Genomic DNA, 72,089 nt, shown 5'->3' with positions numbered 1-72,089 from the left:
ATAATGGTCTGGGGCTGTTTTTCATGGTTCGGGCTAGGCCCCTTAGTTCCGGTGAAGGCAAATCTTAACGCTACAGCATACAATGACATTCTAGACAATTCTGTGCTTCCAACTTTGTGGCAACAGTTTGGGGAAGGCCCTTTCCTGTTTCAGCATGACAATGCCCCCGTGCACAAAGCGAGGTCCATACAGAAATGTTTTCTCGACATTGGTGTGGAATAACTTGGCTGGCCTGCACAGAGCCCTGACCTCAACCCCATTGAACACCTTTGGGATGAATTGGAACGCCGACTGCGAGCCAGGCTTAATCGCCCAACATCAGTGCCCGACCTTACTAATGCTCCTGTGGCTGAATGGAAGCAAGTCCCCGTAGCAATGTTCCAACATCTAGTGGAAAGCCTTCCCAGAAGAGTGGAGGCTGTTATAGCAGCAAAGGGGGGACCAATTCCATATTAATGCCCATGATTTTGGAATGAGATGTTTGACGAGCAGGTGTCCACATACTTTTGGTCGTGTAGTGTATGTAGGGAGTGAAATAGGGTAGCTGTCTATGTAACAAACTGAAATGTTAATGATCATAATAGTCAATAGTCAATAGTCATCGCTGCAGTCACATTGACATGGAATATGATTCTCTCCTCTCTTGAACAGTGTACTCTTCTCCAGAGTTGAGGTTGGCAGTTCTTCAGATCAGAACCCCAATCATCCAGGTAACGTAACAGAGGTCAGCTTCATTTAACCCATTCTATGTGAAAGAGTTAATATACCATAAGCCTTAAAGGGGAAGCTCTTCTGGGCCTTTAACACTTACCTGGCTGTTTGTCAGGACCCCAGACAGTTTTTAGGTTCATTGTTTGACTATTTACATCTGTTTTTTTATATCAAAATGCTGAATTTCTGAAATTACCTCAAATGCATTAAAAACAGTGTATTTATTGTTACATAAATAACGATTGGTGTCTCAGCATTGAATTGCCAAATAAATGTGTTTATGTATAAAAAACAAAGACCTACTTCGTGTGCAAATGTCTTCCATATAAATCTGGTAAAAACTCTCCTTCATGGTTCTAAAATGGATAATTACAGGAGGCGAGACGAAGGAGCGTCTTACTATTGGTCTTCAAGAAAGGAAATCAGAACGAAAGGAAGTAAACAAAGATGGTAGCTAGCCAGGCTAGCAGTTAGTAGTCTCTGAAGTAAACAAAGATGGTAGCTAGCTAGGCTAGCGGTTAGTAGTCTCTGAAGTAAACAAAGATGGTAGCTAGCTAGGCTAGCGGTTAGTAGTCTCTGAAGTAAACAAAGATGGTAGCTAGCTAGGCTAGCGGTTAGTAGTCTCTGAAGTAAACAAAGATGGTAGCTAGCTAGGCTAGCGGTTAGTAGTCTGAAGGAAACAAAGATGGTAGCTAGCTAGGCTAGCGGTTAGTAGTCTCTGAAGTAAACAAAGATGGTAGCTAGCTAGGCTAGCGGTTAGTAGTCTCTGAAGTAAACAAAGATGGTAGCTAGCTAGGCTACCGGTTAGTAGTCTCTGAAGTAAACAAAGATGGTAGCTAGCTAGGCTAGCGGTTAGTAGTCTCTGAAGTAAACAAAGATGGTAGCTAGCGGTTAGTAGTCTCTGAAGTAAACAAAGATGGTAGCTAGCTAGGCTAGCGGTTAGTAGTCTCTGAAGTAAACAAAGATGGTAGCTAGCTAGGCTAGCGGTTAGTAATCTCTGAAGCAAGGCTAATAATGTTAGTCGTAGAGTAGCTGAGCGATGTTGGCCAAAATAAAGTGCATTAATGTTCCGCTCTGATACAAATACACTACACATTTCCACTCTTTTCCTGACCGCTATGGCGCTTTGTGTTAGGCATGGCTGCAGGCCGTCCCACATCCTGCTTATGGTGTCGATACGACGCCTGAAGTCACCCACAGCCTATTATGTTTGTTCTGGTTGGTACGTTGTAAAGGAGGGTGGTCACGTGTATTTGTGATTAGAGAACCACTGGTTGGAGCCCAGTAAAGGACCCTACGCAAACAGAGCAACGGAGTGTCGTATACTGACCGCTCCAAAATTGGAGCCCCACTAAAGTAGAAACAACGCTGCGTAAAGTGTGTAGCAACCTTAAGGGGACGGTGGAGGACGAGAAGCTGTTAGTTCACTGACGTTGGTTTCACATGGATATGGTTATGCTGTCCAAATCAGGGTTTTTAACTTGGGAGAGGAACAGTGCATTTTTTACTATCATATAAATCAAAGGTCCTTTCTGTTGCAGACAAAGTCCAAGAAGTTCTGTAAGCTGATGGTGTCTTGGATCAAAGCCAGTGGTTTCTCCAGAACTGTACTGCTGTCCAGCAGTCATGCTTACCAGAGGGATGATCAACAGCTACTGGGGTATAGAACAACTAGCTACCTTTTTTATATGGACAGAATTACTCTATTCAACTAGTATTTTTTACATTCCATTTGTCACATGAATATCTTGAGTGCGTGGCAGAGAGCTCTGACTGACAAATCCTACATAAAATATATAAAAAGTATTTGGATATCATTGTCCGACATGATGAAACCCTTGCTGGCAGCTCTCCGCTGCGTTACCTGCAGACTCCATCCATGCAGAAGGTGACTGGGGACAGGCTGAAGGAGATGGAGTGGCGGGAGATGGAGACAGTATCTGCCTTCCCTGGAGTTACTGACTCAGAGCAGCGCCTCTATATACCTGGAGGGGGCGCCACTAAAGGCCTCTTCACTGACAGGTACAGAACAGACCGAGGGGAATGTAGGTAGAAGTCACCTCTGAACACTGATACGGGATCAGATTTGTTTTTACCCCTATGATGGTTATGGTTAGGAGTAGGGGTAAGGGTGATCTGATTCTAGGTCTGTGGTTAGGGGGACAACTTCTCTTCTATCTTGAAAAACAGGGGATGGGATAGTGGGTGGTGATGACTTCACAATCATAGACATTACTCAACTGGCTGTATCATCTTCACACATGCACTGTGGAACTCTGAACACTAAATCTGATGTAGAGGAATATGCTTACCCTGCGCAAAAAGTTAACTTAAAGGTGCACTATGCAGAAATTGCTCCGCCATTTTCTGGTTGCTAAAATTCTAATAGTTCACCTAATTTCCCTTTGTGACTAAACAGGCAGGTACAGTGGAGAGAACCATTGGACCATCTAAACTGCTGTGAAATATATTTTCCATAACCAAAAATATTGTATTTTTCGGATGTTTGAAGCTGGTGTACCAAACAGAAAGTTAAGAGGCAAAAACTAAACCTAAGAATGGGAAGTATAGAAATAGCGCACATAGAACATATTTATAGCTTCTTAGACTTGCTTTTAATGAGTATGACAGATCTATAACTCATATTTCTATGTGAATTTGGTCAGGTCGCCCAAAAAGTAACATATTGCAGCTTTAAGGTTTTTTCCATGTTGTCTCTGTGTTCCAGCTGTGCTGAGGACATTCCTATGGCGGTGGTGCTGATCTTCTGCTCTGAAGGAGACAACATCCCAGACGCCTTCACTCTCCTCAACCACCTCAACACCTGGCTCCACCTAGTGGACGCACCTGTAAGTGCTACTGTATGAACACAGCCATATGATGTTATGGTTGCTTGTGTATGTATTTACATTTGAGTTATTTAGCAGACGCTCTTATCCAGAGCAACTTAGTCAGTGCATTCAACTATGTTCAGTAGGGAAAAAGAAGTACGTCACATCGGCACAATATATATTAAAAAATATGTATATATATTTTTTGTGACGTGCCGAATACAACCGGTGTAGACCTTACTGTGAAATGCTTACTTATGAGCCCTTAACCAACAATGCAGAGTTTTAAAAAAGTAAAGGAAAAATAGTACCACAATAAAATAACAATAACGAGGCTATATACAAGGGGGAACCAGTACCGAGTCAATGTGCAGGGGTATGGGGTAGTCGAGGTAATTGAGGTAATATGTACATGTAGGTAGAGTTATTAAAGTGACTATGCATAGATAATAAACAGAGTAGCAGCAGTGTACGGTATGTGTGTGTGGCGTCAATATGCATACAGGGAAATTCTTGAGGGAAACCTGTTTTCGTTCTTCCAGAGATTTGAGACTTGGACGGAGGTTCACCTTCCAGCAGGACAATGACCCTAAGCATACTTCTAAAGCAACACTCGAGTAGTTTAAGGGGAAACATTTAAATGTCTTGGAATGGCCTAGTCAAAGCCCAGACCTCAATCCAATTGAGAATCTGTGGTATGACTTAAAGATTGCTGTACACCAGCGGAACCCATCCAACTTGAAGGAGCTGGAGCAGTTTTGCTTTGAAGAATGGGCAAAAATCCCAGTGGCTAGATGTGCCAAGCTTATAGAGACATACCCCAAGAGACTTGCAGCTGTAATTGCTGCAAAAGGTGGCTCTACAAAGTATTTTATTGAGTTTGGGGGGGTGAATAGTTATGCACGCTTTTATTTCTTGTTTGTTTCACCAAAAATATTTTGCATCTTCAAAGTGGTAGGCATGTTGTGTAAATCAAATGATACAAACCCCCAAAAAATCTATTTTAATTCCAGGTTGTAAGGCAACGAAATTGGAAAAATGCGAAGGGGGGTGAATACTTTCGCAAGCCACTGTATATACGTACGGTCACTGTGGGGACGAGGTCGTCAATGCACTTATTAATGAAGCCGGTGACAGATGTGGTGTACTCCTCAATACTTACGTATTGAGCGCGTCACTGGTACTTCCTGTTTTGAGTTTTTGCTTGTAAGCAGGAATCAGGAGGATAGAGCTATGGTGAGGGAGAGCTTTGTACGTTTCTCTGTGTGGAGGTAATCGACATTCTTTAATTTTTTCTCTAGTTGCCTAGGTGACATGCTGGTAAAAATGAGGTAGAACACATTTCAGTTTCCCTGAATTAAAATCCCCAGCCACTAGGAGCGCCGCATCTGGGTGAGCATTTCCTGTTTGCTTATGGCCCTATACAGCTTGTTGGTGGTAGATAGACAGCTACGAAGAATATAGACTGTCTTAGTAGATAGTGGGTCTACAGCTTATCATGAGATACTCTACCTCAGGCGAGCAAAACCTCAAGACTTCCTTAGTAGTAGACCGTGCACCAGTTGTTGTTGACAGAGAAACACACCACCCCCACCCTGATCTTACCGGAGGCTGCTGTTCTGTTTTGCCGATGCACGGAAAAACCAGCTAATTGTATATTCTCCATGTCCTTGTTCAGCCATGACTCTGTGAAACACAGGATCTCAGTTTTTAATGTCCTGTTGATACATGGCTATTCCATCCTTTATAGGCCCAGACGCAGCCAAAGTGGAGGATACCAGCGTCATGGAGGCTTCTCTTTGGCAGTGGCATCCCCCCTGCTCTCTTCTAAATCACCCAGTGGCATCCCCCCTGCTCTCTTCTAAATCACCCAGTGGCATCCCCCCTGCTCTCTTCTAAATCACCCAGTGGCATCCCCCCTGCTCTCTTCTAAATCACCCAGTGGCATCCCCCTGCTCTCTTCTAAATCACCCAGTGGCATCCCCCCTGCTCTCTTCTAAATCACCCAGTGGCATCACCCCTGCTCTCTTCTAAATCACCCAGTGGCATCACCCCTGCTCTCTTCTAAATCACCCAGTGGCATCCCCCCTGCTCTCTTCTAAATCACCCAGTGGCATCCCCCCTGCTCTCTTCTAAATCACCCAGTGGCATCCCCCCTGCTCTCTTCTAAATCACCCAGTGGCATCCCCCCTGCTCTCTTCTAAATCACCCAGTGGCATCACCCCTGCTCTCTTCTAAATCACCCAGTGGCATCCCCCTGCTCTCTTCTAAATCACCCAGTGGCATCCCCCTGCTCTCTTCTAAATCACCCAGTGGCATCACCCCTGCTCTCTTCTAAATCACCCAGTGGCATCACCCCTGCTCTCTTCTAAATCACCCAGTGGCATCACCCCTGCTCTCTTCTAAATCACCCAGTGGCATCCCCCTGCTCTCTTCTAAATCACCCAGTGGCATCACCCCTGCTCTCTTCTAAATCACCCAGTGGCATCACCCCTGCTCTCTTCTAAATCACCCAGTGGCATCCCCCTGCTCTCTTCTAAATCACCCAGTGGCATCACCCCTGCTCTCTTCTAAATCACCCAGTGGCATCCCCCTGCTCTCTTCTAAATCACCCAGTGGCATCACCCCTGCTCTCTTCTAAATCACCCAGTGGCATCCCCCACCCCCCCCCACCCCCCACCCCCCTTCTAAATCTCTGTGCCCCATCCCCTCTCTCCAAAATCAGATTATAGATTGGTCTAAATGCTTAGAAAATTGATTTCCATCTTTGGTGTTATGAGTCCAGGTTTACAGTCCTGAAGTGTGCCTGGTGGTTGTCATTACCTACCCTGGTGATGACTAAATATTTACTGTATGGTTATTAAAAGAATTAAATAATCGATCTGGTGTCCAGCGTCAGTTAATGCAGTCTTTGTAGAGAATGTGTGTGTCCCTATACAGGGCACTACTATTGACCTGGTCACGCTATAGGGAATAGGGTGCAGTTTGGGACTCAGCCTGTGGTTATTCATGAATAAGCTATTGTCAGTTGGTGTTGACACCCTCCTAACCCTCATTTAAGAGAACGAGCTTGGCCAGTGGCCACTGTGTTTCGGCCAGCAATGCCGCTCATTGTAACCCGATACAGTCCTAGATTGCTGGGTTTATGGGAAAGAAACAGCATTGGAATTCACCGATGCATGCATGGTAAGTTTAGGTGTTTCCCAGATTCTGTTGCTAGGGAGATTAGTCATGGATGTGAATGTTACTAAAGCATGTGAACCCTTTAGAGGGCAGTCTGATGGTTGAAAGGGAAATGATAAAAAGATAGTTGCTGTGTAGCCCAGCAATACAAGCGTAAATAAACTTAAAACAAGGTAAAAGGTTATTAAGCCATTTAAGAAAACTAGATAACTAGTTTATTCTTAGATTATACTTTTAGATAAAGGAATTGCATACTTGACAATTTCATTCAAAAGAAACTGGTCATGAAAGCATTTTTTGTTTGTCTTTTAAACCAAATACAATGCCTGTTTCCATTTTTGTACAATGAAAAATATTTTTCCACTTCTTAAAAAGTACACTATGTACATCATGGAAACATATTACAACATGTCACTCAACTCCTGTCCTCAGACATGGTAGGACATTTCAAGTCATTTCTTATAAAAAATATAACATTTCATTTTGCCCTCTGAAAAAGGTTTCTCTAAAAACACATGAACAGCATTGCATAGCAGGCCGAGTTCAGATCTTTGTCTGCCTGCCTTTTTAACATAGATGCAAAGCAAAGGATGGACAACGTAAGTACATGTAAGAAGAGGCTAAAACAAAGCAACCAAGCCCAAACTGGTGATGCATTATTGTGACTCCATTCCACTAGGGGGTAGCTAGTGGGGTTTTCAAAGGGGGGGGGGGGGCTAGAGGGAGGGGGAGGGGGGAGGAGAGAGAGAGGGGGAGGAGGAGAGGGAGGGGGAGGGGGGGATAGAGGGAGGGGAGGAGGGATAGGGGGAGGAGGAGGAGATAGGGAGGGGAGGGGGGGATAGAGGGAGGGGAGGGGGGGATAGAGGGGGGGGAGGGGGGGATAGAGGGGGGGGAGGGGGGAGGAGAGAGGGAGGGGGAGGGGGGGATAGAGGGGGGGGAGGAGGGCTAGAGGGAGGGGGGAGGAGGAGAGGGAGGGGGAGGGGGGGATAGAGGGATTAGGCACAGGTCCTAATCCAGGCACTTGTCATCTCCCGTCTGGATTACTGCAACTCGCTGTTGACTGGGCTCCCTGCCTGTGCCATTAAATCCCTACAACTCATCCAGAATGCTGCAGCCCGTCTGGTGTTCAACCTTCCCAAGTTCTCTCACGTCACCCCGCTCCTCCGCACACTCCACTGGCTTCCAGTTGAAGCTCGCATCTGCTACAAGACCATGGTGCTTGCCTACGGAGCTGTGAGGGGAACGGCACCTCCTTACCTTCAGGCTCTGATCAGACCCTACACCCACCTCTGGCCTGCTGGTCCCCCTACCTCTATGGAAGCACAGTTCCCACTCAGCCCAGTCAAAGCTATTCGCTGTTCTGGCACCCCAATGGTGGAATAAGCTCCCTCACGACGCCAGGACAGCGGAGTCACTGACCACCTTCTGGAGACACTTGAAACCCTACCTCTTTAAGGAATACCTGGGGGGGGGATATAGAGGGGGATAGAGGGAGGGGGATAGAGGGGGATATAGAGGGGGATAGAGGGAGGGGGATATAGAGGGGGACGGGGATATAGAGGGGGATATAGAGGGTATATAGAGGGGGATAGAGGGAGGGGGATATAGAGGGGGATAGAGGGAGGGGGATAGAGGGGGATAGAGGGAGGGGGATATAGAGGGGGATAGAGGGAGGGGGATAGAGGGGGATATAGAGGGGGATATAGCGGGGGACGGGGATATAGAGGAGTGGAGGGAGATCCCTGTCAACGTCATCTCAGCAGCCAGATCTGGAGGAGGCTGGAGCCACGGTGGAGTCAGTTAGCGGTCACTGGTTCTCGCCCTGTCACAACAGAGAGAGGATGGGAATGGGGAAAGGATGTTGATTTCAGAAGAACACAATATAAAGACATTTAACACACCACCCCAACCTGGTTTGATGTGACTACAGGAACAGATGTACTGTATGTATGTAGGGCCAAATGTCTGCTTTAGTCTCACAACCACAGACTGCTGTGCTTACAGCTGCTAAAATACTGGGGTTGAACCAACCAGGTACAGTAGTTCTATAGCCTGGTCCCAGATCTGTTGATGGGCTCTTACCAACTCCACTGCTGTCCTTGGCATGACAATGAGTGACAAGGAGTTGCCATGATAGCACAGACTGGCACTCAGGCTATATGAGTTGCCATGATAACACAGACTGGCACTCAGGCTATATGAGTTGCCATGATAACACAGACTGGCACTCAGGCTATATGAGTTGCCATGATAACACAGACTGGCACTCAGGCTATATGAGTTGCCATGATAACACAGACTGGCACTCAGGCTATATGAGTTGCCATGATAACACAGACTGGCTCTCAGGCTATATGAGTTGCCATGATAACACAGACTGGCTCTCAGGCTATATGAGTTGCCATGATAACACAGACTGGCTCTCAGGCTATATGAGTTGCCATGATAACACAGACTGGCTCTCAGGCTATATGAGTTGCCATGATAACACAGACTGGCTCTCAGGCTATATGAGTTGCCATGATAACACAGACTGGCTCTCAGGCTATATGAGTTGCCATGATAACACAGACTGGCACTCAGGCTATATGAGTTGCCATGATAACACAGACTGGCACTCAGGCTATATGAGTTGCCATGATAACACAGACTGGCACTCAGGCTATATGAGTTGCCATGATAACACAGACTGGCTCTCAGGCTATATGAGTTGCCATGATAGCACAGACTGGCTCTCAGGCTATATGAGTTGCCATGATAACACAGACTGGCACTCAGGCTATATGAGTTGCCATGATAACACAGACTGGCTCTCAGGCTATATGAGTTGCCATGATAACACAGACTGGCTCTCAGGCTAGTAGTTCTACATTCAGGAGTTTTAAATGGATGTGTAGTCCTTGGTCAAGGCATGGGTTAAACACAGCATCAATGAAGGGAGCAGTAAGCAGCTGTTATGGTTAAACATATCAGGTCCTACTGTCTGGAGTCGCCTCGTTTGGTGATATGGAAACGTGGATATGGGATGTAGGGACCCAGAAAAGTAACTCAGATGTCCGTTTGCCTTTCAAGATTTCCACAACTAAAACGATACTGGCCGAGAAGTTTACCGTATCTCAAAAGGACTGGTAGGTGACGTTTCTAACTGAAACAAGTTGCACATAGGTTGCATAAGACACGATGACCAGGCTTTATCCGGACAACAACAGAAATCTTCAGGCCATTGAGGGAAGAGGTCACATGATGATACATTGCAGTGTCTCTTCCTGTAATCAAGTCATTACACTCGGTCACGCAGCGTAGAGGAACACAGATCTGGGACCAGGCTAGGATTACAATAGGAAGAGTAGAGGAACACAGATCTGGGGACCAGGCTAGGATTACAATAGGAAGAGTAGAGGAACACAGATCTGGGGACCAGGCTAGGATTACAATAGGAAGAGTAGAGGAACACAGATCTGGGGACCAGGCTAGGATTACAATAGGAAGAGTAGAGGACCACAGATCTGGGGACCAGGCTAGGATTACAATAGGAAGAGTAGAGGAACACAGATCTGGGGACCAGGCTAGGATTACAATAGGAAGAGTAGAGGAACACAGATCTGGGGACCAGGCTAGGATTACAATAGGAAGAGTAGAGGAACACAGATCTGGGGACCAGGCTAGGATTACAGTAGGAAGAGTAGAGGAACACAGATCTGGGGACCAGGCTAGGATTACAATAGGAAGAGTAGAGGAACACAGATCTGGGGACCAGGCTAGGATTACAATAGGAAGAGTAGAGGAACACAGATCTGGGGACCAGGCTAGGATTACAATAGGAAGAGTAGAGGGACACAGATCTGGGACCAGGCTAGGATTACAATAGGAAGGGCAGCGCAGCAAATTAACCAACAGTCCCTTTCTGAACCACTGACAAGCAACTGACAGGCACATGCCCACCTCTGGAGTAACAGCAGCTGAAACAACAGCTCAACTGACAGGCACAAACAAACACACTGACACACCATGCTACAGACACATCATGCTACAGACACATCATGCTACAGACACACCATGCTACAGACACATCATGCTACAGACACATCATGCTACAGACACATCACGCTACAGACACATCACGCTACAGACACATCACGCTACAGACACATCACGCTACAGACACACCATGCTACATGCTACAGACACATCATGCTACAGACACATCATGCTACAGACACATCACGCTACAGACACACCATGCTACAGACACATCATGCTACAGACACATCACGCTACAGACACATCACGCTACAGACACATCACGCTACAGACACATCACGCTACAGACACATCATGCTACAGACACACCATGCTACATGCTACAGACACATCATGCTACAGACACATCATGCTACAGACACATCACGCTACAGACACACCATGCTACAGACACATCATGCTACAGACACATCACGCTACAGACAGAGCAGAGCACTCAAAGACCTACCGACAGACTGGCACAAACAAACTCCACAAGAAAAGCAATCGCAGAAACCCGACGTCACATAAAACCAAACCAGCCCTGCTGACCAGAACAGATCAGACACAAGCTGGGATCTTTACGATGACGTCAAGTTGGGGTGTTCTTTTTAAAGCTGAAAGTGAACTTCTTTGTGTTATAAAATCATCTTGTCGGTACGGAAGTGGGTGTTGCTGTCACAGAGGACAAAATCACAGCGCCCCCAACAGGCCAGCACAGCAGCTGCCTGCACCACTCTGATGTCATGTACAGCGCCCCCAACAGGCCAGCACAGCAGCACCACTCTGATGCCATGCACAGCGCCCCCAACAGGCCAGCACAGCAGCACCACTCTGATGTCATGTACAGCGCCCCCAACAGGCCAGCACAGCAGCACCACTCTGATGCCATGCACAGCGCCCCCAACAGGCCAGCACAGCAGCACCACTCTGATGCCATGTACAGCGCCCCCAACAGGCCAGCACAGCGCCCCCAACAGGCCAGCACAGCAAACTGTCCAAGAGAACAAGAGATTTAGGCCAGAACCATACATGTGGAAATACAGCGCCTTCGGAAAGTATTCAGACCCCTTGCCTTATCCACATTTTGTTAAGTTACAGCCTTATTCTAAATTTTTTTTTTTTTTTTTTAAGAATCCTCAGCAATCTACACACAATACCCCATAATGACAAAGCGAAAACTGATTTTAAGAAATGTGTGCAAATGTAAAATATATATATATTTTTAAAATACCTTCTTTACATAAGTATTCAGACCCTTTGCTATGAGACTCGAAATTGAGCTCCGGTGCATCCTGTTTCCATTGATCATCCTTGAGATGTTTCTACAACTTGATTGGAGTCCACCTGTGGTCAATTCAATTGATTGGACATGATTTGGAAAGGCACACACCTGTCTATATAAGGTCCCACAGTTGACAGTGCATGTCAGAGCAAAAACCAAGCCATGAGGTCGAAGGAATTGTCCGTAGAGCTCCAAGACAGGATTGTGTCGAGGCACAGATCTAGGGAAGGGTACCAAAACATTTCTGCAGCATTGAAGTTCCCCAAGAACATAGTGGCCTCCATCATTCTTAAATGGAAGAAGTTTGGAACCACCAAGACTTCCTAGAGCTGGCCGCCCTGCCAAACTGAGCAATTGGGGAGAAGGGCCTTGGTCAGGGAGGTGACCAAGCACCCAATGGTCACTCTGACAGAGCTCCTCTGTGGAGATGGGAGAATCTTCCAGAAGGACAACCATCTCTGCAGCACTCCACCAATCAGGCCTTTATGGTAGTGGCCAGACAGAAGCCACTCCTCAGTAAAAGGCACATGACAGCCCGCTTGGAGATTGCCAAAAGGCACTTAAAGGACTCTGACCATGAGAAACAAGATTCTCTGGTCTGATGAAACCAAGATTGAACACTTTGGCCTGAATGCCAAGCGTCATGTCTGGAGGAAACCTGGCACCATCCCTACGGTGAAGCATGGTGGTGGCAGTATCATGCTGTGGGGATGTTTTTCAGCGGCAGGGACTGGGAGACTAGTCAGGATCGAGGCAAAGTTTAACGGAGCAAAGTACAGAGAAATCCTTGATGAAAACCTACTCCAGAGTGCTCAGGACCTCAGACTGGGCTGAAGGTTCACCTTCCAACAGGACAACGACCCTAAGCACACAGCCAAGACAACACAGGAGTAGTTTCGGGACAAGTCTCTGAATGTCCTTGAGTGGCCCAGCCAGAGCCCGGACTTAAACCCGATCAAACATCTCTGGAGAGACCTGAAAATAGCTGTGCAGCGACGCTCCCCATCCAACCTGACAGAGCTTGAGAGGATCTGCAGAGAAGAATGGGAGAAACTCCCCAAATACAGCTGTGCCAAGCTTGTAGCGTCATACCCAAGAAGACTCGAGGCTGTAATCGCTGCCAAATGTGCTTCAACAAAGTACTGAGTAAAGGGTCTGAATACTTACACTACCGGTCAAAAGATTTAGAACACCTACTCATGCAACATTTTTTCTTTATTTTTACTATTTTCTACATTGTAGAAAAATAGTGAAGACATTAAAACTATTAAATAACTACCACACAGTCAGTCAGTCTCACAGGGAGTCCTAGTGAATAACTATGACCCTTTAACATAGTCATTCAATAGGACTCCCTATGTTAAAGGGTCATAGTCATTCAATAGGACTCCCTATGTTAAAGGGTCATAGTTATTCAATAGGACTCCCTATGTTAAAGGGTCATAGTCATTCAATAGGACTCCCTGTGACCCTTTAACACAGGAAGTCCTATTGAATGACTATGACCCTTTAACACAGGAAGTCCTATTGAATAACTATGACCCTTTAACACAGGAAGTCCTATTGAATGACTATGACCCTTTAACACAGGAAGTCCTAGTGAATAACTATGACCCTTTAACACAGGAAGTCCTATTGAATGACTATGACCCTTTAACACAGGAAGTCCTAGTGAATAAAAAAACAAAACTCAGAATTTTTTTTGTCCCTGTGAATGAATCACCCTTCAATACAGACATGTTTGGATCCAAAACGATATCCTGGTTATTTCATGATGTGAAATGACAAATGCCATGTGATTCTGAAGGTCATGTGGTTTAAAGGTACAGTGTAATGATAATGTATTTGAAAGGTGCAGGATTAATCACCTTTTCCTCTTTTTGTCAGAGTCTGTTATGCTGGGCTTCGTCTGCTTGGGCTCTGTGATCTTGGGGGTCCAGTTAGACAACCTCTCATCTCGGTGTCTCTTGCGAGCACTATGACAAAAGTATGAAAGAGTCAATCAAACCTTTTTGCCACTAAGTTTAGCATAGCAGCACCCTGGTCAGAATGGAGGCAATCAATAAAGGAAGCTTCTCCTGACTTCCCCAGACTTTTTGGGACAGTTTCCTGTAGCAAAATTAAACTAATGTAGAAAAATAATTGAACATGTTTTAGTCAAGGAATACACTTCATCTGTGTCCCGGAAACCAGCTTTTAGAGAAGAGACACACCGCAAAGACAAACAGCTAAACGCTGCAATGTCTCATCTCTTACAGCACCTCACCCCCCTACTACCAGACAGTCTCTACTACATCCCCCTACTACCAGCCAGTCTCTACTACATCCCCCTACTACCAGACAGTCTCTACTACATCCCCCTACTACCAGACAGTCTCTACTACATCCCCCTACTACCAGACAGTCTTTACTACATCCCCCTACTACCAGTCAGTCTCTACTACATCCCCCTACTACCAGACAGTCTCTACTACATCCCCCTACTCCCAGACAGTCTCTACTACATCCCCCTACTACCAGACAGTCTCTACTACATCCCCCTACTACCAGACAGTCTCTACTACATCCCCCTACTACCAGACAGTCTCTACTACATCCCCCTTCTACCAGACAGTCTCTACTACATCCCCCTACTACCAGCCAGTCTCCACTACATCCCCCTACTACCAGACAGTCTCCACTACATCCCCCTACTACCAGACAGTCTCTACTACATCCCCCTACTACCAGACAGTCTCTACTACATCCCCCTACTACCAGACAGTCTCTACTACATCCCCCTACTACCAGACAGTCTCTACTACATCCCCCTACTACCAGACAGTCTCTACTACATCCCCCTACTACCAGACCGTCTCTACTACATCCCCCTACTACCAGACAGTCTCTACTACATCCCCCTACTACCAGACAGTCTCTACTACATCCCCCTACTACCAGACAGTCTCCACTACACCCCCCTACTACCAGCCACACAGTCTCTACTACATCCCCCTACTACCAGTCAGTCTCTACTACATCCCCCTACTACCAGCCAGTCTCTACTACATCCCCCTACTACCAGTCAGTCTCTACTATATCCCCCTACTACCAGTCAGTCTCTACTACATCCCCCTACTACCAGACAGTCTCTACTACATCCTCCTACTACCAGCCAGTCAGTCTCTATTACATCCCCCTACTACCAGTCTCTACTACATCCCCCTACTACCAGCCAGTCTCTACTACATCCCCCTACTACCAGACAGTCAGTCTCTACTACATCCCCCTACTACCAGTCAGTCTCTACTACACCCCCCTACTACCAGTCAGTCTCTACTACATCCCCCTACTACCAGTCAGTCTCTACTACATCCCCCTACTACGTCTCTACTACATCCCCCTACTACCAGACAGTCTCTACTACATCCCCCTACTACCAGTCAGTCTCTACTACACCCCCCTACTACCAGTCAGTCTCTACTACACCCCCCTACTACCAGTCAGTCTCTACTACATCCCCCTACTACGTCTCTACTACATCCCCCTACTACCAGACAGTCTCTACTACATCCCCCTACTACCAGACAGTCTCTACTACATCCCCCTACTACCAGACAGTCTCTACTACATCCCCCTACTACCAGTCAGTCTCTACTACATTCCCCTACTACCAGACAGTCTCTACTACATCCCCCTACTACCAGCCAGTCTCTACTACATCCCCCTACTACCAGCCAGTCTCTACTACATCCCCCTACTACCAGACAGTCTCTACTACATCCCCCTACTACCAGACAGTCTCTACTACACCCCCCTACTACCAGTCAGTCTCTACTACATCCCCCTACTACCAGTCTCTACTACATCCCCCTACTACCAGACAGTCTCTACTACATCCCCCTACTACCAGTCAGTCTCTACTACATCCCCCTACTACCAGCCAGTCTGTCTCCACTACATCCCCCTACTACCAGCCAGTCTCTACTACATCCCCCTACTACCAGACAGTCAGTCTCTACTACATCCCCCTACTACCAGCCAGTCTGTCTCCACTACATCCCCCTACTACCAGACAGTCTCTACTACATCCCCCTACTACCAGAGTCTCTACTACATCCCCCTACTACCAGACAGTCTCTACTACATCCCCCTACTACCAGCCAGTCTCTACTACATCCCCCTACTACCAGTCAGTCTCTACTATATCCCCCTACTACCAGACAGTCTCTACTACATCCCCCTACTACCAGTCAGTCTCTACTACATCCCCCTACTACCAGACAGTCTCTACTACATCCTCCTACTACCAGCCAGTCAGTCTCTACTACATCCCCCTACTACCAGTCTCTACTACATCCCCCTACTACCAGCCAGTCTCTACTACATCCCCCTACTACCAGACAGTCAGTCTCTACTACATCCCCCTACTACCAGTCAGTCTCTACTACACCCCCCTACTACCAGTCAGTCTCTACTACATCCCCCTACTACCAGTCAGTCTCTACTACACCCCCCTACTACCAGTCAGTCTCTACTATATCCCCCTACTACCAGACAGTCTCTACTACATCCCCCTACTACCAGCCTGTCTCTACTACATCCCCCTACTACCAGACAGTCAGTCTCTACTACATCCCCCTACTACCAGACAGTCTCTACTACATCCCCCTACTACCAGACAGTCTCTACTACATCCCCCTACTACCAGCCAGTCTCTACTACATCCCCCTACTACCAGCCAGTCTCTACTACATCCCCCTACTACCAGACAGTCTGTCTCTACTACATCCCCCTACTACCAGTCAGTCTCTACTACACCCCCCTACTACCAGCCAGTCTCTACTACATCCCCCTACTACCAGTCAGTCTCTACTACATCCCCCTACTACCAGACAGTCTCTACTACATCCCCCTACTACCAGACAGTCAGTCTCTACTACATCCCCCTACTACCAGCCAGTCTCTACTACATCCCCCTACTACCAGTCAGTCTCTACTACATCCCCCTACTACCAGCCAGTCTCTACTACATCCCCCTAATACCAGACAGTCTCTACTACATCCCCCTACTACCAGACAAGTCTCTACTACCAGACAGTCTCTACTACATCCCCCTACTACCAGACAGTCTCTACTACATCCCCCTACTACCAGCCAGTCTCTACTACATCCCCCTACTACCAGTCAGTATCTACTACATCCCCCTACTACCAGCCAGTCTCTACTACATCCCCCTACTACCAGCCAGCTCTACTACATCCCCCTACTACCAGACAGTCTCTACTACATCCCCCTACTACCAGACAGTCTCTACTACATCCCCCTACTACCAGACAGTCAGTCTCTACTACATCCCCCTACTACCAGACAGTCTCTACTACATCCCCTTACTACCAGACAGTCTCTACTACATCCCCCTACTACCAGCCAGTCTCTACTACATCCCCTTACTACCAGCCAGTCTCTACTACATCCCCCTACTACCAGACAGTCTCTACTACATCCCCCTACTACCAGCCAGTCTCTACTACATCCCCTTACTACCAGCCAGTCTCTACTACATCCCCCTACTACCAGACAGTCTCTACTACATCCCCCTACTACCAGACAGTCAGTCTCTACTACATCCCCCTACTACCAGACAGTCAGTCTCTACTACATCCCCCTACTACCAGACAGTCTCTACTACATCCCCTTACTACCAGACAGTCTCTACTACATCCCCTTACTACCAGACAGTCTCTACTACATCCCCCTACTACCAGTCAGTCTCTACTACATCCCCCTACTACCAGCCAGTCTCTACTACATCCCGCTACTACCAGACAGTCTCTACTACATCCCCCTACTACCAGACAGTCTCTACTACATCCCCCTACTACCAGACAGTCTCTACTACATCCCCCTACTACCAGACAGTCTCTACTACATCCCCCTACTACCAGACAGTCTCTACTACATCCCCCTACTACCAGACAGTCTCCACTACATCCCCCTACTACCAGACAGTCTCCACTACATCCCCCTACTACCAGTCAGTCTCTACTACATCCCCCTACTATCAGCCAGTCTCTACTACATCCCCCTACTACCAGACAGTCTCTACTACATCCCCCTACTACCAGACAGTCTCTAATACATCCCCCTACTACCAGCCAGTCTCTACTACATCCCCCTACTACCAGCCAGTCTCCACTACATCCCCCTACTACCAGTCAGTCTCTACTACATCCCCCTACTACCAGACAGTCTCTACTACATCCCCCTACTACCAGACAGTCTCTACTACATCCCCCTACTACCAGCCAGTCTCTACTACATCCCCCTACTACCAGTCAGTCTCTACTACATCCCCCTACTACAGGACAGTCTCTACTACATCCCCCTACTACCAGACAGTCAGTCTCTACTACATCCCCCTACTACCAGCCAGTCTCTACTACATCCCCCTACTACCAGACAGTCAGTCTCTACTACATCCCCCTACTACCAGCCAGTCTCTACTACATCCCCCTAATACCAGACAGTCTCTACTACATCCCCCTACTACCAGACAGTCTCTACTACCAGACAGTCTCTACTACATCCCCCTACTACCAGACAGTCTCTACTACATCCCCCTACTACCAGCCAGTCTCTACTACATCCCCCTACTACCAGCCAGTCTCTACTACATCCCCCTACTACCAGTCAGTATCTACTACATCCCCCTACTACCAGCCAGTCTCTACTACATCCCCCTACTACCAGCCAGTCTCTACTACATCCCCCTACTACCAGACAGTCAGTCTCTACTACATCCCCCTACTACCAGACAGTCTCTACTACATCCCCCTACTACCAGACAGTCAGTCTCTACTACATCCCCCTACTACCAGACAGTCTCTACTACATCCCCTTACTACCAGACAGTCTCTACTACATCCCCCTACTACCAGCCAGTCTCTACTACATCCCCCTACTACCAGACAGTCTCTACTACATCCCCCTACTACCAGCCAGTCTCTACTACATCCCCTTACTACCAGCCAGTCTCTACTACATCCCCCTACTACCAGACAGTCTCTACTACATCCCCCTACTACCAGACAGTCTCTACTACCAGACAGTCTCTACTACATCCCCCTACTACCAGACAGTCTCTACTACATCCCCCTACTACCAGCCAGTCTCTACTACATCCCCCTACTACCAGCCAGTCTCTACTACATCCCCCTACTACCAGTCAGTATCTACTACATCCCCCTACTACCAGCCAGTCTCTACTACATCCCCCTACTACCAGCCAGTCTCTACTACATCCCCCTACTACCAGACAGTCAGTCTCTACTACATCCCCCTACTACCAGACAGTCTCTACTACATCCCCCTACTACCAGACAGTCAGTCTCTACTACATCCCCCTACTACCAGACAGTCTCTACTACATCCCCTTACTACCAGACAGTCTCTACTACATCCCCTTACTACCAGCCAGTCTCTACTACATCCCCCTACTACCAGACAGTCTCTACTACATCCCCCTACTACCAGCCAGTCTCTACTACATCCCCTTACTACCAGCCAGTCTCTACTACATCCCCCTACTACCAGACAGTCTCTACTACATCCCCCTACTACCAGACAGTCTCTACTATATCCCCCTACTACCAGACAGTCAGTCTCTACTACATCCCCCTACTACCAGACAGTCTCTACTACATCCCCTTACTACCAGACAGTCTCTACTACATCCCCTTACTACCAGACAGTCTCTACTACATCCCCCTACTACCAGTCAGTCTCTACTACATCCCCCTACTACCAGCCAGTCTCTACTACATCCCGCTACTACCAGACAGTCTCTACTACATCCCCCTACTACCAGACAGTCTCTACTACATCCCCCTACTACCAGACAGTCTCTACTACATCCCCCTACTACCAGACAGTCTCTACTACATCCCCCTACTACCAGACAGTCTCTACTACATCCCCCTACTACCAGACAGTCTCCACTACATCCCCCTACTACCAGACAGTCTCCACTACATCCCCCTACTACCAGTCAGTCTCTACTACATCCCCCTACTATCAGCCAGTCTCTACTACATCCCCCTACTACCAGACAGTCTCTACTACATCCCCCTACTACCAGACAGTCTCTAATACATCCCCCTACTACCAGCCAGTCTCTACTACATCCCCCTACTACCAGCCAGTCTCCACTACATCCCCCTACTACCAGTCAGTCTCTACTACATCCCCCTACTACCAGACAGTCTCTACTACATCCCCCTACTACCAGACAGTCTCTACTACATCCCCCTACTACCAGACAGTCTCTACTACATCCCCCTACTACCAGCCAGTCTCTACTACATCCCCCTACTACCAGTCAGTCTCTACTACATCCCCCTACTACAGGACAGTCTCTACTACATCCCCCTACTACCAGACAGTCAGTCTCTACTACATCCCCCTACTACCAGCCAGTCTCTACTACATCCCCCTACTACCAGACAGTCTCTACTACATCCCCCTACTACCAGACAGTCTCTACTACATCCCCCTACTACCAGCCAGTCTCTACTACATCCCCCTACTACCAGACAGTCAGTCTCTACTACATCCCCCTACTACCAGACAGTCTCTACTACATCCCCCTACTACCAGCCAGTCTCTACTACATCCCCCTACTACCAGCCAGTCTCTACTACATCCCCCTACTACCAGCCAGTCTCTACTACATCCCCCTACTACCAGACAGTCTCTACTACATCCCCCTACTACCAGACAGTCTCTACTACATCCCCCTACTACCAGTCAGTCTCTACTACATCCCCCTACTACCAGACAGTCTCCACTACATCCCCCTACTACCAGACAGTCTCCACTACATCCCCCTACTACCAGACAGTCTCTACTACATCCCCCTACTACCAGACAGTCTGTCTCTACTACATCCCCCTACTACCAGACAGTCTCTACTACATCCCCCTACTACCAGACAGTCTCTACTACATCCCCCTACTACCAGACAGTCTGTCTCTACTACATCCCCCTACTACCAGACAGTCTCTACTACATCCCCCTACTACCAGACAGTCTCTACTACATCCCCCTACTACCAGACAGTCTCTACTACATCCCCCTACTACCAGCCAGTCTCTACTACATCCCCCTACTACCAGTCAGTCTCTACTACATCCCCCTACTACCAGACAGTCTCTACTACATCCCCCTACTACCAGTCAGTCTCTACTACATCCCCCTACTACCAGACAGTCTCTACTACATCCCCCTACTACCAGACAGTCAGTCTCTACTACATCCCCCTACTACCAGCCAGTCTCTACTACATCCCCCTACTACCAGCCAGTCTCTACTACATCCCCCTACTACCAGACAGTCTCTACTACATCCCCCTACTACCAGTCAGTCTCTACTACATCCCCCTACTACCAGACAGTCAGTCTCTACTACATCCCCCTACTACCAGACAGTCAGTCTCTACTACATCCCCCTACTACCAGACAGTCTCTACTACATCCCCCTACTACCAGACAGTCTCTACTACATCCCCCTACTACCAGTCAGTCTCTACTACATCCCCCTACTACCAGACAGTCTCTACTACATCCCCCTACTACCAGACAGTCTCTACTACATCCCCCTACTACCAGACAGTCTTTACTACATCCCCCTACTACCAGTCAGTCTCTACTACATCCCCCTACTACCAGACAGTCTCTACTACATCTCCCTACTACCAGACAGTCTCTACTACATCCCCCTACTACCAGTCAGTCTCTACTACATCCCCCTACTACCAGACAGTCTCTACTACATCCCCCTACTCCCAGACAGTCTCTACTACATCCCCCTACTACCAGACAGTCTCTACTACATCCCCCTACTACCAGACAGTCTCTACTACATCCCCCTACTACCAGACAGTCTCTACTACATCCCCCTACTACCAGCCAGTCTCTACTACATCCCCCTACTACCAGCCAGTCTCTACTACATCCCCCTACTACCAGACAGTCTCTACTACATCCCCCTACTACCAGACAGTCTCTACTACATCCCCCTACTACCAGCCAGTCTCTACTACATCCCCCTACTACCAGACAGTCAGTCTCTACTACATCCCCCTACTACCAGACAGTCAGTCTCTACTACATCCCCCTACTACCAGACAGCCAGTCTCTACTACATCCCCCTACTACCAGCCAGTCTCTACTACATCCCCCTACTACCAGCCAGTCTCTACTACATCCCCCTACTACCAGCCAGTCTCTACTACATCCCCCTACTACCAGCCAGTCTCTACTACATCCCCCTACTACCAGTCAGTCTCTACTACATCCCCCTACTACCAGACAGTCTCTACTACATCCCCCTACTACCAGACAGTCAGTCTCTACTACATCCCCCTACTACCAGACAGTCTTTACTACATCCCCCTACTACCAGACAGTCTCCACTACATCCCCCTACTATCAGACAGTCTCTACTACATCCCCCTACTACCAGACAGTCTCTACTACATCCCCCTACTACCAGACAGTCTCTACTACATCCCCCTACTACCAGTCAGTCTCTACTACATCCCCCTACTACCAGACAGTCAGTCTCTACTACATCCCCCTACTACCAGACAGTCTCTACTACATCCCCCTACTACCAGACAGTCTCTACTACATCCCCCTACTACCAGTCAGTCTCTACTACATCCCCCTACTACCAGACAGTCTCTACTACATCCCCCTACTACCAGACAGTCTCTACTACATCCCCCTACTACCAGACAGTCTCTACTACATCCCCCTACTACCAGACAGTCTTTACTACATCCCCCTACTACCAGTCAGTCTCTACTACATCCCCCTACTACCAGACAGTCTCTACTACATCTCCCTACTACCAGACAGTCTCTACTACATCCCCCTACTACCAGTCAGTCTCTACTACATCCCCCTACTACCAGACAGTCTCTACTACATCCCCCTACTCCCAGACAGTCTCTACTACATCCCCCTACTACCAGACAGTCTCTACTACATCCCCCTACTACCAGACAGTATCTACTACATCCCCCTACTACCAGCCAGTCTCTACTACATCCCCCTACTACCAGACAGTCTCTACTACATCCCCCTACTACCAGCCAGTCTCTACTACATCCCCCTACTACCAGACAGTCAGTCTCTACTACATCCCCCTACTACCAGACAGTCTCTACTACATCCCCCTACTACCAGCCAGTCTCTACTACATCCCCCTACTACCAGCCAGTCACTACTACATCCCCCTACTACCAGCCAGTCTCTACTACATCCCCCTACTACCAGACAGTCTCTACTACATCTCCCTACTACCAGACAGTCTCTACTACATCCCCCTACTACCAGTCAGTCTCTACTACATCCCCCTACTACCAGACAGTCTCTACTACATCCCCCTACTACCAGACAGTCTCTACTACATCCCCCTACTACCAGTCAGTCTCTACTACATCCCCCTACTACCAGACAGTCTCCACTACATCCCCCTACTACCAGACAGTCTCTACTACATCCCCCTACTACCAGCCAGTCTCTACTACATCCCCCTACTACCAGTCAGTCTCTACTACATCCCCCTACTACCAGACAGTCTCTACTACATCCCCCTACTACCAGCCAGTCTCTACTACATCCCCCTACTACCAGACAGTCTCTACTACATCCCCCTACTACCAGACAGTCTCTACTACATCCCCCTACTACCAGCCAGTCTCCACTACATCCCCCTACTACCAGACAGTCTCTACTACATCCCCCTACTACCAGCCAGTCTCTACTACATCCCCCTACTACCAGTCAGTCTCTACTACATCCCCCTACTACCAGACAATACTCACTTAGTTGTGCCCCCGTCCATGTCCTGTTCATTATATGGTGACTCTGTCCCCGTCGTCCTCTCCCCCAGCTTCGCGTCCCCCTCCTCTTCCCCCCGGGACACCCGGCTGCCATTGTATTTCTCCAGGGGACACTTGGAGTGTGGCTGGGCAGGAGGAGGGGATTCAGAATCAGACACTGGCTCCTGGTCCTCTTTAGACAACTCACGCCACATTTTCTAGAGGAAACAGAGAAAGAGGGGAGCGAAAGAGGGGAGGAAAAGAGAGACAGATTAACTCAAATAGAACTTGAAGTCACTTTGCCTCTGAGCCAGCCACCTCACAGGTGCTCTACTTGCAGAGGAGAGGAGTCCCCCATGATGTACTTGGCTCCCTCCACCTGTAGCTAGGTGTGTTATCCACCTGTGGCTAGGTGTGTTATCCACCTGTGGCTAGGTGTGTTATCCACCTGTGGCTAGGTGTGTTATCCACCTGTGGCTAGGTGTGTTATCCACCTGTGGCTAGGTGTGTTATCCACCTGTGGCTAGGTGTGTTATCCACCTGTAGCTAGGTGTGTTATCCACCTGTGTTATCCAGGTGTGTTATCCACCTGTGTTATCCAGGTGTGTTATCCACCTGTGGCTAGGTGTGTTATCCACCTGTGGCTAGGTGTGTTATCCACCTGTGGCTAGGTGTGTTATCCACCTGTGGCTAGGTGTGTTATCCACCTGTAGCTAGGTGTGTTATCCACCTGTAGCTAGGTGTGTTATCCACCTGTGTTATCCAGGTGTGTTATCCACCTGTGTTATCCAGGTGTGTTATCCACCTGTGTTATCCAGGTGTGTTATCCACCTGTGTTATCCAGGTGTGTTATCCACCTGTGTTATCCAGGTGTGTTATCCACCTGTGTTATCCAGGTGTGTTATCCACCTGTGGCTAGGTGTGTTATCCACCTGTGGCTAGGTGTGTTATCCACCTGTGGCTAGGTGTGTTATCCACCTGTAGCTAGGTGTGTTATCCACCTGTGGCTAGGTGTGTGTTATCCACCTGTGGCTAGGTGTGTTATCCACCTGTGGCTAGGTGTGTTATCCACCTGTGGCTAGGTGTGTTATCCACCTGTAGCTAGGTGTGTTATCCACCTGTGGCTAGGTGTGTTATCCACCTGTGGCTAGGTGTGTTCTCCACCTGTAGCTAGGTGTGTTCTCCACCTGTAGCTAGGTGTGTTATCCACCTGTAGCTAGGTGTGTTATCCACCTGTGGCTAGGTGTGTTATCCACCTGTGGCTAGGTGTGTTATCCACCTGTGGCTAGGTGTGTTATCCACCTGTGGCTAGGTGTGTTATCCACCTGTAGCTAGGTGTGTTATCCACCTGTGGCTAGGTGTGTTATCCACCTGTGGCTAGGTGTGTTATCCACCTGTGGCTAGGTGTGTTATCCACCTGTGGCTAGGTGTGTTATCCACCTGTGGCTAGGTGTGTTATCCACCTGTGGCTAGGTGTGTTATCCACCTGTAGCTAGGTGTGTTATCCACCTGTGGCTAGTTGTGTTCTCCACCTGTGGCTAGGTGTGTTATCCACCTGTAGCTAGGTGTGTTCTCCACCTGTAGCTAGGTGTGTTATCCACCTGTAGCTAGGTGTGTTATCCACCTGTAGCTAGGTGTGTTCTCCACCTGTGGCTAGGTGTGTTATCCACCTGTGGCTAGGTGTGTTATCCACCTGTAGCTAGGTGTGTTATCCACCTGTAGCTAGGTGTGTTATCCACCTGTGGCTAGGTGTGTTATCCACCTGTGGCTAGGTGTGTTATCCACCTGTGGCTAGGTGTGTTATCCACCTGTGGCTAGGTGTGTTATCCACCTGTGTTATCCAGGTGTGTTATCCACCTGTGGCTAGGTGTGTTATCCACCTGTGGCTAGGTGTGTTATCCACCTGTAGCTAGGTGTGTTATCCACCTGTAGCTAGGTGTGTTATCCACCTGTAGCTAGGTGTGTTCTCCACCTGTGGCTAGGTGTGTTCTCCACCTGTGGCTAGGTGTGTTATCCACCTGTAGCTAGGTGTGTTATCCACCTGTGGCTAGGTGTGTTATCCACCTGTGGCTAGGTGTGTTATCCACCTGTAGCTAGGTGTGTTATCCACCTGTGGTTAGGTGTGTTATCCACCTGTAGCTAGGTGTGTTATCCACCTGTGGCTAGTTGTGTTCTCCACCTGTGGCTAGGTGTGTTATCCACCTGTAGCTAGGTGTGTTCTCCACCTGTAGCTAGGTGTGTTATCCACCTGTAGCTAGGTGTGTTATCCACCTGTAGCTAGGTGTGTTCTCCACCTGTGGCTAGGTGTGTTATCCACCTGTGGCTAGGTGTGTTATCCACCTGTAGCTAGGTGTGTTATCCACCTGTAGCTAGGTGTGTTATCCACCTGTGGCTAGGTGTGTTATCCAGGTGTGTTATAATAATAATAATAATAATAAATAATCCACCTGTAGCTAGGTGTGTTATCCAGGTGTGTTCTCCACCTGTGGCTAGGTGTGTTATCCACCTGTAGCTAGGTGTGTTCTCCACCTGTAGCTAGGTGTGTTATCCACCTGTGGCTAGGTGTGTTCTCCACCTGTAGCTAGGTGTGTTATCCACCTGTAGCTAGGTGTGTTCTCCACCTGTAGCTAGGTGTGCTATCCACCTGTACTATAGAGCAGTCCCCCATGATGTACTTGGCTCCCTCCAGGACAGCCCTGTAGGAGAAGTATCTACTTGTCCTAGAGAGGGTTAGGTGTTACCTGTACAGAGCAGTCCCCCATGATGTACTTGGCTCCCTCCAGGACAGCCCTGTAGGAGAAGTATCTACTTGTCCTAGAGAGGGTTAGGTGTTACCTGTACAGAGCAGTCCCCCATGATGTACTTGGCTCCCTCCAGGACAGCCCTGTAGGAGAAGTATCTACTTGTCCTAGAGAGGGTTAGGTGTTACCTGTACAGAGCAGTCCCCCATGATGTACTTGGCTCCCTCCAGGACAGCCCTGTAGGAGAAGTATCTACTTGTCCTAGAGAGGGTTAGGTGTTACCTGTACAGAGCAGTCCCCCATGATGTACTTGGCTCCCTCCAGGACAGCCCTGTAGGAGAAGCGTAGCTGGTCAGGTGTCTGGATCAGACCCATACGGTACTTCCTCATGTCCAGCAGCACGGCCTTGATGTCCACAGACAATGGGTCTTTCCTCTTGTCCATCTGACACCACAGAGACAGACAAAGAAACCACAGGTTAAATATTTGAGAGCTGAAGATGTGTTTGTTGGCTGTGAACATTCCTTTTCCTTAACATGCTCATCATGCTATTCCATCCAATTCAATCCAACTATCAATTAAGAAAGGCAAATCAGGTTAGAAATCTATGCTCCACATATAATACAGTATCGAGCCATCACACTCAAATAGTGTTTAAAGCATGGCTGTCAAACAAGATGATAATGGAGCTACAGGTAGTCTCCTCACTCTCCCCAGCTAGCTAACAGTCTAATGGAGCTACAGGTAGTCTCCTCACTCTCCCCAGCTAGCTAACAGTCTAATGGAGCTACAGGTAGTCTCCTCACTCTCCCCAGCTAGCTAACAGTCTAATGGAGCTACAGGTAGTCTCCTCACTCTCCCCAGCTAGCTAACAGTCTAATGGAGCTACGGGTAGTCTCCTCACTCTCCCCAGCTAGCTAACAGTCTAATGGAGCTACAGGTAGTCTCCTCACTCTCCCCAGCTAGCTAACAGTCTAATGGAGCTACAGGTAGTCTCCTCCCTCTCCCCAGCTAGCTAACAGTCTAATGGAGCTACAGGTAGTCTCCTCACTCTCCCCAGCTAGCTAACAGTCTAATGGAGCTACAGGTAGTCTCCTCACTCTCCCCAGCTAGCTAACAGTCTAATGGAGCTACAGGTAGTCTCCTCACTCTCCCCAGCTAGCTAACAGTCTAATGGAGCTACGGGTAGTCTCCTCACTCTCCCCAGCTAGCTAACAGTCTAATGGAGCTACAGGTAGTCTCCTCACTCTCCCCAGCTAGCTAACAGTCTAATGGAGCTACAGGTAGTCTCCTCACTCTCCCCAGCTAGCTAACAGTCTAATGGAGCTACAGGTAGTCTCCTCACTCTCCCCAGCTAGCTAACAGTCTAATGGAGCTACGGGTAGTCTCCTCACTCTCCCCAGCTAGCTAACAGTCTAATGGAGCTACAGGTAGTCTCCTCACTCTCCCCAGCTAGCTAACAGTCTAATGGAGCTACAGGTAGTCTCCTCACTCTCCCCAGCTAGCTAACAGTCTAATGGAGCTACAGGTAGTCTCCTCCCTCTCCCCAGCTAGCTAACAGTCTAATGGAGCTACAGGTAGTCTCCTCACTCTCCCCAGCTAGCTAACAGTCTAATGGAGCTACAGGTAGTCTCCTCACTCTCCCCAGCTAGCTAACAGTCTAATGGAGCTACAGGTAGTCTCCTCCCTCTCCCCAGCTAGCTAACAGTCTAACGGAGCTACAGGTAGTCTCCTCACTCTCCCCAGCTAGCTAACAGTCTAATGGAGCTACAGGTAGTCTCCTCACTCTCCCCAGCTAGCTAACAGTCTAATGGAGCTACAGGTAGTCTCCTCACTCTCCCCAGCTAGCTAACAGTCTAATGGAGCTACAGGTAGTCTCCTCACTCTCCCCAGCTAGCTAACAGTCTAATGGAGCTACAGGTAGTCTCCTCACTCTCCCCAGCTAGCTAACAGTCTAATGGAGCTACAGGTAGTCTCCTCACTCTCCCCAGCTAGCTAACAGTCTAATGGAGCTACAGGTAGTCTCCTCACTCTCCCCAGCTAGCTAACAGTCTAATGGAGCTACAGGTAGTCTCCTCACTCTCCCCAGCTAGCTAACAGTCTAATGGAGCTACAGGTAGTCTCCTCACTCTCCCCAGCTAGCTAACAGTCTAATGGAGCTACAGGTAGTCTCCTCCCTCTCCCCAGCTAGCTAACAGTCTAATGGAGCTACAGGTAGTCTCCTCACTCTCCCCAGCTAGCTAACAGTCTAATGGAGCTACAGGTAGTCTCCTCACTCTCCCCAGCTAGCTAACAGTCTAATGGAGCTACAGGTAGTCTCCTCCCTCTCCCCAGCTAGCTAACAGTCTAATGGAGCTACAGGTAGTCTCCCCACTCTCCCCAGCTAGCTAACAGTCTAATGGAGCTACAGGTAGTCTCCTCACTCTCCCCAGCTAGCTAACAGTCTAATGGAGCTACGGGTAGTCTCCTCACTCTCCCCAGCTAGCTAACAGTCTAACGGAGCTACAGGTAGTCTCCTCACTCTCCCCAGCTAGCTAACAGTCTAATGGAGCTACAGGTAGTATCCTCCCTCTCCCCAGCTAGCTAACAGTCTAATGGAGCTACAGGTAGTCTCCTCACTCTCCCCAGCTAGCTAACAGTCTAATGGAGCTACAGGTAGTCTCCTCACTCTCCCCAGCTAGCTAACAGTCTAATGGAGCTACAGGTAGTCTCCTCACTCTCCCCAGCTAGCTAACAGTCTAATGGAGCTACAGGTAGTCTCCTCACTCTCCCCAGCTAGCTAACAGTCTAATGGAGCTACGGGTAGTCTCCTCACTCTCCCCAGCTAGCTAACAGTCTAATGGAGCTACAGGTAGTCTCCTCACTCTCCCCAGCTAGCTAACAGTCTAATGGAGCTACAGGTAGTCTCCTCACTCTCCCCAGCTAGCTAACAGTCTAATGGAGCTACAGGTAGTCTCCTCACTCTCCCCAGCTAGCTAACAGTCTAATGGAGCTACAGGTAGTCTCCTCACTCTCCCCAGCTAGCTAACAGTCTAATGGAGCTACAGGTAGTCTCCTCACTCTCCCCAGCTAGCTAACAGTCTAATGGAGCTACAGGTAGTCTCCTCACTCTCCCCAGCTAGCTAACAGTCTAATGGAGCTACAGGTAGTCTCCTCCCTCTCCCCAGCTAGCTAACAGTCTAATGGAGCTACAGGTAGTCTCCTCACTCTCCCCAGCTAGCTAACAGTCTAATGGAGCTACAGGTAGTCTCCTCACTCTCCCCAGCTAGCTAACAGTCTAATGGAGCTACAGGTAGTCTCCTCACTCTCCCCAGCTAGCTAACAGTCTAATGGAGCTACAGGTAGTCTCCTCACTCTCCCCAGCTAGCTAACAGTCTAATGGAGCTACGGGTAGTCTCCTCACTCTCCCCAGCTAGCTAACAGTCTAACGGAGCTACAGGTAGTCTCCTCACTCTCCCCAGCTAGCTAACAGTCTAATGGAGCTACAGGTAGTCTCCTCCCTCTCCCCAGCTAGCTAACAGTCTAATGGAGCTACAGGTAGTCTCCTCACTCTCCCCAGCTAGCTAACAGTCTAATGGAGCTACGGGTAGTCTCCTCACTCTCCCCAGCTAGCTAACAGTCTAACGGAGCTACAGGTAGTCTCCTCACTCTCCCCAGCTAGCTAACAGTCTAATGGAGCTACAGGTAGTCTCCTCACTCTCCCCAGCTAGCTAACAGTCTAATGGAGCTACGGGTAGTCTCCTCACTCTCCCCAGCTAGCTAACAGTCTAACGGAGCTACAGGTAGTCTCCTCACTCTCCCCAGCTAGCTAACAGTCTAACGGAGCTACAGGTAGTCTCCTCACTCTCCCCAGCTAGCTAACAGTCTAATGGAGCTACAGGTAGTCTCCTCACTCTCCCCGGCTAGCTAACAGTCTAATGGAGCTACAGGTAGTCTCCTCACTCTCCCCGGCTAGCTAACAGTCTAATGGAGCTACAGGTAGTCTCCTCACTCTCCCCAGCTAGCTAACAGTCTAATGGAGCTACAGGTAGTCTCCTCACTCTCCCCAGCTAGCTAACAGTCTAATGGAGCTACAGGTAGTCTCCTCACTCTCCCCAGCTAGCTAACAGTCTAATGGAGCTACAGGTAGTCTCCTCACTCTCCCCAGCTAGCTAACAGTCTAATGGAGCTACAGGTAGTCTCCTCACTCTCCCCAGCTAGCTAACAGTCTAATGGAGCTACAGGTAGTATCCTCACTCTCCCCAGCTAGCTAACAGTCTAATGGAGCTACAGGTAGTCTCCTCACTCTCCCCAGCTAGCTAACAGTCTAATGGAGCTACAGGTAGTCTCCTCACTCTCCCCAGCTAGCTAACAGTCTAATGGAGCTACAGGTAGTCTCCTCACTCTCCCCAGCTAGCTAACAGTCTAATGGAGCTACAGGTAGTCTCCCCACTCTCCCCAGCTAGCTAACAGTCTAATGGAGCTACAGGTAGTCTCCTCACTCTCCCCAGCTAGCTAACAGTCTAATGGAGCTACAGGTAGTCTCCTCACTCTCCCCAGCTAGCTAACAGTCTAATGGAGCTACAGGTAGTCTCCTCACTCTCCCAGCTAGCTAACAGTCTAATGGAGCTACAGGTAGTCTCCTCCCTCTCCCCAGCTAGCTAACAGTCTAATGGAGCTACAGGTAGTCTCCTCACTCTCCCCAGCTAGCTAACAGTCTAATGGAGCTACAGGTAGTCTCCTCACTCTCCCCAGCTAGCTAACAGTCTAATGGAGCTACAGGTAGTCTCCTCACTCTCCCCAGCTAGCTAACAGTCTAATGGAGCTACAGGTAGTCTCCTCACTCTCCCCAGCTAGCTAACAGTCTAATGGAGCTACGGGTAGTCTCCTCACTCTCCCCAGCTAGCTAACAGTCTAATGGAGCTACAGGTAGTCTCCTCACTCTCCCCAGCTAGCTAACAGTCTAATGGAGCTACAGGTAGTCTCCTCACTCTCCCCAGCTAGCTAACAGTCTAACGGAGCTACAGGTAGTCTCCTCACTCTCCCCGGCTAGCTAACAGTCTAATGGAGCTACAGGTAGTCTCCTCACTCTCCCCAGCTAGCTAACAGTCTAATGGAGCTACAGGTAGTCTCCTCACTCTCCCCAGCTAGCTAACAGTCTAACGGAGCTACAGGTAGTCTCCTCACTCTCCCCAGCTAGCTAACAGTCTAATGGAGCTACAGGTAGTCTCCTCACTCTCCCCAGCTAGCTAACAGTCTAATGGAGCTACAGGTAGTCTCCTCACTCTCCCCAGCTAGCTAACAGTCTAATGGAGCTACAGGTAGTCTCCTCACTCTCCCCAGCTAGCTAACAGTCTAATGGAGCTACAGGTAGTCTCCTCACTCTCCCCAGCTAGCTAACAGTCTAATGGAGCTACAGGTAGTCTCCTCACTCTCCCCAGCTAGCTAACAGTCTAATGGAGCTACAGGTAGTCTCCTCACTCTCCCCAGCTAGCTAGCAGTCTAATGGAGCTACAGGTAGTCTCCTCACTCTCCCCAGCTAGCTAACAGTCTAATGGAGCTACAGGTAGTCTCCTCACTCTCCCCAGCTAGCTAACAGTCTAATGGAGCTACAGGTAGTCTCCTCACTCTCCCCAGCTAGCTAACAGTCTAATGGAGCTACAGGTAGTCTCCTCACTCTCCCCAGCTAGCTAACAGTCTAACGGAGCTACAGGTAGTCTCCTCACTCTCCCCGGCTAGCTAACAGTCTAATGGAGCTACAGGTAGTCTCCTCACTCTCCCAGCTAGCTAACAGTCTAATGGAGCTACAGGTAGTCTCCTCACTCTCCCAGCTAGCTAACAGTCTAATGGAGCTACAGGTAGTCTCCTCACTCTCCCCAGCTAGCTAACAGTCTAACGGAGCTACAGGTAGTCTCCTCACTCTCCCCAGCTAGCTAACAGTCTAATGGAGCTACAGGTAGTCTCCTCACTCTCCCCGGCTAGCTAACAGTCTAATGGAGCTACAGGTAGTCTCCTCACTCTCCCCAGCTAGCTAACAGTCTAATGGAGCTACAGGTAGTCTCCTCACTCTCCCCGGCTAGCTAACAGTCTAACGGAGCTACAGGTAGTCTCCTCACTCTCCCCAGCTAGCTAACAGTCTAATGGAGCTACAGGTAGTCTCCTCACTCTCCCCAGCTAGCTAACAGTCTAATGGAGCTACAGGTAGTCTCCTCACTCTCCCCAGCTAGCTAACAGTCTAATGGAGCTACAGGTAGTCTCCTCACTCTCCCCAGCTAGCTAACAGTCTAATGGAGCTACAGGTAGTCTCCTCACTCTCCCCAGCTAGCTAACAGTCTAATGGAGCTACAGGTAGTCTCCCCACTCTCCCCAGCTAGCTAACAGTCTAATGGAGCTACAGGTAGTCTCCTCACTCTCCCCAGCTAGCTAACAGTCTAATGGAGCTACAGGTAGTCTCCTCACTCTCCCCAGCTAGCTAACAGTCTAATGGAGCTACAGGTAGTCTCCTCACTCTCCCCAGCTAGCTAACAGTCTAATGGAGCTACAGGTAGTCTCCTCACTCTCCCCGGCTAGCTAACAGTCTAATGGAGCTACAGGTAGTCTCCTCACTCTCCCCAGCTAGCTAACAGTCTAATGGAGCTACAGGTAGTCTCCTCACTCTCCCCAGCTAGCTAACAGTCTAATGGAGCTACAGGTAGTATCCTCACTCTCCCCAGCTAGCTAACAGTCTAATGGAGCTACAGGTAGTCTCCTCACTCTCCCCAGCTAGCTAACAGTCTAATGGAGCTACGGGTAGTCTCCTCACTCTCCCCAGCTAGCTAACAGTCTAATGGAGCTACAGGTAGTCTCCTCACTCTCCCCAGCTAGCTAACAGTCTAATGGAGCTACAGGTAGTCTCCTCACTCTCCCCAGCTAGCTAACAGTCTAATGGAGCTACAGGTAGTCTCCTCACTCTCCCCAGCTAGCTAAGCAGTCTAATGGAGCTACAGGTAGTCTCCTCACTCTCCCCAGCTAGCTAACAGTCTAATGGAGCTACAGGTAGTCTCCTCACTCTCCCCAGCTAGCTAACAGTCTAATGGAGCTACAGGTAGTCTCCTCACTCTCCCCAGCTAGCTAACAGTCTAATGGAGCTACAGGTAGTCTCCTCACTCTCCCCAGCTAGCTAACAGTCTAATGGAGCTACAGGTAGTCTCCTCACTCTCCCCAGCTAGCTAACAGTCTAATGGAGCTACAGGTAGTCTCCTCACTCTCCCCAGCTAGCTAACAGTCTAATGGAGCTACAGGTAGTCTCCTCACTCGCCCCAGCTAGCTAACAGTCTAATGGAGCTACAGGTAGTCTCCTCACTCTCCCCAGCTAGCTAACAGTCTAATGGAGCTACAGGTAGTCTCCTCACTCTCCCCAGCTAGCTAACAGTCTAATGGAGCTACGGGTAGTCTCCTCACTCTCCCCAGCTAGCTAACAGTCTAATGGAGCTACAGGTAGTCTCCTCACTCTCCCCAGCTAGCTAACAGTCTAATGGAGCTACAGGTAGTCTCCTCACTCTCCCCAGCTAGCTAACAGTCTAATGGAGCTACAGGTAGTCTCCTCACTCTCCCCAGCTAGCTAACAGTCTAATGGAGCTACAGGTAGTCTCCTCACTCTCCCCAGCTAGCTAACAGTCTAATGGAGCTACAGGTAGTCTCCTCACTCTCCCCAGCTAGCTAACAGTCTAATGGAGCTACAGGTAGTCTCCTCACTCTCCCCAGCTAGCTAACAGTCTAATGGAGCTACAGGTAGTCTCCTCACTCTCCCCAGCTAGCTAACAGTCTAATGGAGCTACAGGTAGTCTCCTCACTCTCCCCGGCTAGCTAACAGTCTAATGGAGCTACAGGTAGTCTCCTCACTCTCCCCAGCTAGCTAACAGTCTAATGGAGCTACAGGTAGTCTCCTCACTCTCCCCAGCTAGCTAACAGTCTAATGGAGCTACGGGTAGTCTCCTCACTCTCCCCAGCTAGCTAACAGTCTAATGGAGCTACAGGTAGTCTCCTCACTCTCCCCAGCTAGCTAACAGTCTAATGGAGCTACGGGTAGTCTCCTCACTCTCCCCAGCTAGCTAACAGTCTAATGGAGCTACAGGTAGTCTCCTCACTCTCCCAGCTAGCTAACAGTCTAATGGAGCTACAGGTAGTCTCCTCACTCTCCCCAGCTAGCTAACAGTCTAATGGAGCTACAGGTAGTCTCCTCACTCTCCCCAGCTAGCTAACAGTCTAATGGAGCTACAGGTAGTCTCCTCACTCTCCCCAGCTAGCTAACAGTCTAATGGAGCTACAGGTAGTCTCCTCACTCTCCCCAGCTAGCTAACAGTCTAATGGAGCTACAGGTAGTCTCCTCACTCTCCCCAGCTAGCTAACAGTCTAATGGAGCTACAGGTAGTCTCCTCACTCTCCCCAGCTAGCTAACAGTCTAATGGAGCTACGGGTAGTCTCCTCCCTCTCCCCAGCTAGCTAACAGTCTAATGGAGCTACGGGTAGTCTCCTCACTCTCCCCAGCTAGCTAACAGTCTAATGGAGCTACAGGTAGTCTCCTCACTCTCCCCAGCTAGCTAACAGTCTAATGGAGCTACGGGTAGTCTCCTCCCTCTCCCCAGCTAGCTAACAGTCTAATGGAGCTACAGGTAGTCTCCTCACTCTCCCCAGCTAGCTAACAGTCTAATGGAGCTACAGGTAGTCTCCTCACTCTCCCCAGCTAGCTAACAGTCTAATGGAGCTACAGGTAGTCTCCTCACTCTCCCCAGCTAGCTAACAGTCTAATGGAGCTACAGGTAGTCTCCTCACTCTCCCCAGCTAGCTAACAGTCTAATGGAGCTACAGGTAGTCTCCTCACTCTCCCCAGCTAGCTAACAGTCTAATGGAGCTACAGGTAGTCTCCTCACTCTCCCCAGCTAGCTAACAGTCTAATGGAGCTACAGGTAGTCTCCTCACTCTCCCCAGCTAGCTAACAGTCTAATGGAGCTACAGGTAGTCTCCTCACTCTCCCCAGCTAGCTAACAGTCTAATGGAGCTACGGGTAGTCTCCTCACTCTCCCCAGCTAGCTAACAGTCTAATGGAGCTACGGGTAGTCTCCTCACTCTCCCCAGCTAGCTAACAGTCTAATGGAGCTACAGGTAGTCTCCTCACTCTCCCCAGCTAGCTAACAGTCTAATGGAGCTACAGGTAGTCTCCTCACTCTCCCCAGCTAGCTAACAGTCTAATGGAGCTACAGGTAGTCTCCCCACTCTCCCCAGCTAGCTAACAGTCTAATGGAGCTACAGGTAGTCTCCTCACTCTCCCCAGCTAGCTAACAGTCTAATGGAGCTACAGGTAGTCTCCTCACTCTCCCCAGCTAGCTAACAGTCTAATGGAGCTACAGGTAGTCTCCTCACTCTCCCCAGCTAGCTAACAGTCTAATGGAGCTACAGGTAGTCTCCTCACTCTCCCCAGCTAGCTAACAGTCTAATGGAGCTACAGGTAGTCTCCTCACTCTCCCCAGCTAGCTAACAGTCTAATGGAGCTACAGGTAGTCTCCTCACTCTCCCCAGCTAGCTAACAGTCTAATGGAGCTACAGGTAGTCTCCTCACTCTCCCCAGCTAGCTAACAGTCTAATGGAGCTACAGGTAGTCTCCTCACTCTCCCCAGCTAGCTAACAGTCTAATGGAGCTACAGGTAGTATCCTCACTCTCCCCAGCTAGCTAACAGTCTAATGGAGCTACAGGTAGTCTCCTCACTCTCCCCAGCTAGCTAACAGTCTAATGGAGCTACAGGTAGTCTCCTCACTCTCCCCAGCTAGCTAACAGTCTAATGGAGCTACAGGTAGTCTCCTCACTCTCCCCAGCTAGCTAACAGTCTAATGGAGCTACAGGTAGTCTCCTCACTCTCCCCAGCTAGCTAACAGTCTAATGGAGCTACAGGTAGTCTCCTCACTCTCCCCAGCTAGCTAACAGTCTAATGGAGCTACAGGTAGTCTCCTCACTCTCCCCAGCTAGCTAACAGTCTAATGGAGCTACAGGTAGTCTCCTCACTCTCCCCAGCTAGCTAACAGTCTAATGGAGCTACAGGTAGTCTCCTCACTCTCCCCAGCTAGCTAACAGTCTAATGGAGCTACAGGTAGTCTCCCCACTCTCCCCAGCTAGCTAACAGTCATCGAAACGAAAGCTAGAAAGTCAGGGAGAATTGAAAATTCCAAAAGCGATAGATAGAGGACTATTTTTTTGCAATTTTTAATGGCGAGGACATACAGAGAGCATTGGGAAAGTATTCAGACCCCTGGACTTCTTCCACATTCTGTTACGTTACAGCCTTATTCTAAAATGGATTCAATATTTGTATCAATCTACACACAATACCCCATAATGACAAAGCAAAAACAGGTTTGTAGAAATCTTTGCAAAATTACATTTTCATAAGTAGTCAGACCCTTTACTTTGTTTGGCATTCAGGCCTTGGAGTTCGATCTTGGTTTCTCCTGGTCTGAGAGTCCTTTAGGTGGCTTTTGGCAAACTCCATGCAGGCTGTCATGTGCCTTTTACTGAGGAGTGGCTTTCGTCTGGCCACTCTACCTTAAAAGCCTGATTGGTGGAGTGCTGCAGAGATGGTTGTCCTTCTGAAAGGTTCTCCCATCTCCACAGAGGAACTCTGGAGCTCTGTCAGAGTGACCATCGGGTTCTTGGTCACCTCCCTGACCAAGGCCCTTCTCCCCCGATTGCTCAGTTTGGCCGGGGGGCCAGCTCTAGGAAGAGTCTTGGTGGTTACAAACTTCTTCCATTTAAGAATGATGGAGGCCACTGTGTTCTTGGGGATCTTCAATGCTGCAGAAATGTTGTGGTACCCTTCCCCAGATCTGTGCCTCGACACAATCCTGTCTCGGAGCTCTACGGACAATTCCTTCGACCTAATGGCTTGGTTTTTGCTCTGACATGCACTGTCAACTGTGGGGCCTTATATAGACAGGTGTGTGCCTTTTCAAATCATGTCCAATCAATTGAATTTACCACAGGTGGACTCCAATCAAGTTGTAGAAACATCTCAAGGATGATCAATGGACACAGGATGCACCTGGCTCAATTTTGAGTCTCATTGCGAAGGGTCTGAATACTTATGTAAATAAGGTATCGTTTTTTTATTTTTTATAAATTTGCAAACATTTCTAAAAACCTGTTTTCACGTTGTCATTATAGGGTATTTTTTTTCAATCCATTTTAGAATAAGGCTGTATGTGGAAAAGGGGAAGGGGTCTGAATACTTTCCGAATGCACTGTATAAATAAGTGCGCCCCTTCTGGACCGAATGCTGGAGAAATGAGTTTGACATGACTGGTTTATGGTGTCAACTGTAAAACTACCAAATTATCAGACTAGTTAGTGTGAGGGGTGGGGCTTACCAGGACCAGACAGGTGTCAACCAATGAGAGGGTGCCTGAGCGGCCAATTCCAGCGCTGCAGTGCACCACCGCCGGTCCGTGGTCCGCCCCCAACGAGCCAGACTCCCGCACCTTGAACAGGAAGTTGAGGAAGGACGCCGGCGATTCTGGGACACCAAAGTCAGGCCAGGTGGTGTAGTGAAAGTGATAGATCTCTCTCTTCTCCCCCGTCTGTAAGACACAGAGGACAAAAGACATTGCTTGTGTCCCAAATGGCACCCTATTCCCTATATAGTACATTACTTCTGAACAGAGTCCTGTGGGCCCCGGTCTAAACTGCACCACAAAGGGAATAGGGTGTCATTTGGGACGTACTGTAGATATAGTCAGGAGCAGGATTGGACTCAATTCCACTTCAATTCAGGAAGCAAACAAATTCCAATTCTGATCCTTGGAAAAAAAGAGATAGGAGGAGTACACTGTATTGACCCTAACCCTGGAGATAGTAGGACACTGTATTGACCCTAACCCTGGAGATAGTAGGACACTGTATTGACCCTGACCCTGGAGATAGTAGGACACTGTATTGACCCTGACCTTGGAGATAGTAGTACACTGTATTGACCCTAACCCTGGAGATAGTAGGACACTGTATTGACCCTGACCCTGGAGATAGTAGGACACTGTATTGACCCTGACCCTGGAGATAGTAGGACACTGTATTGACCCTGACCCTGGAGATAGTAGGACACTGTATTGACCCTGACCCTGGAGATAGTAGGACACTGTATTGACCCTGACCCTGGAGATAGTAGGACACTGTATTGACCCTGACCCTGGAGATAGTAGGACAATGTATTGACCCTGACCCTGGAGATAGTAGGACACTGTATTGACCCTAACCCTGGAGATAGTAGGACACTGTATTGACCCTAACCCTGGAGATAGTAGGACACTGTATTGACCCTGACCCTGGAGATAGTAGGACACTGTATTGACCCTAACCCTGGATATAGTAGGACACTGTATTGACCCTGACCCTGGAGATAGTAGGACACTGTATTGACCCTAACCCTGGAGATAGTAGGACACTGTATTGACCCTGACCCTGGAGATAGTAGGACACTGTATTGACCCTGACCCTGGAGATAGTAGGACACTGTATTGACCCTAACCCTGGATATAGTAGGACACTGTATTGACCCTGACCCTGGAGATAGTAGGACACTGTATTGACCCTGACCCTGGAGATAGTAGGACACTGTATTGACCCTAACCCTGGAGATAGTAGGACACTGTATTGACCCTGACCCTGGAGATAGTAGGACACTGTATTGACCCTGACCCTGGAGATAGTAGGACACTGTATTGACCCTGACCCTGGAGATAGTAGGACACTGTATTAACCCTGACCCTGGAGATAGTAGGACACTGTATTGACCCTAACCCTGGAGATAGTAGGACACTGTATTGACCCTGACCCTGGAGATAGTAGGACACTGTATTGACCCTGACCCTGGAGATAGTAGGACACTGTATTGACCCTAACCCTGGAGATAGTAGGACACTGTATTGACCCTAACCCTGGAGATAGTAGGACACTGTATTGACCCTGACCCTGGAGATAGTAGGACACTGTATTGACCCTAACCCTGGATATAGTAGGACACTGTATTGACCCTGACCCTGGAGATAGTAGGACACTGTATTGACCCTAACCCTGGAGATAGTAGGACACTGTATTGACCCTGACCCTGGAGATAGTAGGACACTGTATTGACCCTGACCCTGGAGATAGTAGGACACTGTATTGACCCTGACCCTGGAGATAGTAGGACACTGTATTGACCCTGACCCTGGAGATAGTAGGACACTGTATTGACCCTGACCCTGGAGATAGTAGGACACTGTATTGACCCTAACCCTGGAGATAGTAGTACACTGTATTGACCCTAACCCTGGAGATAGTAGGACACTGTATTGACCCTGACCCTGGAGATAGTAGGACACTGTATTGACCCTGACCCTGGAGATAGTAGGACACTGTATTGACCCTAACCCTGGAGATAGTAGGACACTGTATTGACCCTGACCCTGGAGATAGTAGGACACTGTATTGACCCTAACCCTGGAGATAGTAGGACACTGTATTGACCCTAACCCTGGAGATAGTAGGACACTGTATTGACCCTGACCCTGGAGATAGTAGGACACTGTATTGACCCTGACCCTGCAGATAGTAGGACACTGTATTGACCCTGACCCTGGAGATAGTAGGACACTGTATTGACCCTGACCCTGGAGATAGTAGGACACTGTATTGACCCTGACCCTGGAGATAGTAGGACACTGTATTGACCCTGACCCTGGAGATAGTAGGACACTGTATTGACCCTAACCCTGGAGATAGTAGTACACTGTATTGACCCTAACCCTGGAGATAGTAGGACACTGTATTGACCCTAACCCTGGAGATAGTAGGACACTGTATTGACCCTAACCCTGGAGATAGTAGGACACTGTATTGACCCTAACCCTGGAGATAGTAGGACACTGTATTGACCCTGACCCTGGAGATAGTAGGACACTGTATTGACCCTGACCCTGGAGATAGTAGTACACTGTATTGACCCTAACCCTGGAGATAGTAGGACACTGTATTGACCCTAACCCTGGAGATAGTAGGACACTGTATTGACCCTAACCCTGGAGATAGTAGGACACTGTATTGACCCTAACCCTGGAGATAGTAGGACACTGTATTGACCCTGACCCTGGAGATAGTAGGACACTGTATTGACCCTGACCCTGGAGATAGTAGGACACTGTATGAGGTCCCTGGGCAGGAAGGGAGGGGATAATAGATATAGATTAGTGAACTATAATTAGTGGAGGATAAACCGACAGTGCCCTACTCTTACCGACAGTGCCCTACTCTTACCGACAGTGCCCTACTCTTACCGACAGTGCCCTACTCTTACCGACAGTGCCCTACTCTTACCGACAGTGCCCTACTCTTACCGACAGTGCCCTACTCTTACCGAACGTCTGTAATTTGGATGATTAGGCTACACAACGTTCCTGCAGATATCTTGGTTCTAAACCTGCTTCTTGCATTGTCTGTATCTGCCCTGTCTCGCTGCAGGCTCTCACTCCCTCTCCCCATTGTATGTATCTGCCCTGTCTCGCTGCAGGCTCTCACTCCCTCTCCCCACTTTGCACACGGAGTGAAGGGAGGGATGCATTTACTGTTGTTAAAAAAGAGGAGCGTCTCAGCTTTATGGGAGTATAGAAAGTATTTCTCAACTCTCAATGTTAAGGAAATAACACCACTTTACAAACGGAGTATGTACTTGAGATGATGCGTCTATGGAATGAAGTGGAGCCTACCAATGGAACGCTTTTGTAGGACATTAAATGTATTGTTAGATCAATCTAGCAACAGTTTGACATTTAAAATGAGCAATCTTGCTGATGTGTTTTGAGTTCCCACTTCCTCAGGTGGTGAATCATGTAGCATATGGCCTAGGCCAGCATTATGCCAAAAACATGCAGGCTATGAACATTTATATAAATCAGAATGAAACAGTTGGATGGATCCTATAGCCTTCTTAGACTCAACTCCGAAGAAAATATCAACAGACAAAAAAAAAAAAATCACTTAAAACAGTGATCACTCACGAATAAATATGACATACTGTTAAAACATTCACACAGAGAAAAGCACCAGGAACGGAAGCTTTCCCAGAGAATTCTATTCAACATTTTGGGACATTATTATTATTTATAGTAGCACCACTATTTACACAAATGACAACACACGTCACACAGGTCAGTACTTCCTAGTTCCATGTATCAAACAGTTATTTCAGTTATATTGAAACCAGGTAAATTTGGAGAGTCCCCTGCTGATTATAGACCCATAAGGTCATATATCGGTCATAACATACTTTATTTGGGCAAATAAAACTCATAGAATAAAGAGGAAAGTTTTATATCTTCCTCAGTCTGAGGGGGGTTTTAACCTTCCAGACTTGGAATTGCATCAACTGGCTATTCAAGGCTTTTACGTGCGACATATTGTTAAACGCACTAAAGAGGAACAATGGGTACATAGTGAAGATGCGCATGCTCATCCCCAGAATCTTTTTACCTGTCTATTTTCAAAGGATAAAGCTAAGAACATTAACAACTTCATAGTTAAAAACACTATAAACTTATTCTACAACAACCAATATCACTCCCTAAAAACACAACCTTATGGAACAATCCTTGGATAGCTTTTCAGAATTCACTGATAAATTGGAAAATATATTTATTTACATGATAGAATGTAGATAGTTTCAAATATATACAACTTAAAAGTTACATATCACTAAAATCAGAGCAACCTTGAAGGAATCTTATTTGAGTCAGAAAAGGATGTTCATATGATAGGGAAGATATACAAAACCTTGCAGAGAGCCGATCCAACTGACAATCACTTAGAAGAAAATATAAACTATTGGAACCGAGACTTAAAAATAACTGATGTTGGCACAAAATGGAGGGAATGATGGAGCATAACTAACTAAATTACAGATAACGAAAATGTACGCTTAATCCAGTATAAACTAATGTATAGAATTTATTATACAACAAAATTCATAAATTCTACAGCACAACGGCAGAGTCATGTCTTAAGTGTAAAACGAACAATGACTCAATAATCTATGCTTTCTGGGAATGCTACAAAGTCCAAAAGTTATGGATGGAGCTAGAAAGTTGGCTGTCAGAAGTATTACAATGTAAACTGACTTTTAATCCATCTGTCTGTATATTTCATATGGGGGTGTAGTGAGACACCCAATGGGCTGGACTATTCTCTTTTGATCACTCATCTTGATAAAACGTATACTAAAAACTTGGATATCAATCAATCCGCCATAATTAACACAATGGAAAAATCTAATGATTTATTATTGAAATATTGAAATAGCATGGACGACCGAGAAAAACAACTGGTACAATTTAAGGCCAAGTGGCAAACAATAATGCAGGCTCTAGGGATGGAGGTGAGAGAATGAGGGTCTGGGCAGGGATGGAGGTGAGAGGGTCTGGTCAGGGATGTAGTGAGAGGGTCTGGTCAGGGATGGAGGTGAGAGCATGAGGGTCTGGTCAGGGATGGAGGTGAGAGCATGAGGGTCTGGTCAGGGATGGAGGTGAGAGCATGAGGGTCTGGTCAGGGATGGAGGTGAGAGCATGAGGGTCTGGTCAGGGATGGAGGTGAGAGCATGAGGGTCTGGTCAGGGATGGAGGTGAGAGCATGAGGGTCTGGTCAGGGATGGAGGTGAGAGCATGAGGGTCTGGTCAGGGATGGAGGTGAGAGCATGAGGGTCTGGTCAGGGATGGAGGTGAGAGCATGAGGGTCTGGGCAGGTATGGAGGTGAGAGCATGAGGGTCTGGGCAGGGATGGAGGTGAGAGCATGAGGTTCTGGGCAGGGATGGAGGTGAGAGCATGAGGGTCTGGTCAGGGATGGAGGTGAGAGCATGAGGGTCTGGTCAGGGATGGAGGTGAGAGCATGAGGGTCTGGGCAGGGATGGAGGTGAGAGCATGAGGGTCTGGTCAGGGATGGAGGTGAGAGCATGAGGGTCTGGTCAGGGATGGAGGTGAGAGCATGAGGGTCTGGTCAGGGATGGAGGTGAGAGCATGAGGGTCTGGTCAGGGATGGAGGTGAGAGCATTAAGGTCTGGTCAGGGATGGAGGTGAGAGCATGAGGGTCTGGTCAGGGATGGAGGTGAGAGCATGGGGGTCTGGTCAGGGATGGAGGTGAGAGCATGGGGGTCTGGGCAGGGATGGAGGTGAGAGCATGTAGGTCAGGGATGGAGGTGAGAGCATGAGGGTCTGGGCAGGGATGGAGGTGAGATGGTCTGGGCAGGGATGGAGGTGAGAGCATGAGGGTCTGGGCAGGGATGGAGGTGAGAGCATGAGGGTCTGGGCAGGGATGGAGGTGAGAGCATGAGGGTCTGGTCAGGGATGGAGGTGAGAGCATGAGGGTCTGGTCAGGGATGGAGGTGAGAGCATGAGGGTCTGGTCAGGGATGGAGGTGAGAGCATGAGGGTCTGGGCAGGGATGGAGGTGAGAGCATGAGGGTCTGGGCAGGGATGGAGGTGAGAGCATGAGGGTCTGGTCAGGGATGGAGGTGAGAGCATGAGGGTCTGGTCAGGGATGGAGGTGAGAGCATGAGGGTCTGGGCAGGGATGGAGGTGAGAGCATGAGGGTCTGGGCAGGGATGGAGGTGAGAGCATGAGGGTCTGGGCAGGGATGGAGGTGAGAGCATGAGGGTCTGGGCATATGAGATGTAGTCATTGTTTCTGTGCGTCTGTAAGTTGTTGTTTGTATGTACTGTATACGTTTCTATGTGGAGTGGATAAAGTCACAGAAAAGTCAGTCTAGAGCCCTGCCACTAATGGAAAAGTCAGTCTAGAGCCCTGCCACTAATGGAAAAGTCAGTCTAGAGCCCTGCCACTAATGGAAAAGTCAGTCTAGAGCCCTGCCACTAATGGAAAAGTCAGTCTAGAGCCCTGCCACTAATGGAAAAGTCAGTCTAGAGCCCTGCCACTAATGGAAAAGTCAGTCTAGAGCCCTGCCACTAATGGAAAAGTCAGTCTAGAGCCCTGCCACTAATGGAAAAGTCAGTCTAGAGCCCTGCCACTAATGGAAAAGTCAGTCTAGAGCCCTGCTACTAATGGAAAAGTCAGTCTAGAGCCCTGACACTAATGGAAAAGTCAGTCTAGAGCCCTGCCACTAATGGAAAAGTCAGTCTAGAGCCCTGCCACTAATGGAAAAGTCAGTCTAGAGCCCTGCCACTAATGGAAAAGTCAGTCTAGAGCCCTGCCACTAATGGAAAAGTCAGTCTAGAGCCCTGCCACTAATGGAAAAGTCAGTCTAGAGCCCTGCCACTAATGGAAAAGTCAGTCTAGAGCCCTGACACTAATGGAAAAGTCAGTCTAGAGCCCTGCCACTAATGGAAAAGTCAGTCTAGAGCCCTGCCACTAATGGAAAAGTCAGTCTAGAGCCCTGACACTAATGGAAAAGTCAGTCTAGAGCCCTGACACTAATGGAAAAGTCAGTCTAGAGCCCTGCCACTAATGGAAAAGTCAGTCTAGAGCCCTGCCACTAATGGAAAAGTCAGTCTAGAGCCCTGCCACTAATGGAAAAGTCAGTCTAGAGCCCTGCCACTAATGGAAAAGTCAGTCTAGAGCCCTGCCACTAATGGAAAAGTCAGTCTAGAGCCCTGCCACTAATGGAAAAGTCAGTCTAGAGCCCTGCCACTAATGGAAAAGTCAGTCTAGAGCCCTGCCACTAATGGAAAAGTCAGTCTAGAGCCCTGCCACTAATGGAAAAGTCAGTCTAGAGCCCTGCCACTAATGGAAAAGTCAGTCTAGAGCCCTGCCACTAATGGAAAAGTCAGTCTAGAGCCCTGCCACTAATGGAAAAGTCAGTCTAGAGCCCTGCCACTAATGGAAAAGTCAGTCTAGAGCCCTGCCACTAATGGAAAAGTCAGTCTAGAGCCCTGCCACTAATGGAAAAGTCAGTCTAGAGCCCTGCCACTAATGGAAAAGTCAGTCTAGAGCCCTGCCACTAATGGAAAAGTCAGTCTAGAGCCCTGCCACTAATGGAAAAGTCAGTCTAGAGCCCTGACACTAATGGAAAAGTCAGTTTTATATTGCGATATTACTTATTGTCCATATCGCCCAGCTCTAATAGAGATGTATCACAACGTCATCTCTGATGCATCATCATATTCACACCATTTTAGATATATGACTCGTTAGCATTCTACAACTCCTTCACCCTGATCTAGCATCAGTTTAAAGTTTTAGATCACAGAGGAGACCTGATCCTAGACTAGCACTCTTGCTATGACATGCTTTATGGAGACAAGCCCTGGTGCATTACTCAGACTTCCATCATGTTAAAGTGACTCACCTTCTCATTATGCAGCTCCAGCACTCTGGTTGTGTAGTAGGACTTGACGTCTTCTGAAACCAGCGTTATCAGGAAATGTGTATCTCTGAACGACATCTCATGCTCATCCTGCGTTGGCCAATACTGAGCACACTTTTCCTGTCAGGCGGGAAATACAGAAGACAGTCAGACAGTCAGCCAGTCAGTCAGCCAGTCAGCCAGTCAGTCAGTCAGCCAGTCAGCCAGTCAGTCAGCCAGTCAGTCAGTCAGCCAGTCAGTAAGTCAGCCAGTCAGCCAGTCAGCCAGTCAGCCAGTCAGCCAGTCAGTCAGTCAGTCAGTCAGCCAGTCAGACAGTCAGACAGTCAGTAAGTCAGCCAGTCAGCCAGTCAGCCAGTCAGCCAGTCAGCCAGTCAGACAGTCAGACAGTCAGTAAGTCAGCCAGTCAGCCAGTCAGACAGTCAGACAGTCAGCCAGTCAGCCAGTCAGCCAGTCAGCCAGTCAGCAAGTCAGTAAGTCAGCCAGTCAGCCAGTCAGCCAGTCAGCCAGTCAGCCAGTCAGCCAGTCAGTAAGTCAGCCAGTCAGCCAGTCAGCCAGTCAGCCAGTCAGCCAGTCAGCAAGTCAGACAGTCAGCCAGTCAGCCAGTCAGTCAGTCAGTCAGACAGTCAGTAAGTCAGACACCTTAGTTGAACGGTGAACTCGTGACAGAAAAGAGAAGCGTTTCCAGTCTTAATAATATACTGCATAAGCACTATGCATGAAGGGGAGGTTGGCTCAAGCAGCATCTGAAGAATAAAAGCCTGTGCTTGGGGAACTGTCAGGCCCCCTCCCATTCTCTAAACCACAGAGTCGGAGGAAATACAACTCCACAGAAAGTGGCTTTTCACTCCCCCATCTTACCAAAAATAGTGTGATCTGTGTACCACATGCAGGCAATACTAGAAGATAGTAGTTATGTACTCACTGATCCCTTCTCTATGACTGTTCAGCATTATAACAGCCTTATGTACTCACTGATCCCTTCTCTATAACTCTGTTCAGCATTATAACAGCCTAATGTACTCACTGATCCCTTCTCTATAACTCTGTTCAGCATTATAACAGCCTAATGTACTCACTGATCCCTTCTCTATGACTCTGTTCAGCATTATAACAGCCTAATGTACTCACTGATCCCTTCTCTATAACTCTGTTCAGCATTATAACAGCCTAATGTACTCACTGATCCCTTCTCTATGACTCTGTTCAGCATTATAACAGCCTAATGTACTCACTGATCCCTTCTCTATAACTCTGTTCAGCATTATAACAGCCTAATGTACTCACTGATCCCTTCTCTATAACTCTGTTCAGCATTATAACAGCCTAATGTACTCACTGATCCCTTCTCTATAACTCTGTTCAGCATTATAACAGCCTAATGTACTCACTGATCCCTTCTCTATGACTCTGTTCAGCATGATGACAGCCTAATGTACTCACTGATCCCTTCTCTATGACTCTGTTCAGCATGATGACAGCCTAATGTACTCACTGATCCCTTCTCTATGACTCTGTTCAGCATTATAACAGCCTAATGTACTCACTGATCCCTTCTCTATAACTCTGTTCAGCATGATGACAGCCTAATGTACTCACTGATCCCTTCTCTATGACTCTGTTCAGCATTATAACAGCCTAATGTACTCACTGATCCCTTCTCTATAACTCTGTTCAGCATGATGACAGCCTAATGTACTCACTGATCCCTTCTCTATAACTCTGTTCAGCATTATAACAGCCTTATGTACTCACTGATCCCTTCTCTATGACTCTGTTCAGCATGATGACAGCCTTATGTACTCACTGATCCCTTCTCTATAACTCTGTTCAGCATGATGACAGCCTTGGTATTTTGTTCCCAGATCATCAACCAGAAGTGACCACAGGTGTTCCTCAGAGGGCCCTGTGGATGACAGACAGGCAGACAGACAGACAGACAGACAGACCATACAGACAGACAGACCATACAGACAGACAGACCATACAGACCATACAGACAGACAGACAGACAGACCATACAGACAGACAGACACAAACCCATTAGCTAACCAAGATTAGGCATTGGGAAATTAAAGTGCATTTGGGGGTCAGTCAAGTAATAAATATTACAAGATATCAACAGTTCTATTTGTAACTTTTTTCAGGCTTAGAAACACCATTCATATAATATCACACCACCAGGTCAGAGTGCAAACAGATTGTTTTAGTCAATTTGGTAACGATTAGTTCCTCCCCTCAAACCCTTCATCCTCATCATCCATTTCCTGTTTCCAGTCATTGCTCTGTAACATCATCAGTTTGGCTGTGGTTAAACAGATCCTTCATAACAACCATTGACAACATCCCTGTGGCTGTGGTTGAACATAACCTTCATAACAACATCACTGTGTTAGTTCTGTTAATCAAGTGTTAGTTCTGTTTGTTCTGTTAATCAAATCAAATCAAATTTTATTGGCCACATGCGCCGAATACAACAGGTGCAGACATTACAGTGAAATGCTTACTTACAGCCCTTAACCAACAGTGCATTTATTTTTAACAAAAAAGTACAAATAAAACAACAACAAAAAAAGTGTTGAGAAAAAAAAGAGCAGAAGTAAAATATAATAACAGTAGGGAGGCTATATATACAGGGGGGTACCGGTGCAGAGTCAATGAGCGGGGGCACCGGCTAGTTGAGGTAGTTGAAGTAATATGTACATGTGGGTAGAGTTAAAGTGACTATGCATAAATAATTAACAGAGTAGCAGCAGCGTAAAAGGATGGGGTGGGGGGGCAGTGCAAATAGTCCGGGTAGCCATGATTAGCTGTTCAGGAGTCTTATGGCTTGGGGGTAGAAGCTGTTGAGAAGTCTTTTGGACCTAGACTTGGCACTCCGGTACCGCTTGCCGTGCGGTAGCAGAGAGAACAGTCTATGACTAGGGTGGCTGGAGTCTTTGACAATTTTGAGGGCCTTCCTCTGACACCGCCTGGTATAGAGGTCCTGGATGGCAGGAAGCTTGGCCCCAGTGATGTACTGGGCCGTACGCACTACCCTCTGTAGTGCCTTGCGGTCGGAGGCCAAGCAGTTGCCATACCAGGCGGTGATGCAACCAGTCAGGATGCTCTCGATGGTGCAGCTGTAGAATTTTTTGAGGATCTGAGGACCCATGCCAAATCTTTTCAGTCTCCTGAGGGGGAATAGGCTTTGTCGTGCCCTCTTCACGACTGTCTTGGTGTGTTTGGACCATGATAGTTTGTTGGTGATGTGGACACCAAGGAACTTGAAGCTCTCAACCTGTTCCACTACAGCCCCGTCGATGAGAATGGGGGCGTGCTCAGTCCTCTTTTTTTTCCTGTAGTCCACAATCATCTCCTTTGTCTTGGTCACGTTGAGGGAGAGGTTGTTGTCCTGGCACCACACGGCCAGGTCTCTGACCTCCTCCCTATAGGCTGTCTCATCGTTGTCGGTGATCAGGCCTACCACTGTTGTGTCGTCGGCAAACTTAATGATGGTGTTGGGGTCGTGTCTGGCCATGCAGTCATGGGTGAACAGAGAGTACAAGAGGGGACTGAGCACGCACCCCTGAGGGGCCCCCGTGTTGAGGATCAGTGTGGCAGATGTGTTGTTACCTACCCTTACCACCTGGGGGCGGCCCGTCAGGAAGTCCAGGATCCAGTTGCAGAGGGAGGTGTTTAGTCCCAGGATCCTTAGCTTAGTGATGAGCTTAGAGGGCACTATGGTGTTGAATGCTGAGCTGTAGTCAATGAATAGCATTCTCACGTAGGTGTTCCTCTTGTCCAGGTGGGAAAGGGCAGTGTGGAGTGCAATAGAGATTGCATCATCTGTGGATCTGTTGGGGCGGTATGCAAATTGGAGTGGGTCTAGGGTTTCTGGGATAATGCTGTTGATGTGAGCCATGACCAGCCTTTCAAAGCACTTCATGGCTACAGACGTCAGTGCTACGGGTCGGTAGTCATTTAGGCAGGTCCTTGGGCACGGGGACTATGGTGGTCTGCTTGAAACATGTTGGTATTACAGACTCAGTCAGGGACATGTTGAAAATGTCAGTGAAGACACTTGCCAGTTGGTCAGCACATGCTCGGAGTACACGTCCTGGTAATCCGTCTGGCCCTGCGGCCTTGTGAATGTTGACCTGCTTAAAAGTCTTACTCACATCGGCTACGGAGAGCGTGATCACATAGTCATCCGGAACAGCTGGTGCTCTCATGCATGCTTCAGTGTTGCTTGCCTCGAAGCGAGCATAGAAGTGGTTTAGCTCATCTGGTAGGCTTGTGTCACTGGGCAGCTCGCGGCTGTGCTTCCCTTTGTAGTCTGTAATAGTTTTCAAGCCCTGCCACATCCGACGAGCGTCGGAGCCGGTGTAGTAGGATTCAATCTTAGTCCTGTATTGACTCTTTGCCTGTTTGATGGTTTGTCGGAGGGCATAGCGGGATTTCTTATAAGCACCTGGGTTAGAGTCCCGCTCCTTGAAAGCGGCAGCTCTACCCTTTAGCTTAGTGTGGATGTTGCCTGTAATCCATGGCTTCTGGTTGGGGTATGTACGTACGGTCACTGTGGGGACGACATCATCGATGCACTTATTGATGAAGCCAGTGACTGATGTGGTGTACTCCTCAATGCTGTCTGAAGAAAATCCCGGAACATGTTCCAGTCTGTGCTAGCAAAACAGTCCTGTAGCTTAGCATCTGCGTCATCTGACCACTTTTTTATTAACCGAGTCACTGGTGCTTCCTGCTTTAGTTTTTGCTTATAAGCAGGAATCAGGAGGATAGAGTTATGGTCAGATTTGCCAAATGGAGGGCGAGGGAGAGCTTTGTATGCGTCTCTGTGTGTGGAGTAAAGGTGGTCTAGAGTTTTTTTTCCTCTGGTTGCACATTTAACAGCTGGTAGAAATTAGGTAGAACGGATTTAAGTTTCCCTGCATTAAAGTCCCCGGCCACTAGGAGCGCTGCATCTGGATGAGCGTTTTCCTGTTGATTTATGGCCTTATACAACTCATTCAGTGCAATCTTAATGCCAGCATTGGTTTGTGGTGGTAAATAGACAGCTATGAAAAATATAGATGAAAACTCTCTTGGTAAATAGTGTGGTCTACAGCTTATCATAAGATACTCTACCTCAGGCGAGCAAAACCTCGAGACTTCCTTAGTATTTGATTTTGTGCACCAGCTGTTGTTTACAAATATACACAGACCGCCACCCCTTGTCTTACCGGTGTCAGCCGTTCTATTCTGCCGATGTAGCGTATAGCCCGCTAGCTGTATGTTATCCATGTCGTTCAGCCACGACTCGGTGAAACATAAGATATTACAGTTTTTAATGTCCCGTTGGTAGGATAACCGTAATCTTAGGTCATCCAATTTGTTATCCAATGATTGAAGATTGGCTAATAGGATTGATGGAAGAGGCAGTTTACTCGCTCGCCGTCGGATCCTTACAAGGCACCCCGATCTACGTCCACGATATCTCCGTCTCTTCCTCATGCGAATGACGGGGATTTGGGCCTTGTCGGGTGTCTGTATGATATCCTTCGCGGCCGCCTCGTTGAAGAAAAAATCTTCGTCCAATACGAGGTGAGTAATCGCTGTCCTGATATCCAGAAGCTCTTTTTAGTTATAAGAGACGATGGCAGAAACATTATGTACAAAATAAATTACAAATAACGCGGAAAAACACACATAATAGTACAAATGGTTAGAGGGCTGTAAAACGGCAGCCATCTTCTCCGGCGCTGTTTCTGCTAATCAACTGTTTGTTCTGTTTGTTCTGTTAATCAACTGTTTGTTCTGTTAATCAAATGTTTGTTCTGTTAATCAAATGTTTGTTCTGTTAATCAACTATTTGTTCTGTTAATCAATTGTTTGTTATTTTAATCAAGTGTTCTGTTAATCAAGTGTTAGTTCTGTTAATTAGTGTTAGTTCTGTTGATCAGTGTCAGTTCTGTGAATCAAGTGTTCTGTGAATCAAGTGCTCTGTGAATCAAGTGTTCTGTTGATCAGTGTCAGCTCTGTTAATCAAGTGTTAGCTCTGTTAATCAAGTGTTAGTTCTGTGAATCAAGTGTTCTGTGAATCGAGTGTTAGTTCTGTGAATCGAGTGTTAGTTCTGTGAATCGAGTGTTAGTTCTGTGAATCGAGTGTTAGTTCTGTGAATCGAGTGTTAGTTCTGTGAATCGAGTGTTAGTTATGTGAATCGAGTGTTAGTTCTGTGAATCGAGTGTTAGTTCTGTGAATCGAGTGTTAGTTCTGTGAATCGAGTGTTAGTTCTGTTAATCGAGTGTTAGTTCTGTGAATCGAGTGTTAGTTCTGTTAATCGAGTGTTAGTTCTGTTAATCGAGTGTTAGTTCTGTTAATCGAGTGTTAGTTCTGTGAATCGAGTGTTTGTTCTGTTAATCATTAATCAGTGTTAGTTCTGTCAATCAAGTGTTCTTTTACTCAAGTGTTAGCTCTGTTAATCAAGTGTTAGCTCTGTGAATCAAGTGTTAGCTCTGTTAATCAAGTGTTAGCTCTGTGAATCAAGTGTTAGCTCTGTTAATCAAGTGTTAGCTCTGTTAATCAAGTGTTAGCTCTGTGAATCAAGTGTTAGCTCTGTTAATCGAGTGTTAGCTCTGTGAATCGAGTGTTAGTTCTGTGAATCGAGTGTTAGTTCTGTTAATCAACTATTTGTTCTGTTAATCAACTATTTGTTATGTTAATCAACTATTTGTTCTGTTAATCAACTGTTTGTTCTTTTAATCAAGTGTTCTGTTAATCAAGTGTTCTGTTAATCAAGTGTTCTGTTAATCAAGTGTTAGTTCTGTTAATTAGTGTTAGTTCTGTTGATCAGTGTCAGTTCTGTGAATCAAGTGTTCTGTGAATCAAGTGTTCTGTGAATCAAGTGTTAGTTCTGTTAGTCAAGTGTTCTGTTAATCAAGTGTTCTGTTAATCAGTGTCAGTTCTGTGAATCAAGTGTTCTGTGAATCAAGTCTTCTGTGAATCAAGTGTTCTGTGAATCAAGTGTTCTGTGAATCAAGTGTTAGTTCTGTTAATCAAATGTTAGTTCTGTTAATCGAGTGTTCTGTTAATCAAGTGTTCTGTTAATCAAGTGTTCTGTTAATCAAGTGTTCTGTTAATCAAGTGTTCTTTTAATCAAGTGTTCTTTTAATCAGTGTTAGTTCTGTTAATCAGTGTCAGTACTGTGAATCAAGTGTTCTTTTAATCAAGTGTTCTGTTAATCAGTGTTAGTTCTGTTAATCAAGTGTTAGCCCTGTTAATCAAGTGTTAGCCCTGTTAATCAAGTGTTAGCTCTGTTAATCAAGTGTTAGCTCTGTTAATCAAGTGTTAGCTCTGTTAATCAAGTGTTAGCTCTGTTAATCAAGTGTTAGCTCTGTTAATCAAGTGTTAGCTCTGTTAATCAAGTGTTAGCTCTGTTAATCAAGTGTTCTGTTAATCAAGTGTTCTGTTAATCAAGTGTCAGTTCTGTGAATCAAGTGTTCTGTGAATCAAGTGTTCTGTGAATCAAGTGTTCTGTGAATCAAGTGTTAGTTCTGTTAATCAAATGTTAGTTCTGTTAATCGAGTGTTCTGTTAATCAAGTGTTCTGTTAATCAAGTGTTCTTTTAATCAAGTGTTCTTTTAATCAGTGTTAGTTCTGTTAATCAGTGTCAGTACTGTGAATCAAGTGTTCTTTTAATCAAGTGTTCTGTTAATCAGTGTTAGTTCTGTTAATCAAGTGTTAGTTCTGTTAATCAAGTGTTAGCCCTGTTAATCAAGTGTTCTCTGTTAATCAAGTGTTATCTCTGTTAATCAAGTGTTATCTCTGTTAATCAAGTGTTAGCTCTGTTAATCAAGTGTTAGCTCTGTTAATCAAGTGTTAGCTCTGTTAATCAAGTGTTAGCTCTGTTAATCAAGTGTTAGCTCTGTTAATCAAGTGTTAGTTCTGTTAATCAAGAGTTAGTTATGTTAATAGAAGTCAGACATAATAGGAAAGAAACAATACAAAGAGGAAAACATCATATTAGAGGGCTGTAGATGGACGACAATAACAACAGAATGGACGACAATAACAACAGAATGGACGACAATAACAACAGAATGGACAACAATAACAACAGCATGGACAACAATAACAACAGAATGGACGACAATAACAACAGAATGGACGACAATAACAACAGAATGGACGACAATAACAGAATGGACGACAATAACAGAATGGACGACAATAACAGAATGGACGACAATAACAACAGAATGGACGACAATAACAACAGAATGGACGACAATAACAACAGAATGGACGACAATAACAACAGAATGGACGACAATAACAACAGAATGGACGACAATAACAACAGAATGGACAACAATAACAACAGAATGGACGACAATAACAACAGAATGGACAACAATAACAACAGAATGGACAACAATAACAACAGAATGGACGACAATAACAGAATGGACGACAATAACAACAGAATGGACAACAATAACAACAGAATGGACAACAATAACAACAGAATGGACAACAATAACAACAGAATGGACAACAATAACAACAGAATGGACAACAATAACAACAGAATGGACGACAATAACAACAGAATGGACAACAATAACAACAGAATGGACAACAATAACAACAGAATGGACAACAATAACAACAGAATGGACAACAATAACAACAGAATGGACAACAATAACAACAGAATGGACGACAATAACAACAGAATGGACAACAATAACAACAGAATGGACAACAATAACAACAGAATGGACAACAATAACAACAGAATGGACGACAATAACAACAGAATGGACAACAATAACAACAGAATGGACAACAATAACAACAGAATGGACGACAATAACAACAGAATGGACAACAATAACAACAGAATGGACGACAATAACAACAGAATGGACGACAATAACAACAGAATGGACAACAATAACAACAGAATGGACGACAATAACAACAGAATGGACGACAATAACAACAGAATGGACGACAACAACAACAGAATGGACAACAATAATAACAGAATGGACAACAATAACAACAGAATGGACAACAATAACAACAGAATGGACAAGTCACCTGAGTTAAAATGTAACTCCTCTGGGCCTCCTCTATGACCACCAGGCTGGCGTTGATGTAGTCGTTCTCTGCCTTCTCCAGTTTAACTCTGCTGTGATCAACTACACAGACAACCACAGAGGAGAGAAGTAATATATTAACAACATATCCAAGTGAAAGACAAGTTTATGTATGTATTGAATTGCCTCATTGAGGACAATAACATTTTCTGAATCTGAAGTTGGTATCATACAGCTATCAATGTGGTACGTAAGACAACAACAACGAAACCTTTTAAAAAACGAACAAGATATAAAGGGGTATGAAGTCACTTACATGGATTGACATCTCTGTATCGGTTCCGGTTGCGATTTTCTGGATATTTAGCAACTTTGAAAGGGCATTCATGGGACTGATTCCGTATTTCCTGCAGACAAACAAACGGTTCAGTCATCACAGACTTATAGACTATGAATGGTTTCTCTATAGGCCTGCACACAAGGTCAGACTACTTTAGATAGATTTCACAGAATCAGACCATGTTTAGCTAGATCCTCTGGTCACACTGATAGGATGGATGATGCTGTGGGCACTGAATGGAACCTCATGTATTACTGGTAGGATAACGGTTTAGGTTCGGGGGACTAGTTCAGTAGTTTATGAACAGTGGATGATGTCAGAAGAGCAGGTACTCCTTATTGATCAGGAATAATCTCATCCCTGAAATGATCATGACATAAAGGCAGGTCTCATCAGCATCACTGACTGGTCTAAAACAAGGACGGGAAACATCAACTCAGGGAGAAAGGCAGTTCATCATCTTTAGGAGTGTCTTTTAAAATTAAAGACAGCGGATTGCTATAAACTCATAACACAATCTGCCACACTTGGCAGCAACCAATGGATGTTTAAAAGGTTAAAACCGCTGACCAACAAATTCAGGAAATAGTTGTCATCTGCGATTGCCCAAATAAACACTTGTGCTCACTAATTGGAAGCACCAGCAGGGTTTTGAATCTGTTGACAAACCATCTCTGCGCCTACACAGATGGTAATGCTTCGCCGCAACCTTCGCTCTCTCTCTCCCACTACTCTCTCCTCTTCCATCCTATCATCTCTTCCCACTGCTCAATCCTTCTCCCTCCAATCTCCTGATTCTGCCTCCTCAACCCTCCTCTCCTCCCTTTCTGCATCCTTTGACTCCCTGTGTCCCCTATCCTCCCGGCCGGCTCGGTCCTCCCCTCCAGCTCCGTGGCTTGATGACTCATTGCGAGCTCACAGAACAGAGCTCCGGGCAGCGTAGCGGAAATGGAAGAAAACTAAACTCCCTGCCGACCTGGCATCTTTTCACTCCCTCCTCTCTACATTTTCTTCATCTGTTTCTGCTGCTAAGGCCACTTTCTACCACTCTAAATTCCAAGCATATGCCTCTAACCCTAGGAAGCTCTTTGCCACATTCTCCTCACTGCTGAATCCCCCCCCCCCCCTCTGTGGATGACTTCGTCAACCACTTTGAAAAGAAGGTTGACGACATCCGATCCCCGTTTGTTAAGTCTAATAACACTGCTGGTCCTGCTCACACTGCCCTACCCTATGCTTTGACTTCTTTCTCCCCTCTCTCTCCAGATAAAATCTTGCGACTTGTGACTGTAGGCCGCCCAACAACCTGCCCGCTTGACCTCATCCCCTCCTCTCTTCTCCAGACCATCTCCGGTGACCTTCTCCCCTACCTCACCTCGCTGATCAACTCATCCTTGACCGCTGGCTATGTCCTTTCCGTCTTCAAGAGAGTGAGAGTTGCACCCCTTCTCAAAAAACCAACACTCGATCCCACTGATGTCAACAACTACAGACCAGTATCCCTTCTTTCTTTTCTTTCCAAAACTATTGAGCGTGCCGTCTTTAGCCAACTCTCTTGCTATCTCTCTCAGAATGACCTTCTTGATCCAAACCAGTCAGGTTTCAGGACTGGTCATTCAACTGAGACTGCTCTTCTCTGTGTCACGGAGGCTCTCCGCACTGCTAAAGCTAACTCTCTCTCCTCTGCTCTTGTCCTTCTAGACCTGTCTGCTGCCTTTGATACTGTGAACCATCAGATCCTCCTCTCCACCCTCTCCGAGCTGGGCATCTCCGGCGTGGCTCACTCTTGGATTGCGTCCTACCTGACCGGTCGCTCCTACCAAGTGGCGTGGCGAGAATCTGTCTCCGCACCACGTGCTCTCACCACTGGTGTCCCCCAGGGCTCAGTTCTAGGCCCTCTCCTATTCTCCCTATACACCAAGTCACTTGGCTCTGTCATATCCTCACATGGCCTCTCCTATCATTGCTACGCAGACGATACACAACTAATCTTCTCCTTTCCCCCTTCTGATAACCAGGTGGCGAATCGCATCTCTGCATGTCTGGCAGACATATCAGTATGGATGACGGATCACCACCTCAAGCTGAACCCTGGCAAGACGGAGCTGCTCTTCCTCCCGGGGAAGGACTGCCCGTTCCATGATCTCGCCATCACGGTTGACAACTCCGTTGTGTCCTCCTCCCAGAGTGCGAAGAGCCTTGGCGTGACCCTGGACAACACCCTGTCGTTCTCCGCTAACATCAAGGCGGTGACCCGATCCTGCAGGTTCATGCTCTACAACATTCGGAGAGTACGACCCTGCCTTACACAGGAAGCGGCACAGGTCCTAATCCAGGCACTTGTCATCTCCCGTCTGGATTACTGCAACTCGCTGTTGGCTGGGCTCCCTGCCTGTGCCATTAAACCCCTACAACTCATTCAGAATGCCGCAGCCCGTCTGGTGTTCAACCTTCCCAAGTTCTCTCACGTCACCCCGCTCCTCCGCACACTCCACTGGCTTCCAGTTGAAGCTCGCATCTGTTACAAGACCATGGTGCTTGCCTATGGAGCTGTGAGGGGAACGGCACCTCCGTACCTTCAGGCTCTGATCAGTCCCTACACCCAAACGAGGGCATTGCGTTCATCCACCTCTGGCCTGCTGACTCCACTTCCTCTGCGGAAGCATAGTTCCCGCTCACCCCAGTCAAAACTGTTCGCTGCTCTGGCACCCCAATGGTGGAACAAGCTCCCTCACTACGCCAGGACAGCGGAGTCACTCACCACCTTCCGGAGACATTTGAAACCCCACCTCTTTAAGGAATACCTGGGATAGGATAAAGTAATCCTTCTATCCCCCCCCCCCCCCCCCCAAAAAATAAAAATAAAAAATAAAAATTGTAAAGTGGTTATCCCACTGGCTATAGGGTGAATGCACCAATTTGTAAGTCGCTCTGGATAAGAGCGTCTGCTAAATGACGTAAATGTTAAATGTAAATGTAGCTGGCAATCTAATCATTGGCAAGATTAGCAAATTTAGGCATGACATGCCAGCAACAAACGTTGACACTACACATCCAAGTATATCCAAGCCCCCATTCTCATCGACGGGGCTGTAGTGGAACAGGTTGAGAGCTTCAAGTTCCTTGGTGTCCACATCACCAACAAACTATCATGGTCCAAACACATTAAAATAGTCGTGAAGAGGGCACGACAAAGCCTATTCTCCCTCAGGAGACTGAAAAGATTTGGCATGGGTCCTCAGATCCTCAAAGAATTCTACAGCTGCACCATCGAGAGCATCCTGACTGGTTGCATCACCGCCTGGTATGGCAACTGCTTGGCCTCCGACCGCAAGGCACTACAGAGGGTAGTGCGTACGGCCCAGTACATCACTGGGGCCAAGCTTCCTGCCATCCAGGACCTCTATACCAGGCGGTGTCAGAGGAAGGCCCTCAAAATTGTCAAAGACTCCAGCCACCCTAGTCATAGACTGTTCTCTCTGCTACCGTACGGCAAGCGGTACCGGAGTGCCAAATCTAGGTCCAAAAGACTTCTCAACAGCTTCTACCCCCAAGCCATAAGACTCCTGAACAGCTAATCATGGCTACCCAGACTATTTGCACTGCCCCCCACCCCATCTTTTTATGCTGCTGCTACTCTGTGAATTATTTATGCATAGTCACTTTAACTCTACCCACATGTACATATTACCTCAACTAGCCGGTGCCCCCGCCCCGGTACCCCCCTGTATATATAGCCTCCCTGCTGTTATTTTATTTGACTTCTGCTCTTTTTTTCTCAACACTTTTGTTGTTGTTTTATTTTACTTTTTTTATTAAAAATAAATGCACTGTTGGTTAAGGGCTGTAAGTAAGCATTTCACTGTAATGTCTGCACCTGTTGTATTCAGCGCATGTGGCCAATAAAATTTGATTTGATTTGATATCTGACCAAATTATGAAAGACAAACGTTGTAATTTTGATTTCCGTAAAGTGAGTGTGGAAGAGGTGAAAAAAGTATTGTTGTCTATCAACAATGACAAGCCACCGGGGTCTGACAACTTGGATGGAAAATTACTGAGGATAATAGCGGACGATATTGCCAATCCTATTTGCCATATTTTCAATTTAAACCTACTAGAATGTATGTGCCCCCAGGCTTGGAGGGAAGCAAAAGTCATTCTGCTACCTAAGAATAGTAAAGCCCCCTTTACTGGCTCAAATAGCCGACCAATTAGCCTGTTACCAACCCTTAGTAAACTATTGGAAAAAATAGTGTTTGACCAGATACAATGCTATTTTACAGTAAACAAATGGACAACAAACTTTCAGCATGCTTATAGAGAAAGACATTCAACAAGCACAGCACTTACACAAATGACTGATGATTGGCTGAGAGAAATTGATGATAAAAAGATTGTGGGGGCTGTTTTGTTAGACTTTAGTGTGGCTTTTGACATTATCGATCATAGTCTGCTGCTGGAAAAACGTATGCGTTATGGCTTTACACCCCCTGCTATATTGTGGATAAAGAGTTACCTGTCTAACAGAACACAGAGGGTGTTCTTTAATGGAAGCCTCTCCAACATAATCCAGGTAGAATCAGGAATTCCCCAGGGCAGCTGTCTAGGCCCATTACTTTTTTAAATCTTTACTAATGACATGCCACTGGCTTTGAGTAAAGCCAGAGTGTCTATCTATGTATGCGGATGACTCAACACTATACCAGGTGGTGTCAGAGGAAAGCCCTCAAAATTGTCAAAGACTCCAGCCACCCTAGTCATAGACTGTTCTCTCTGCTACCGCACGGCAAGCGGTACCGGAGTGCCAAGTCTAGGTCCAAAAGACTTCTCAACAGCTTCTACCCCCAAGCCATAAGACTCCTGAACAGCTAATCATGGCTACCCGGACTATTTGCACTGCCCCCCCACCCCATCCTTTTACGCTGCTGCTACTCTGTTAATTATTTATGCATAGTCACTTTATCTCTGCCCACATGTGCATATTACTTCAACTACCTCAACTAGTCGGTGCCCCCGCACATTGACTCTGCACCGGTACCCCCCTGTATATATAGCCTCCCTACTGTTATTTTATTTTACTTCTGCTCTTTTTTTTCTCAACACTTTTTTGTTGTTGTTTTATTTTTACTTTTTTGTTAAAAATAAATACACTGTTGGTTAAGGGCTGTAAGTAAGCATTTCACTGTAATGTCTGCACCTGTTGTATTCAGCGCATGTGGCCAATAAAATTTGATTTGATTTGATTTATACATGTCAGCTACTACAGCGACTGAAATGACTGCAACACTTAAAGAGTTGCAGTTAGTTTCAGAGTGTGTGGCAAGGAATAAGTTAGTCCTAAATATTTGGAACAAATCCTTCACTAAACTCCAAACCTGAATTAAATTTTGTAATAAATAATGTGGAGATTGAGCAAGTTGACATGACTAAACTGCTTGGAGTAACCCTGGATTGTAAACTATCATGGTCAGAACATATAGCGCTGTTCTACCTTCTTAACAGCACTATCAACAAGGCAGGTCCTACAGGCTCTAGTTTTATCGCACCTGGACTACTGTTCAGTCGTGTGGTCAGGTGCCACAAAGAGAGACTTAGGAAAATTAGCTCAAAACAGGGCAGGACGGCTGGCCCTTGGATAAACACAGAGAGCAAACATTAATAATATGCATGTCAATCTCCTGGCTCAAAGTGGAGAAGAGATTGACTTCATCACTGCTTGTGTTTGTGAGAGATGTTGAAATGTTGAAAGCACCGAGCTGTCTGTTTGAACTACTGGCGCACAGCTCGGATACCGATGCATACCCCACAAGACATGCCACCAGAGGTCTCTTCACAGTCCCCAAGTCCAGAACAGACTATGGGAGGCACACAGTACTACATAGAGCCATGACTACATGGAACTCTATTCCACATCAGGTAACTGATGCAAGCAGCATAATCAGATTTTAAAAATACATAAAAATACACCTTATGGAACAGCGGGGACTGTGAAGCAACACAAACATAGGCACAGACACATGCATACACACACGGATTTTGTGTTGTAGATATGTGGTAGTGGAGTAGGGGCCTGAGGGCACACACTTAGTGTGCTGTGAAATATGTTATAAATGTATTGTAATGTTTTTTAAAATGTATAACTGTCTTAATTTTGCTGGACCCCAGCTAATGGGGATCTATAATAAATACAAATACTATCGAAAAGAGAACAACCGTTAGCTAAGTAGCTGGCTAGCTGGCTAGATAAACCTCTTAGCGAGGATGTCGTTAGTAACCGCATGCATGCGCACGCTAAAAACTCCAGATTGTTGGCTTTGAGTCTAGCTAAGTATTGTTGTGCGCCATCACCGAAAAGAGATGTCTAAAGACAGAAAAGTAAAAGGCAACAAGAGAACTAAGAAATAAACATCCCCTGCGTATTTCTACGAATAGCTGCTATTTGCGTGCGTAAATAGCAGCTGACACTGGTGCTGCTAGCTGCATTAGCTAAGCTAACAGCTAGCTAACTTACTATGTATAAGTTCTGCCACCGGCCCTCTGAATCCATGTCCTTAAAGTCCTGGTCCATTTTTAAAGTGTTATTTTATCAATATGGATGATAACTATAAATTATTTAAGTCATTACTTGTTTTAAAACAAAGCCATTCGCAAAAAAAAAAAACGATTACAGACTTTCTCAGTGTAGTTGACGTCTAATACGGGGTGATGTGCGCATGCGCCATTAGGGGTCCTTCGGTAATGTTCGTCACTAGTTGCCACAAAGTCATAAACTCAGCCTGTTTCTACAATTTCTAATTTTAAACTGTGATTTTAAATCTAACCTTAACCAAACCGCACTGCTAACCTTATGCCTAACCTTAAATTAAGACCGAAAATCTATTTATTTGTATGAATGTTTACGATATTGACTTTGTGGCTGTGGTAACTAGAGGAAACCTTCGGGATCTGTCAAAAACAAAGATTTTCTATGTCATTCGAGATAATAAATGCTCACCTTTTTAAGGCATATTAGTGACTGCGGCCTGGTTTCGAGAGAATAATTAATTCATATCGTTTGGGACTATAATATAGTTTGCTTTGGCACAATTTGGCAGTCAAATATTATGAAGTGGCGTATTTCAGCTTGGCAGTGAAACTACTGTAGCGACCCGCACAGACAGCTGTGTGTTATGTGTTAGGCTAGTAGATGGTTGTGTTGTACCTACCAGTACCCAGTGTTCGCGGGGTCCGACATGTCAATCAACCTGCTATCTGCCAATCACGGGAATGCCTGGAATGTTCTGATGCCGGGCATCCTGGCGGTTGGCGGAGTGGCGTGGAGGGGGGTTGGGCAGGGGGATGGAGCATTGGAAGTTAAGACCAGGTTTAGCCTTTGTTCTCTCTCTTTTTACGTCTGGGCTTCACAAGAGAAGGTCACGATTGGCTTGTGGGTTATCTTTCATTTATTTGGCGTGGGCTACGGCCAAACAGTAGCCTGTGTGAAGTTGGTTTAATAAACCGTCCATTCGTAAACTCAATCCTCTGTCTGGACAGTTGTTCTTTTATGATCTAGTCAGGTCATTACATTGGTGTCAGAAGTAAAAACGTTGATAAAAGTTAGCCAGCTAGCTAGCTGACTTCTGTGGCTAGCTACCGTAGGTGAGAACGGGGGTTGAAGATGCTTCGAGGGAATCCGAAAGTGAAGGTGGAGGTATTATGGCCAAGGAGGTGCGTGTGCATGGACGTCGGGGGTTCTGGCTGAGGAGATCGCCAGGGCATCGGAGCCCAGAGGCCGCTTGAGGGAGGACGTTAGAGTGATGGCGGCTGAAGCGGGCATGAGTGCTTCGTCGACTGTGTTTCGCGCGGATTCTGGTGGGCGGACCGAAGGGGTGACGTCGACGCGGCGGGACGAGGAATCTGGGGCTCAGGATGTAAACAAACATGGCGGCGCCCAGTTCCCGGCTGCGTCCGTATCCGTTAAGACCCCGAAGTATTCCGGTAAGGAGGATTGGGAAGCTTTTCATGCTCAGTTTGAACTGTTAGCTCATTTTAGGGGGTGGTCGGATGAAGATAGGGCACTGCAGTTGGCTTTATGCCTCACGGATGAAGCTCTGGCCTGTTTGATATTGATTAGCCCCGCGGACAGACGTGATTATGGTGCTTTAGTGGGAGCACTGAGGAGGCGCTATGGACAGCGTGTACAGCCCGGGCTACTGCGCTCCGAACTGAGTAATAGACGCAGGCAGCCTGGAGAGCCTCTACGGGTGCTAGCTAATGACATTGAGAGCCTCTCTCGGCGGGCATATGCTCACATGCCCCCCTCCGTGCAGAGCGAGCTAGCACGGGACCAGTTCATACAGGCGCTCTCTCCTACGGAGCTGCGCATACAGACCCAGCTGGCTCATCCTGAGTCATTGCAGGTAGCCTTGGAGATGGCTTTGGAGAGGGAGCTGGTGTGGGCTGGGGCTTCAGCTGGGGCTTTGGTGGGGGTGCAGGGAGACAGACCCTCTGTGCGAGCTGGGGGGCAGAGCAGCCCGGAGCCGGAAAAGCCTGCATGGGTGGCTGAAATGACAGAACTCATTCGTGCTGTGTCGCTACAGGCGGCACGAAACACACGCCCTGGTCCCAGGGTCTGCTGGGGTTGTGGCCAGCCAGGCCATCTGCACCGAGATTGCCCCATGTCCCCCAGAGTTCAGGGAAACGGCTCGGGGTCCGCATAGACCGGGTAGTGCGGACCCCTGGCTTTCTATCTCAAAACCACCATCTTCTTCAGGAGGAGCCCACCGGCACAGACGGGGAAGCAAGGCTCCACTTCCCCCAGAAGCAGACGAGGGCAAGCGGATGGAGCCTGTTGTTGTGGTGGGCCGGACCTGTGTTGGGGACTTTTGTCATGTCCCTGTCACTGTGGAGGGGGTGCCCTGCTCCGCCCTGGTGGACACTGGGTCCACAGTAACCCTGGTGAGGCCAGATATTGTGCCAGGTTGGACTCAGTGTGAGCCTACAACTGTGCAGCTCCGCACAGTCACAGGTGAGCTGGCACCCATGAAAGGGAAGGGAATAATGACTCTGACAGTAGGGGGCAGGACTGTGCGTCATCCTGTGTGGGTGGCGGCTGTGCAGGACCCTTGTATCCTGGGGTTGGACTTTCTTAGGAGCACAGGCTGCCAGTTAGACCTAAATAGGGGCACACTGAGCTTCCAGGGAGGGCCGGAGGTCACCATGGCCCCTAATGTCACATTCACTCAACCCAACAAACCCTTTACTCCAACAGTTAAAGCAGCAGAGACTCATGGCTGCCCCCCCTCCCCCACATCTGGGTGTGACTTTTCCCCAGCCCCCCTGTCACCTACGGCGTTGCGTTACATTCCCCCAGCTACCTCCACGACACAGTCCTCTGTGAGCCCGGGCAGCGCCCCCCCAGCCCAGCTACCCCAGATGGGAGGGGAGAGGACACTGTCTGCAGTGAGGGAGATATGGGGGAGGAACTGTGTTGGTCTTGACCCCGAGCAGCAGGAACGGTTGAGGCAGTTGCTGTTTGAATTCAGAGACAGCTTTGCGCTGAGTGAGGAAGAGGTGGGTCAGACTCATCTGGTGCAGCATGAGATCGACACAGGTGATGCTCGACCTATCAAGATGCGTCCCCGCCGTATCCCGCTGGCACGCCAGGAGGCGGCAGACAAGGCTGTGTTGGAGATGCAGCGGGCAGACTTCATTGAGCCCTCAGACAGCCCCTGGGCGGCGCCAGTCGTCATGGTTCCGAAGAAGGGGGGCAAGCTGAGGTTCTGTGCGGACTACAGGCGGCTGAATGAGGTAACCAGGAAGGACTCATACCCCATACCACGTATCGATGAGTCGCTGGACCTGGTTAGGGGGTCCTCCTGGTTCTCCTCACTAGACCTCCGCAGTGGCTACTGGCAGGTGCCCCTCTCCCCAGAGGCCAGAGCCAAAACTGCGTTCTCCACTAACAGAGGACACTGGCAGTTCAAGGTCCTGTGCTTTGGCCTGTGCAACGCTCCAGCTACTTTTGAGCGTTTGATGGACAGGGTGCTGCATGGCATCCCCCGACAGCAGTGTCTGGTATACCTCGATGACATCCTGGCCCATGGCAGCTCCTTCCAGTCAGCCCTGGGGGCGCTACGGTGTGTGCTGGAGAGGGTGGCTGCCGCAGGTCTGAAGCTCCACCCCGAAAAGTGCCACTTCATGAGGAGAGAGGTGTCCTTCTTGGGCCACCGAGTGGGGAAGGAGGGGATCAGCACCATGGAGGACAAGTTAGCGGCTGTCAGAGACTGGCCCACCCCCACCGACCAGCGTCAGCTGAAGAGCTTCCTGGGCCTGGCCTCGTACTACAGGAGGTTTGTACGGGGCTTCTCAAGCGTTGCTGCTCCACTGAACCGCCTGCTGCCGAAGGACAAGGCTTTCACTTGGACAGTGGAGTGTGAGGAGGCGTTCAACACCCTCAAACGTGCACTGATCGAGGCCCCCGTGCTCGCCCCCCCTGACCTCACATTGCCCTTTATCCTGGACACAGATGCGAGCAATGTGGGCATGGGTGGGGTGCTGGCCCAGGTGGGGCCAGAGGGGGAGAGAGCGGTGGCGTACTTCAGCAAAACATTTGACAAACATGAGCGCCGCTACTGTGTCACCCGGCGGGAGCTCTTGGCTGTTGTGGCTTCCGTCAAACACTTCAAGTACTACCTGGGTGGTCTGCCCTTTACTGTAAGGACTGACCACTCTGCTCTCCAGTGGCTCATGTCTTTCAGAGAGCCAGAGGGGCAGGTGGCACGCTGGTTGGAGGAGCTTCAGCCGTATGACTTCACAGTGGTGCACAGGGCAGGGGCACGCCACTCCAACGCCGACGCCATGTCCCGTCGGCCCTGTACTGCAGACGGCTGCCGCCACTGTGAACGGAGAGAGGGACGGGAGAGAGAGCTGTGTGCAGAGGAGGGGGTCTGTGCCACAGTGTGTCGGGCGAGCGGGCCTGTCTGCTGTGAGCTGCAGACTGTCGACGTGGCTGAATGGGGGCAGCAGCAGGGACGGGACACAGACCTACAGCCAGTGCTACAGTGGGTAGAGGCGCAGGTGAGGCCACCATGGGAAGAGGTGACAGCGCTCTCACTCGCGACCAAAGGGTTGTGGTCAAAGTTTGAGCGACTGCGGCTGGCTGATGGCGTGTTACAGCGGGCATGGAAGGAGTCAGCTACGGGGGAGGAGAGGTGGCAGGTGGTGGTCCCAAAAGCATTGCGGGAGGCTGTGCTCCAGAGTACTCATGGGGGGGTGGGGACTGGACACTTTGGGGTCACAAAAACACTGCGCCGCCTCCGTCAGGGCTTTTACTGGGGGCAGCACAAGAGGGATGTGGAAGACTTTTGCCGCCGCTGTGACAACTGCACAGCGAGAAAGGGCCCCCCAGGCCGCTCTCATGCTCAGCTCCAACAGTTCCCAGTGGGGGCTCCCATGGAGAGGGTGGGAGTGGATGTAGTTGGGCCGTTCCCCACCACAGACAGTGGAAACCGCTGGGTGCTCACGGTCATGGACTATTTCACAAAATGGCCCGAGGCCTATGGTCTGCCTGACCAGGAGGCAGAGACCATCGTCGACGCCCTGACAGCGGGGATGTTCAGCAGGTTTGGAACTGCAGAGTCCATCCACAGCGACCAAGGCAGAAACTTTGAGTCCCGTGTGTTCGCCACCATGTGTGAGAGGCTGGGTATGCACAAGACCCGCACTACTCCTCTCCATCCTCAAAGTGATGGCCTTGTGGAGCGCTTCAACAAAACGCTTGGACAGCAGCTGGCCATCGTCTCTTCCAAACACCAGCGTGACTGGGACAAGCACCTGCCTATGGTCCTCATGGCATGCCGCTCCGCTGTCCAAGACTCCACCTCCTGCACGCCTGCCCTCCTCATGCTGGGGAGAGAGATCCGTACCCCTGCGGAGATGGCGTTTGGTCGGCCCCTGGATAGCCCTCATGTTTCCCCGGGGCCGGAGTATGCCCGGAGACTCCAGGACCGCCTGGAGACAGCCCACACCTTCGCCAGAGAGCAGCTGCTGAATGCAGGTGTGAGGCAGAAGAGGAACTATGACGTGCACACCCGGGGAAGGCACTTTGTGGCTGGGGAGCTGGTCTGGGTCTACAGCCCGCTAAGGAAAAAAGGCAGATGCCCCAAGTTGGACAGTCACTGGGTGGGACCCTGCAGTGTCCTGGAGAGGGTAGGGGAGGTTGTTTACTGGGTGCAGCTTCCTCCCAGGGGGAGAAAGGTGACACTGCACCGGGACAGGTTAGCCCCATATAGAGGGGCCTCTTCTCCCCAAACCCCAGGAACCCCCACAATTCCCCGCTCTGGCAATGACATTCTCCAGGCACCCACCCCCAGGTGCCGCAGACAAGGCTCCAGACAGCCCACTCCCCCTGTGTCACCGCGTGGTTCCCCAGAGCCACGGACTGTATTACCCGTTCCCGCTTCCTTGTCCCCCATGTCCTTGCCTTCATCCCCTGGTTCCCAGAGGGGCACTCTGCGGCCATCACAGCCACGCAGGCAAAGGAGACCTCCGGGTCGCTTCAGAGACTTTGTTTGTTCCCTCGGGGACGAGGGACTTTGTGGTGGGGGGGCTGTGTAGCGACCGGCACAGACAGCTGTGTGTTATGTGTTAGGCTAGTAGATGGTTGTGTTGTACCTACCAGTACCCAGTGTTCGCGGGGTCCGACATGTCAATCAACCTGCTATCTGCCAATCACGGGAATGCCTGGAATGTTCTGATGCCGGGCATCCTGGCGGTTGGCGGAGTGGCGTGGAGGGGGGTTGGGCAGGGGGATGGAGCATTGGAAGTTAAGACCAGGTTTAGCCTTTGTTCTCTCTCTTTTTACGTCTGGGCTTCACAAGAGAAGGTCACGATTGGCTTGTGGGTTATCTTTCATTTATTTGGCGTGGGCTACGGCCAAACAGTAGCCTGTGTGAAGTTGGTTTAATAAACCGTCCATTCGTAAACTCAATCCTCTGTCTGGACAGTTGTTCTTTTATGATCTAGTCAGGTCATTACACTACTTTTTAGAAAAATGGCGCCGACCAATGCAACCTGTCCAATCATAATACAGTGTGTGCAAATGTAGCAAGTTATGGAGGTAAGGCAATAAATAGGCCATAGTGCAAAATAATTACAATTAGTATTAACACTGGAGTGATAGAAGTGCAAGAGATGATGTGCAAATAGAGATACTGGGGTGCAAATGAGCAAAATAAATAACAATATGGGGATGAGGTAGTTGGGTGGGCTAATTTCAGATGGGCTGTGTACAGGTGCAGTGATCGGTAAGGTGCTCTGACAACTGATGCTTAAAGTTAGTGAGGGAGATAAGAGTCTCCAGCTTCAGAGATTTTTGCAGTTCGTTCCAGTCATTGGCAGCAGAGAACTGGAAGGAATGGCGGCCAAAGGAGGTGTTGGCTTTGGGGATGACCAGTGAGATATACCTGCTGGAGCGCATACTACGGGTGGGTGTTGCTATGGTGACCAATGAGCTAAGATAAGGCGGGGATTTGCCTAGCAGTGATTTATAGATGGCCTGGAGCCAGTGGGTTTGGCGACGAATATGTAGTGAGGACCAGCCAACAAGAGCGTACAGGTCACAGTGGTGGGTAGTATATGGGGCTTTGGTGACAAAACGGATGGCACTGTGATAGACTACATCCAATTTGCTGAGTAGAGTGTTGGAGGCTATTTTGTAAATGACATCGCCGAAGTCAAGGATCAGTAGGATAGTCAGTTTTACGAGGTTATGTTTGGCAGCATGAGTGAAGGAGGCTTTGTTTCGAAATAGGAAGCCGATTCTAGATTTAACTTTGGATTGGAGATTCTTAATGTGAGTCTGGAAGGAGAGTTTACGGTCTAACCAGACACCTAGGTATTTGTAGTTGTCCACATACTCTAGGTCAGACCCGTCGAGAGTAGTGATTCTAGTCGGGTGGGCGGGTGTCAGCAGCGTTCGATTGAAGAGCATGCATTTAGTTTTACTAGTGTTTAAGAGCAGTTGGAGGCTACTGAAGGAGTGTTGTATGGCATTGAAGCTCGTTTGGAGGTTTGTTAACACAGTGTCCAATGAAGGGCCAGATGTATACAAAATGGTGTCATTTGCATAGAGGTGGATCTGAGAGTCACCAGCAGCAAGAGCGACAACATTGATATACACAGAGAAAAGAGTCGGCCCGAGAATTGAACCCTGTGGCACCCCCATAGAGACTGCCATAGGTCCAGACAACAGGCCCTCCGATTTGACACATTGAACTCTATCTGAGAAGTAGTTGGTGAACCAGGCGAGGCTAACAACAACAAACCAATCATTTTGAATCCCCTGATCTTACATTTACTTCCCCTGATGTCTATGACGTCTAAGGATAAGCCCGCCAGTTAGTTAGTTCTACTTGGCAAACCCATCTGTTTGAAATAACCCTGTCCCTTCTATCCATCGTTAAGGCTGGGGTGTCAAACGTCCGGCCCGCAAACAGGTTTAATCCGGCCAGCGAGATGATTTTGTAAAGTATAAAAATGTGCTGCAATTTTTCAATAAAATAAACTGCTGTTCCAATTGCGTCCACTGGATGGCAATAGCAATTGTGTTAAGCAAGCAAACTGTTTATACCGGGGCAGAGCAAGTAGGTCAAGCAAGTGCAGCCAGTCCGGATGAGCTACTTTGTTTTGCCCGCGATATTTATTACGGCTTCTACTTTTAACATTATGTGCTTTGGCACCCTCATTGCCCCAATATGTCTCTGTCAAAAAAGAGAAAAGTGGACGCAGAGTGCAGAGTGTTCCAAGAAAAATTGTCATCCTATTTATTCACGGAATTGAATGGGAAAGCTGTATGTTTGGTGTGTTCACAGTATGTTGCAGTGCTGAAAGAATATAACCTTTGTCGCCACTATGTGAGTCTTCATGCCGACAAATATAACAACTTTCAAGGACAGCGGAGAAGAGAGAAGGTGAATGAACTGTTGGCGGGTCTGAAGAAACAGCAGTCTGTGTTTACTCACAGCCGAGACATCAGTGACGCTGCAGTGAAAGCTAGCTACCTCATTGCTAATGAAATCGCAGTGGCTTCAAAACCATTTAGTGAGGGTGAATTTGTAAAAACATGCATGATGAAGGCAGCGGAGATTGTGTGCCCTGAAAAGCGCCAGGCTTTTGCAAATATCAGCCTGACAAGAAACACAGTTGCAGACAGGATTTCCGATCTTTCAGTGGATTTGGACAGCCAGTTGAAGCAAAAAGTAAAGTCATTTATTGTGTTTTCGGTTGCAATTGATGAAAGCACGGACATTACAGATGTTGCACAACTGGCCATTTTCATCCGCGGAGTTGATGACACATTGACCGTCACCGAGGAGTTCGTGGAGTTGGTGCCGATGACAGATACAACGACAGCAGCTGATATTTTCACCGCACTCGTCGGCGCGCTGGACAGGGTCGGAGTGGACTGGTCCCGCGCTGTCAGCCTGGCTGATCGGGAAAAAAGCATGCGTTGTGACAAAGTTCAGAGAGAAAGTGCAATCTGCAAATGGAGGATGTGATTTTTGGACTTTTCACTGTATTTTGCACCAGGAGGCTTTGTGTTGCAAGTCATTAAAGATGGATAACGTCATGAAGGTGGTCATCCAAACTGTTAATTTCATCCGATCCAGAAGCCTGAATCACCGTCAGTTTGACAGCCTTCTCAGAGAGAAAGACCACATCTATGGCCTGCCATACCACACTGAGGTAAGATGGTTAAGCCGAGGTGCTGTGCTGAGGCGTTTCTTTGATTTACGAGAAGAAATTGAACAGTTCATGGAAGAAAAGGGCAAACCAGTGTTAGAATTTCATTCCGCAGAATGGATGCAGGACCTTGCATTTATGGTGGATGTTACAGAGCACCTGAATAACTTGAACAAACAGCTGCAAGGGCGCAACAGAGTTGTCACGCATTATTATGACAGCATACGTTCTTTCAAGTTGAAGCTGTCATTGTGGGAGACGCAACTCGCCGGTGGTGATGCAGCTCACTTCCCCTGTCTGAAAAATGTGTGCGCAACCCAACATGTGGCAGACATGAAGCGGTTCAAAGATAAAATAATGGGACTGTTACGGGAGTTTGAGCAACGCTTTCAGATTTTTGGTGAACTGGAGAAAGACTTCAAAGTTTTTTGCTCGCCATTCACTGTGAATCCCTCTGATCTGCCCGTCAGCATCCAACTTGAAATAATAGACTTGCAGTGTGACTCGGATTTGAAGGGCAAATTTGCCGCAGCTGGCTTGGACACATTTTATCAGAATCTCTTGCCAGGTTACCCCAACTTGACAGCCCTCGCTGCAAAACTGTTGTGCATGTTTGGAACCACATATCTTTGTGAGCAAGTTTTCTCTGTAATGAGCATAAATAAAACAAAGCTGCGCTCAAGGCTCACGCACAAGCACTTGAATCACATCCTGAAGTTGGCTGCCACTCAGGATGTGATGCCTGATATTGATGCGCTGGTGAAAGCTAAAAGATGCCAGGTATCAGGAGTCAAATAAACTATGCAACCCCACTTAAAGTGCTGCATGAGACACCCTGATATACTTCTGTGAATCACTGAGGCATTGTGTGTTTGTGTGTTCTTTGTCCTCAGAATGTTCAAATAACTTGAGGTGTTTTATGATTAATAGTGATGTTGTGCTTTTGGACACACTGTCCTC

At 48.0% G+C, this 72,089-nt stretch overlaps 2 protein-coding genes across 2 annotated transcripts in view; one reads left to right on the top strand and one right to left on the bottom strand.

The window, feature by feature from the left end:
• psmg2 (proteasome (prosome, macropain) assembly chaperone 2) overlaps positions 1–6,421 on the top strand; it is a 7,826-nt gene extending 1,405 nt beyond the window's left edge. Inside the window, exons 3-7 of the mRNA XM_084192949.1 lie at positions 652–710; positions 2,253–2,371; positions 2,560–2,733; positions 3,440–3,560; positions 5,293–6,421. Of these exons, the coding sequence (XP_084049075.1) occupies positions 652–710; positions 2,253–2,371; positions 2,560–2,733; positions 3,440–3,560; positions 5,293–5,373 (554 nt within the window). The 3' untranslated portion in view covers positions 5,374–6,421. The remainder of the gene's footprint in view (positions 1–651; positions 711–2,252; positions 2,372–2,559; positions 2,734–3,439; positions 3,561–5,292) is intronic.
• A 7,473-nt stretch (positions 6,422–13,894) lies between these two features.
• ptpn2b (protein tyrosine phosphatase non-receptor type 2b) lies at positions 13,895–62,115 on the bottom strand (the record flags this gene model as incomplete). Its single annotated transcript, XM_084192955.1, has 9 exons — positions 61,918–62,115; positions 55,380–55,470; positions 55,065–55,165; positions 47,787–47,885; positions 45,965–46,102; positions 38,014–38,223; positions 26,923–27,084; positions 23,903–24,117; positions 13,895–14,006 (listed from the first exon to the last, which is right to left on the bottom strand). Exons 1-9 carry the CDS (start codon positions 61,972–61,974, stop codon positions 13,895–13,897), a joined length of 1,185 nt encoding a protein of 394 aa, XP_084049081.1. The 5' UTR covers positions 61,975–62,115.
• Positions 62,116–72,089: the final 9,974 nt, after the last annotated feature.

Source organism: Coregonus lavaretus (genome assembly GCF_964263955.1).
Source record: "Coregonus lavaretus genome assembly, contig: HAP1_SCAFFOLD_223, whole genome shotgun sequence".
Lineage (NCBI taxonomy): Eukaryota > Metazoa > Chordata > Actinopteri > Salmoniformes > Salmonidae > Coregonus > Coregonus lavaretus.
This window is presented reverse-complemented; position numbering and strand designations above follow the sequence as displayed.